The sequence below is a fragment of the Ziziphus jujuba genome, chromosome 3 (assembly GCF_031755915.1).
Source record: "Ziziphus jujuba cultivar Dongzao chromosome 3, ASM3175591v1".
Taxonomy (NCBI): domain Eukaryota; kingdom Viridiplantae; phylum Streptophyta; class Magnoliopsida; order Rosales; family Rhamnaceae; genus Ziziphus; species Ziziphus jujuba.
The window spans coordinates 17,943,209-18,015,297 of NC_083381.1; the positions used below are offsets into that span (position 1 = coordinate 17,943,209).

At 34.4% G+C, this 72,089-nt stretch overlaps 5 protein-coding genes across 12 annotated transcripts in view; 4 read left to right on the forward strand and 1 right to left on the reverse strand.

Annotated features, from left to right (window-relative positions):
- The window catches only part of LOC132803244 (beta-amyrin synthase 1-like), a 7,099-nt gene extending 1,474 nt beyond the window's left edge, over positions 1–5,625 (forward strand). Inside the window, exons 3-19 of the mRNA XM_060815739.1 lie at positions 859–1,047; positions 1,357–1,446; positions 1,546–1,743; positions 1,836–1,920; positions 2,295–2,461; positions 2,574–2,762; positions 2,851–2,957; positions 3,081–3,207; positions 3,357–3,479; positions 3,609–3,707; positions 3,803–3,859; positions 3,974–4,020; positions 4,133–4,276; positions 4,512–4,689; positions 4,835–4,915; positions 5,008–5,091; positions 5,305–5,625. Of these exons, the coding sequence (XP_060671722.1) occupies positions 859–1,047; positions 1,357–1,446; positions 1,546–1,743; positions 1,836–1,920; positions 2,295–2,461; positions 2,574–2,762; positions 2,851–2,957; positions 3,081–3,207; positions 3,357–3,479; positions 3,609–3,707; positions 3,803–3,859; positions 3,974–4,020; positions 4,133–4,276; positions 4,512–4,689; positions 4,835–4,915; positions 5,008–5,091; positions 5,305–5,421 (2,082 nt within the window). The 3' untranslated portion in view covers positions 5,422–5,625. The remainder of the gene's footprint in view (positions 1–858; positions 1,048–1,356; positions 1,447–1,545; positions 1,744–1,835; positions 1,921–2,294; positions 2,462–2,573; positions 2,763–2,850; positions 2,958–3,080; positions 3,208–3,356; positions 3,480–3,608; positions 3,708–3,802; positions 3,860–3,973; positions 4,021–4,132; positions 4,277–4,511; positions 4,690–4,834; positions 4,916–5,007; positions 5,092–5,304) is intronic.
- A 13,612-nt stretch (positions 5,626–19,237) lies between these two features.
- LOC107422713 (uncharacterized) lies at positions 19,238–23,049 on the forward strand. Of its 8 annotated transcripts, none has more exons than XR_009638171.1 (6): positions 19,238–19,473; positions 19,633–19,762; positions 20,159–20,363; positions 20,774–20,896; positions 21,096–21,133; positions 21,210–23,049. XR_009638171.1 is itself a non-coding variant. In XM_060815248.1 (5 exons), exons 1-4 carry the CDS (start codon positions 19,296–19,298, stop codon positions 20,817–20,819), a joined length of 543 nt encoding a protein of 180 aa, XP_060671231.1. In that variant the 5' UTR covers positions 19,238–19,295; the 3' UTR covers positions 20,820–20,896; positions 21,096–23,049. The 8 variants fall into 8 exon arrangements, 1 of the variants encoding a protein (XP_060671231.1); XR_009638169.1 differs by having other exon boundaries at positions 20,226–20,363; XR_009638172.1 differs by having other exon boundaries at positions 19,633–19,704.
- A 597-nt stretch (positions 23,050–23,646) lies between these two features.
- LOC125423369 (probable F-box protein At1g44080) lies at positions 23,647–25,262 on the forward strand. The gene has a single exon (XM_048477171.2). The coding sequence runs from the start codon at positions 23,774–23,776 to the stop codon at positions 24,980–24,982; it is 1,209 nt and encodes a 402-aa protein (XP_048333128.1). The 5' UTR covers positions 23,647–23,773; the 3' UTR covers positions 24,983–25,262.
- A 13,755-nt stretch (positions 25,263–39,017) lies between these two features.
- On the reverse strand, positions 39,018–39,682 carry LOC125423212 (uncharacterized). Its single transcript, XM_048476858.2, has 2 exons — positions 39,308–39,682; positions 39,018–39,263 (listed from the first exon to the last, which is right to left on the reverse strand). The coding sequence occupies exons 1-2, from the start codon at positions 39,680–39,682 to the stop codon at positions 39,018–39,020; spliced, it is 621 nt and encodes a 206-aa protein (XP_048332815.2).
- Positions 39,683–70,683: 31,001 nt separating this feature from the next.
- The window catches only part of LOC107422714 (beta-amyrin synthase 1), a 6,882-nt gene continuing 5,476 nt past the window's right edge, over positions 70,684–72,089 (forward strand). Inside the window, exon 1 of the mRNA XM_048477168.2 lies at positions 70,684–70,899. Within this exon, the coding sequence (XP_048333125.2) occupies positions 70,699–70,899 (201 nt within the window). The 5' untranslated portion in view covers positions 70,684–70,698. The remainder of the gene's footprint in view (positions 70,900–72,089) is intronic.

Here is a 72,089-nt window from a genome sequence, read left to right on the forward strand (position 1 = left end):
TTAAAGGTAAGGAGCATAATTTATGTCAAACTTTGACATTGCAATGGCCAAATTTCAATGTCATTGGAGATACTTTAAGGTGAGCATCCAAGCTTATTAAAATGGATTCTTAGTTTTCTTCTTAAAATCATGTGATTTTGGGGGAAAAAAAAAAAACACAAACTAATATCAACTAGGGATAGGCATGATTAGTAACCCAAAATCCAAACCCATAATTTTAGGGGAATTTTGCCCAATAATCCTGTTTAAAACATCCTAATGAAATATACCCATACTGTTTCAAATTTTTTTATTTTATCCCCTTATTTTTTAATATTTCCAAATTATCTTTTTCAAATATCGAAAAAAGAAAAATCAATGTTGAATGGAGCATGAAGGAAATGGGGTCGAGCCGTTTCCTTGATAAGCATGATTAGTAAACCCAAAATCCAAACCCATTATCCTTGATCATAATCACATTTTACATAAGATAAATTATAATTAGAACATCTAATTGTATATTTTTATATTAAAATTTTAAAACTAAATTTTTAATAATAATGATATATATTGCCATTTATACATAATTGTTTCAAATGTAAATCTGATTATGATTGTTCACTTAAAAATAGTATTTCTCTTAAAAAAACATAAAATGTGAAAAATAGTATTTCTCTTAAAAAAAGAAAAAAAAACATAAAATGTGATAAGGCGGTTGTTTATTTTTGTTTTTTTCTCTTCTTATGCAATCTCTTTCAGCCAAAAAAAAAAAAAAAAAAAAATTTCCCTTGGTGAATGAAATTAGGATTAATAAATTTTAAAGTTCTTTTGGGCAGAAAAAAAGAAGAAGTTAATTTGTGGTATAATTAATTGTGTCAGCTTCTAAGAGAGAAGGAATTCAAACAAAGTATTCCTCAAGAGAAGGTTGACGATGATGATGAGAAAATTAGTTATAAAACTGCTGATGCAACAATGAGGAGGGCAATCAACTTCTGGTGTGCCTTGCAAAGTCCCCACGGCCATTGGCCTGCTCTGAATGCTGGTGTTATGTTCTACGTCCCTCCCTTTGTCAGTACACTTTTAACTCTCTCTCTCACTCTCTCTCTCTTTCGACCAACTTTTCAGTTTTCTTCTAAGCACTGATCCATTGTCTCATAAACCAATAGGACCCATATGGGACCCACACGTCTGAGAGGGTCCACTGGTTTGTGAAAGAAGGGAAACAGTGTTTCAAAAACCACTTGAAAAATTTTCGTCGTATTGTTTCTTGCTGGAAATTTTAAATTACTCCAAAGTCTCATCAAGTAAAATATATATATAAATATATATATATATATATATATTTTAATTTCCTAATAAAAAAAAAAAAAAATTCAGGTGTTTTGTATGTATATTACCGGGACACTTCATACCGTATTTAACGAACATCATCGAAGGGAAATGCTGTGGTATATGTACTGCCATCAGGTAATTAAATTAATTAACTATTAGAAAAAAAATTAAATATTATCTATCAGAAAATTAAATACTTAAAAAAAGAAAGTATCAATTAATTATAAATTGCAGAATGAAGATGGTGGATGGGGATTGCACATTGAAGGGCCAAGTATGATGATGTGTACGGTTCTCAACTATCTGGCCATGAGGATACTCGGAGAAGGCCCGGATGGCGGCCTGAACAATGCGTGTAGCAGAGCCAGAAAGTGGATTCTTGATCGTGGTGGCGCCATGTACTCTGGATCTTGGGGAAAGACTTGGATGGCTGTATGGATAATATGAATATTCATTTCATGTCTAATATCTCAATTCCAGAATAATAATTACATAAAATTTGTTGCACATATAATTAATTACAGATTCTGGGTGTGTATGATTGGGAAGGAAGCAACCCAATGCCACCAGAGTTTTGGTTCCATCAAACTCTAGTCCCTTTGCAACCATGTAAGCTTCAATTTTTACTTTTACTATACTTAATCATAACTAGTCTACAAATTATACATATACATATATATATATATATATATATATATATATATATATATATATATATATATATAATATAATGTGGCTTCTATCATATCGATGTTATGTTAAAACTATTAGAATTTTTTTTTCAATTATTATATTATTTTAAAATTAAAATTAAAATGTTATTTATAATTCTCTGATGTCTATAATTCATATTTTCTGAATAATTTTTTTAAATATGAAATTTGATGTGAACTCGACTTTTTATATATAAATATATATATATATATATATAGTAAACTCAAATTCTGTACATAACTTAATTTGTAATTTATATGAATATGCAGCCAAGATGTTCTGTTATTGTCGTTTGACGTTCATGCCCATGTCATATTTTTATGGAAAGAGGTTCGTCGGACCCATAACACCACTCATTCAACAGCTTAGAGAAGAAATCTACAACCAACCTTATAATCAAATCAAATGGCCCAGAGTTCGCCATTTTTGTGCAAAGGTGAAACATATTTAATTACTTTAAAAATTCATAAAAAATTTGAATGTGCTATGTGTACATTATAAATGACTGTCCTAGGTTGATTAACGTATGTAGTTGTTAATTGTGGCAGGAGGATAATTACTACCCACACGGTCGATTACAACGCTTGATGTGGGATGGTTTTTACTACGTGGCCGAGCCTCTTCTGAATAGCAGATTCTTTAGAAGGATAAGAGAGTCTGCTGTCCAAAAAGCAATCGACTATATCCATTATGAAGATGAGAACAGTCGATATATTACTATTGGATGCGTAGAAAAGGTAATAAACAAATATTAACTCGGTAAGAGAGATTAATATTCTAGTACAAAATGCATTCAGTAAGTCTCTCTATTACTCCATATGACAGCCATTGATGATGCTTGCTTGCTGGGCGGATGATCCCAATGGTGAATATTTTAAGAAGCATATTCCAAGGGTTGCTGATTACTTGTGGATTTCAGAAGATGGATTGACCACGCAAGTTAGTATATTATTTTTATTTATTATCAATATGTAAGAAAAATATGCACTCGAAAGCAATATACATATATATATATATATATATATATATATATATTGATTGGGAATTTCGGATATTTTGCAAAGCTTTGGGAGTCAGACATGGGATGCTAGTCTTTCAATTCAAGCTCTGCTTGCTGCCAATATCGGTAATGAAATTGGACCTGTACTGAAGAAAGCACACGAATTTTTAAAGATATCACAGGTTTCTATTAAATCCATGACACATTTTCTTCAGTAACAACTTGATGGAATCTTTCTCCTTGTTCTTTTTTTTGTTTTATTTTTTATTTTTTTATGGTTGACTATTGACCTACAGTTGTAATTAATTGTACAATATCAATGTTTGATAAGGTGAGGGTGAATCCTTCTGGTGACTACTTAGCCCATTTTCGCCACACTTCTAAAGGAGCATGGACTTTCTCTGATAGAGATCATGGTTGGCAAGTTTCTGATTGCACTGCAGAAGCTCTCAAGGTATTTTGCACACATATTCACATCTTAAGTTTCAACGAAGGGTGTAAATATGTATATATATATATATATATGTTGCCTTAGTTGCCACCACAGAACACAAATATGAATATTCGTTATCATATACTTCAGTGTTGCTTAATGTTCAAAACCATGTCACCGGAACTTGTGGGGGAGCCAATGGAACCAGAGTGTTTTTACGATGCAGTTAATGTCATACTTACGCTGCAGGTAATTTGCCGAGAAGTACTAAAGTTTGCATTTACATTTCTTATTTTCATTTTGAAGTGCAAATGATAAAAAGATGTTTTGTGGCTTGAAATCAGAGTGAAAATGGTGGTGTCTCAGCTTGGGAGCCAACAGGAGCGCCAAAATGGTTGGAGGTAAAATAAATGTCATTACCTTATGAACATAATAAGAGTATCTTAAATTTAATCCCCCTTCACAAGCTTCTTAAATAAATACTTATTAACCGCAAATTATTTTCCTCTCTTCAGTGGCTAAATCCTGTGGAATTCCTTGAGGACCTTGTGATTGAATACGAGTAATTAATTAATTCTTCCCATTAACTTGTGGTTTAATATCTATTATTCAGTTTTTAATTGTTAACTCTTTTTGTAAACTGATTTTGAGAGTGATGATGAAATACAAATCAGGTACGTAGAATGCACTTGCTCTTCTATTCAGGCCTTGGTTTTATTTAAGAAGTTATTCCCCGGGCATAGGAAGAAAGAGATTAATAACTTTATCACCAAGGCTGTGGAATACCTCGAGCAAATTCAAATGCCAGATGGCTCATGGTACTTCATAAAATTTTCCTAAAATATACACCAGACACCACCATAAAAAATATGCTTCATATCTGGCAACATGTTGACGCTTTCATCTCGCAACATGTTGTTGTTTTGTGAATTGCACACGTTATGTATATATATATATATATACTTATGATATTAAAGATAGCGATTATCGAAACTGTTAAAGCGATTAGAAAGAAAACATCCAAGGAATTGAGTATTTGATTTTGATTTGCAGGTATGGGAATTGGGGAATATGCTTTGTATATGGGACATGGTTCGCAATCAGAGGGCTGGAGGCTGCTGGGAAGAACTATTATAATTGTGAGGCTGTGCGCAGAGGTGTTGAGTTTTTACTTAATACACAGAGAGAGGATGGTGGTTGGGCTGAGAGCTACACATCATGCACTAACAAGGTCTTTCCTTTTTCTGTTCTCCAATGAATATTAGTATTTGTCAATCTTGGATTATGTAATTTTTCAAAACTTTATTATTCAAAAGCTTATGTTTAATTCTCAGATTAATTTAAACACATGTTGGTGTTTGAATACTGGTTTGCAGGTATATACATCATTTGAAGGAGACCACCCGAATCTGGTGCAAACTGCAATAGGATTGATGGGTTTAATCCACGGTCAACAGGTATTAATTAATTACTTAATTGTTAATTTCTACTTTTAATTTATTATATATAAACAAACATTGTAATTAATTTTAATTTGTAATGTGATAAGGCTGATAGAGACCCAACTCCTATACATCGAGCTGCAAAGCTTTTGATAAATTCCCAGTTGGAAGATGGGGATTTCCCACAACAGGTTTGTAGCAAACAGGTTAAATTATAATTTATAAATTATATTAATTATTTTATTATTAGAACAATTTCGAAATTTAAAAGCGAGGAAGCATGTTTGAAACACACGACCTTATGAGTATAGATATGGAAAGCATATACCAATTGAACCAACCTAATTTGGTATACATTAAATTATATTAATTTGAGTAATAGATTTGTGATCTGTTAATGGTAGGAACTTATGGGAGTTTTCATGAGGAACTGCATGCTGCACTATGCAGCTTACAGGAACATTTTTCCAGTGTGGGCTCTTGCTGAATACCGGAATTTGGTTCCACTTCCTTCTAATTAAACGAATAGCAAATCGTTGGAGCAACTTGGCAAAAATTGCAGAGGCAGTCTTGCCCATAAGCTGGAAAAATTATATATATTTACTAAATCTACACGTATGTTAACGAATTGTCATAGTTAAATTTAGGTTAGCCATCGGCTAATCAAATATGATATATATATATATATATATAGGGAAATATTTACAGCTTATACTCTTTGGTTGTCATCTGATTATATATGATTTTGGATGAAATATTTAATAAATTACATATAATCTAGCATTAGCCCGACAATATAAGAAACTCGAGTCCCCAGTAAAAAACAACAAGAATAAATTTTCTATTGTAATATTTTATATAGAAATAATAAAACTTTATATTCTAATAAGTTATGATTTTTCTACATCCTATTTCAAAGAACTTGCCTTTATATAATGAAAAATTATATGTATACTGCATATATATATATATATATATATATTATATTACTTTAAAGATTTAAGATGAAATCAAAATATTTATCTAAAATTATTTGATACAAAGTATTTATAAAATTTGCATTGAGAGAAATAATATTAAAGAAAATGCGAAATGCAAAATTTTAGACTTTTTTAATATGTCTTTACACATTTGCAATACTACATTTGATATATATGTAGTAGTTTTTATTATAATTTTGAGAATATTTATACTTTGGGTTTGGCATTAATTAATTATTATTATAATGTATATTTTACCTCTATATTACTTGCACCAAATGTCAGGACCCGTCCAAAGTTTCTCCCCGGAGCCTTAGACAAGCCCTGATCTCAGAAAAATACCACCAAACCTTCCAACGAAAAATCCGACAGCACCTCCCCTAAAGGTAGGACTTACCATAAATTTCCTACACTGAAAACACACTTCTATAATCGTCCCCTTATTCCTCCCACATTACTACAATTTGCATCCACAAATTTACAGCACTTCAAAGAATAATAGCAACCCAGGGCATAAATAATAACTAGATGTCCAATACAGTATACAGAGCATTATACAATTAAATGTGGAATTAATAAAATGACAGATAAGGAAGTAATACAAGATGGAGAGGAAAATGGAAGAAATATTTCTTGGACTTTTGGCAACGAACTGAGACGTCAGACTCGCTCCGAACGATCACCGTCTCCCAACCTGGACCTAGGGGAATGGAATTTAAAAACGTGAGATGCTAATCATCTCAGTGTGTGACCCTATCTACTGAACATTTTTAATATTAATAATATACCAAATAAAGGGATTTAATTAATCAATATCGAACAATTAAATAAATAAACATTTGAAGGTAATACTTTCTCTCAAAACCCTCACTATTCACTCCGTTGGAAATGTTCCCCTTTTAAAACATTTTCACAAAATCCGCTATTCGTATTTCCCGAAAACCAAGGGATCAAATAATTTAATAAACAACAAATAAATAAATACCCCAAATATAATTAAAATGTAATAAATTATAATAAATAATTTTTGTACTCTTTGGGGTTTGAAATTTCTATCCGAAAAATTTGTACTTGACGTACCACACCATATACCAGTGATGCCCTCCGATACCCCAGCTTCCCGAGCATCGACTGGCGGGGAGATTAAAGAGAGAAACTTGCAAATGGCACTTCGGCGTCCCGATAGTACCGCTGCTGAAACCGTCATCCCGGCCAAGGAGGGGGGCGGCTGATGCGCAATATATAAGACTTGCCTGCCCTCGTTCCAATGGCAATTCACGGGAGACATAATAACTTGCGCACTAAACCACATATACACAAGAACACCAATACTGTATGAGTGCGTCTAAAATAATTACTAAATTAACTATAACCATACCGTTTTTCCAAAATCACCGTGGGAAATATACCAATTTTCACATTTACCATCCCACATATTTTCCTTTAACAAACCCGGTATGAAAACATTGACAACAGTAAAATAATAATTTTTCTCGTAACACGAGGTCCAACAAATAATATACCAAGGGCATAATTATAAAATTAAACCACCAAATTAAACAAATATTTTCACAAAATATTTAAACCAATTATGCCCAAAAATAATATAAAAATCCAGACACAATTAATTTATGAAAATACCTTGCTCATGTGTAATAAATACAATTAAATCACAATAAAATAATAATCAGGAATTTCTTAACAACCCAAAATTTCGTTTAGCATTAATGGGTAATTATATATATAAAATAATATTTTTTCCCGATTATATTTAAATTCCACCACATGAGCACAAATTCCAGATATCAATTTAACAGCAAATAAATATAATTAATTATCCCAAAATAGTTTTCAAGGTGGGTCACTCACCTGGAGTACGCAATTAATCTAAGATCCTCCATGGGATCAATTCCACGACTCACCCGTGCTCCTAGAACACAATCACACACAGTCAAATAAATTAATATTTTATTCAGGTAAATAATACCCGGTATCCGGGGGGTCTAACATAAACTTTAACCAAAATTGACAAATTATATGTCTATGGAAAGCTTGTGAGATGAGGATCACATTACCGACCTCCATTGAGCTCAATTTCGCCGGCGGTGGCCGGAAAGATTCGGCTGAGATTCAATTCCTCGTATCTCGCAAACCGCTTCGAATTTTGGAAATTGGAGGCCATATTTGGGGTCAGAAGACCCAAAATAGGGGGAAAGGAGGTTTAATTTGGACTGGGTTGGCCGGAATACGGCGGAATCGCCGGAAAATTTCAAGCCGCCGCCGCCGACTTCACCGGCCCGATCTGGGCGCGTCGCCGACCGACCGGTCGCCAAATTTGGCTGGTGAGCTTGCTGGCGTGTGGTCTTGGATGGTGGCCGGCGCGTGACTCCTCCCGGTGGCCGGTGAGAACAAAAACGGTGAGGCCGAGAGGGAGAAAGGAAGGAAAAGGAAGAAGAAAAGAAGAAGAAGAAGAAGAAGAAGAAGAAGGAGAACAGCCCGTGACCTTTTTTCCCACGTGGGGGAAAAGAAAAAAAAAAGAAAAAAAGAAAAGAAATAGAAATAAAATAATTTAATTAAATAATATTAAAAATAATATTATTATAACAAATAACAATAATAAAATAATATGATATTAAGTATGGTTGACATGTGGCATCTCAACATGGTGACACATGGTCACATTTATTAAGTCACACGTGGCACATTGTTACACGTTTTAAAAATAATATTAAAATAATACAGTATTTGAAAAACTCTACAGGTCCATAACTTTCAAACCACATGTCCAAATCGGACGTGCCGCTAGTCTACGGACTCGTATCGACGAGCACTTCACAACCATACATGAGTCAAAGCTCAGCTTTGCATGAATAAAAAGTCAACTTCGGCACCCCTTGAACAGTTTGGACCTCAACTTGTTTTGCCCATAACTTTCAAACCGTAGCTCCGTTCTCAACGTGCTACTAGTCTATGAACTCGTGCCAACGCGTAATTTGTAACAGTACCTCAGTCAACCTAGAATTCCATCCAAATCAAAAAGTCAACTTTTGACCTCTTCGATCAATGGTCAAAGTCAACGGTCAACGGTCAAAGTTGGAAAATTTTCGTTGTACTTTGGAACGGGATGTTACACCAAAGATAACTAAGTTAAAAACAATAATTTTCGTAATTATAGTTCACTAAATTATAACCTCTTCATAATAAGTTTTACATCTAAATTCTCATAAACATTATTATTATTATTTTTTTCTGAATCATAAACATTTTCTTTATGTATATGGATGAACTGGATAGTCATAAATGCTAGGTACACATAGAGATAGACTCAAGCAAAAAGAGGCAACACACGTAATTTATGTTGTTGTGAAACACCTCATATGCAAATATTTTAAAAACAAATATTCTTTTCACTTTCCGGTTGTTCCATAATGTTTATGTTTATTTTTGGTTTTTAAATTTTTTTTAGAAGTTTTGCTAAGTTGCATAATTAACTTATGTTTTATATGATAGTTAAACTTTTCATTTCTATATAGGTTTAAAAAAAAGAAAAATTGAAAACCATTTAAAAATATTTACAAAATGAAACTTATTTTGATATAGAGTATATTTTTCCATTATAAATCACAATCACTGTAATCTAAATGCTCTAAAAATATTCTAAATGATTGAATTTACTTATTCTCAACTTAAAAAGTTAATATTAATTTTGGAATCTCTTTGTGTGTATATATATATATGTATATACACAACTCGTCTATGTAGGGATAGCTGCTTATTATTTGGTGAGCATTTAATCCGTATCTTTCATTGCATAGGCGTGTTAATGGATTTAATGAATTAACCCGCATATCCAACAAAGGATATGCATTAGGCGCTTACCTGCTCAACAAGATAATTGATGGCTCGTTGACACATTCCCACTCGTACATTATAATGAAAATAGAATTTTGATCAAATAAAGGTCGATTAGGATCACACCTTTATCTAAGTTCAAGTGAGATGGCTCAAATCAACTATATATTTTATAATTAATAAGCATGTCTCCTAAATAACTAACAACTATATATATATTTCAGAACGAAAACAAAAATAATAATAATAACAACCAGGCTTTAATTTGGACACCTTAACTCCCATTCTAATGTCATCAATAAATAAGTTGATAGAGTTATGTATTGAGTTGTACGCAGAGTTATTTAATGAATTTTCTAAGTCTTCTTTTGGTCATGATGAATTTTCTAAGTTGTCCACTGCAGGTCCTTTTACCTCGCACAGCTTTTGTCTTTACTCGTGGACCACGAGGCCTGGCATACCTTTCGGCCATTAGCCCAATTCTACTTATTTATTTATTTTTATTTTTATTATTTATAATTTTTTTTCTTATATTTCCAATTCATGATTTTTCATTCTATATATGAATTTCTTTGTATATATGGATAGTTCGCTAATTGGGTCATTCTCTAAGTGATTTTTATGATTTTCTTTTTAACCGCATTTGGTCAGAAGGATGAAAATTAAAATTAAGATAAAATAGTTGTAATCCATATTTGATGCATTAGTTGATAGGATAAAAGAATTTTGAATTTACAAAGTTATTCTATTTTAGCATTTTTTATTTTTTTATTTTTTTTATCTTCTGCTTTTCTTTTTCTTACCTAGAGTTTTTTTGTTTTTTTTTTTTTTTATCTTCAGTTTTCAATTTTTTTTTAATCTTCTTCTCTTTTGTTAATCTGTTTTAACTTATTCTATCTTCCATGATTTTTTTTTTCTCTTTGTATTTTTCTTCTTTTTCTTTTGTTTATATTTGTTTCTTCCTCTCATGTTTGATTTTTTTTTTAATCAATATAACAATTATATTTAAAACTTTTTCGGTATTCAAAATAATATATAAAATTTGGATTATTAATATTAATAATATAATAAGTCAAGTAGATAAACTTTTTTTAAACAATTATTAGACAAAGAAATAATCTAATTTAAATCATTTTGATTAATTGAAAATCGATAATTTATAGAAAAATTATATTCATTTCATTAATTACTATAAAAAATAATATAATTTTGTTTACATCAAATACAAAACTGAATTAATTCTTATCCCATCTAATTTTAATTTTAATTTCGATATCAATCACAAATTGAGCCATATTCATATCACTGTATAGCAAACAGGGTCTTTATATATTAAATTAATATTTTACTAGATGACAAAACCATGATTTGTTGGAGGACACAATATCTGTAATTTTGATTTTGATTTACATATTTTACAAGATATTGTGGTTCTGAATTTCATCGTCCAGGAACAGGAAGATATGTATAGAAGTATACAACTTTTTTGTCAATACATTAAATGTGTTATTTGATAATGAACTTTATGATGTGGGATAGCTTCGATCTTTGTAGACTTTTGTGACTGTGGATAATTTTCTACACCACACCAGCACAATAAAAGTCAAACACGTTTAATCGAGTACTCTAGCTAAGTCGAAGTCTGCATGTACCACAAAAATTTCAAATTTCAGATTTATTTTCGATATTTTCATTCACAAAATGTGCAGTGAGTTCCACGTTTTTTAGTCAATACATTAAATGCATGAATTTTTAATGAAAGTTTAGGTCATATTTGTAGACTTTTATGACGGGATAATTTTCCACAGCACACCAATATAATAAGTCCAGCACGGTTAGTCTAGTACTCTAGGTCTACATATACCTCCAAAATATCAAAATTCAGACTTATTGTGGCCTTTTTCAGTCGCTAGTTGTGCAGCTGATTAGAATGAGTTCCGCTTTCTTTGGTCAATATATGTACACTTTTTTCTGACAAAACATTAAATGCATGATTTCGATGATGATTTTTACGATGAATGGGATAGCTTCCATCTTTGTAGACTGTTTTGACCGAATAATTTTCCACACCAACATAATAAAAGTGGAGTAAATAGAGTACTCTAGCTAGGGAAATAAATCTTATGTACCAAGATCCCAAATGCTACAAAGCTTCGCCATATTTGCCTCGAAGCAAGGCCGTCTCAACAATTTTTGAGACCTACGTCAAAAAAATATTTGGGTCTTAATTAAATATTATTTTTTATAAAATACATTTTTTTATATAAAATTTATATTTTTTTGAATTTTTTAAATGTAAAATTATTGATTAAATTTTTATATTCAAAACTTGTTAATAATATTTCTCAATTAATAAAATTATTAATTGGTTAATTCTTTTGAGATATAGTTGAATATTAATAAGATTTTATTAATTTCAATTTTGAAATTTTTTTTTCAACTGAAACTACACTAATAACAAATAATAAGTATATGCATAGGGAGAAGAATTTAATTTTTTTTTTTAAATTGTAGTTTTCAAAATAAATCTAATCAATTTATTTGAATTAATATATAAATAAAAAAATGAAAGCAAAAACTAGAAGAATGCAAAGTCTAGTTTTTTTACTAACAGCAAAAACAACGAGTAAATAATTAAAATCATGAATTTATTGTAAACAAACAAAAATTAAAGTTATTATGAGAATGAACAATATATATTCATTAAAATAAATAATATCTTACGAGTTTATATTTTATTTAGAGTTATCTGAATCAAAATTGCAAATGATATAGGTTGAATATCAAAATTAAATAAATATGAAAGATGATTGAATGAGAAATGATGAAAATAAATGAGCAATATGAGAAAAATCGCATGAGCAAATGAAAAAGAATGTATAAACAAAAAGAATATTTAACATATTTTTCTCTCTCTTTTATTATTAAAATATAATTAATTATAGAATATAAAATATTTAAATGAATTTAATTGATTTTATTTTTCAAAATAAAAATAATTAAAGATAATTATCATAATAAATAATCAATTAGAATTCACCTAAAAATAAATAATCGATTAAAAATAATTTAAAATTTTTTTAAACCAAAATTCTTATATTTCCAAAATAAACTAATAATTATGTTCTATTTAATAAATACATATATAATATACACATATTAATTTTTTTTTTAGAGGCCCCAATTTAAGCATGGGCTTCACTGCCTTAAGCTGGCCCTGCCTCGAAGAAGAAAATAACTAAAGACTAAGCCATTCAAGATGTTGTATTGCTTGACAAATTTGCCAGACCATTTGTTTGCAGTAGATTTATCATCTTGCACAGGCTATCAACTACAGATGCTTCTTTAAAAGAAATTTCCATATTGCATATCTTGTTATATAATTTTTTTCCATTCAAGAGTCCATAGTAAATAAATATATATTTTTTATGTGCTTCCAAATGACATAGAATCCAGGGTGTTAGAGTTGTATTCAGAAACTTATTTAATAATGAATTTAATCCCAAAAAAAAGAAAAAAAGAAAATCAAAACTAGAACTAGAAATTGCTCTTCTAGGACTTTGAGGCTTGGATCTCACTGAGATACAAGTTATATTCCTTTATTCTACTTCAAACTTTGAGAACGACTAGAGTGAGAGGAAGATAAACATAAACCGGGACCAGACCTGGCTAGATATCGGCGACTAAATGCAAATTTGACATTTTAAAAGCTAAAATTAAAAAAAAAAAATTGAATTGGGGTATTATGGAAATTTAAAACTTATGGAATTGCGTTAAAATCTGTTTTGTAGTGTAACTAGCACATCTCAATGTTAAATTCTCTCATTAAGTCAGCATGCTATTCTAATAAAGTAGATATATACTAATAAAGTAATAATACCATTTGTAATTGATAGATGAATATCATTATTCTTTTTTCTAAATTATCCGTACAATACAAACCTTCAAGTTTATATATATATATATATATATATGCATATATAAATAATAATATTAAAAAGTATGTTTATTATACATACAAATATAATAATATTAAAAAGTATATTTATTATACATACACATATAAGAGAAATTAGTTTATGTATATTTTACAATATTTTGAAATTTTTAGAAGAGCGATGCTAAATTAGTTTATGTATGTTATACAATATTTTGAAATTTTTAGAAGAGCGATGCTAGAGAATGCTCAAAACTTTTCATCTGAATAAATAAAACGCTGTAAACAAAAACAGAACCTGAAGCACTGAAGCTAGTGGAAATACCCAGTTAGTTTTTATTTATTTATTTATTTATTTTATTTTTTTAATTAATGGACATATCTAATGTATTTTATTATTATTATTATTTTGCTCAATATGGACATAATTTATGCTGTCCAATAATTATTTTTGCGAAATCTATATTAGTTTATTCTTCTAAACCTAATAGGACTTTCTTTGTTTATAGTTAAAAAAGATAAAAATAAAAATAAAAAACTAATACGAGTTTTGTTCTCCGTAATATAAATAGAAATAGCCTTTCTTTCTCTCCAGCCGTTGAAATAAAAATCATACAAACAAACCTTTTATTTTCATCTACCATATAATTAAGTAACTTCCTTGTTTCAGCAATGAAAAGCTCTTTGACCTCACCAAACTGGGCAGGTCTTCATGGAGATCTTATGGGTTTAATCATAGACAAATTGCTCCATCTCTTTTGTGTTCAACTTCGAGGATGACAGTGCAAGAGAATTTTCAACTCTTGAAAGAGGGACTACATATCACCACAAACTTGCTGTATCTGGTAAAGCGCCTTGGAGTGTGCCTTCAATGAAGTTCTAAAACGCTTAATTCAGTGTTTATGTTTAGCTGGCTAGATATTACATTGTGACTAATGATAACAAATTAGCTTCTAGTTTTCTTAGAGTAATATCGATTCACAATGTTTGTGGTTTGTCAGATTGTGGTTTTTGACTACCAGGTTGTTTATGGTCATTACTCGGTATTTGAACAGAGCAATTATCATGTAAAGAATGCATGGTTTACATTGCCCCTTACATTGTGACTAATGTAAACGAATTAGCTTTTTGTTTTCTTTGAGTAATGATTCACAATGATTATGGTTGTCTGATTGTGGTTCTTTATTAATATGGAGTTCATGGTCACTACTCTAGAGATACAAGTTTAAAATCTTCTAAGGCTTGATTAGGAATGAAATATCTTTCAATATGCTTTAAAGTTTGAGTGTCAAGTTTACTTTGAATACCTATATATAGGTGCTACTTCATTTCTTTTAGATTTTACAATGTGAATTTCTGTTATTTGCTCTGAAGACTTACATTTGTGTATTTGCCATGAAGAGCAATTGATTCTTTGTCTGTTTTGAATTTCAAGTTAGTAGATGTGGTTTCTAAGCTGGTTCATATTTAGCTTTTTAACATTGGAGTTTGTGAAGAATAAAGCTGAAGCGTGCTTTGAATAATTCTCATTGCTTTGGTTGAAACTAGTTGATCTTTGCCTTAAGTGATATATCAGATGCTTAAACCTCTTTGAGACAACCTCAATTTATCAAAATTTTTCTCCATATCCACGTCTTTTTGTATTCTGGTCTCCTGGCATTTGTCATCTTTCCCTTCAATTCCTCTGTTTTCAACTTCACTATTTTGCTTCATGTCCTTCCCCATATATTATCTAATGCCAGTAGCCATAATAAATTTAATGCTAAATTTAGCAAGTAGATCACATGGTCAGATTTGGACAATTTTAATTTATATGGTAAGGAAAATTAAATTCTCATGAAGTATATATTATAATTTCTCATAATCAGGAAAGGCTGACTTTCAAAGTCTGAATCCATGCATGCAACCTGCACGCAAAGTGATTCAATTCAAACTAATGATTTGGTTGAATTTTAACTAGTTCTTCTTCAATGGCAAAAATCACAAGAGAATCCTCCTCATCATCTTCAAAATTTACATGCCTTCCAAAGAATTTTTTAGTTATAATCTTAGAAAAGTTGGTGAACTGTCATGATCATATCAGTTCGGTCTGTAAGTCATGGAATTCCATAGCTTTAATTCACAAAGAAAACCGCAAGGCTTTATACAACAAAGAGAAGGAAATTAGGTGGCTTATGAACAATTTTCCTTAACTGTGGAAGAAGAAGACTAGAAGATGATTAAGTATTAATGCTTGTAATTAAGAACTGGATATGTTTAAAGAAATGCTCATTTGTTTTGGACATTTTCATGCATGCTTGTGGATTCCTTTCTTCATGCAATGATGCCATCCAAGGGCAAAAAGTATGTAGGACTTGGCAAATATAAGTTTGACACTATAAATTATTCTTTTCTGGTTTGCCCATTATAGAACTTATAGTTTAATTATCTATAGATGCTATTTCAATTGTTCTTTGATTTCAAGTGTGATTTTCTGTAATTTCCTCTAAGGACTTACATTCTGAATAGGTTCAAGGAAGAGAAAGTTCTTTAAGGATGAAATCTTAAATCTTTTGTTTTGAACCTTCTAGATAATAGATGAGATAAGGTTCTTTTGATTTTTCTTTTTAAATGTTTTAACATTATACAATGAAGGAAAAATAATATAGTTTCATCCAAGTTGGAGTACGACGTTCAGATTGTTGTTGTTGTTGGTTTTTTTTTTTTTTTTTTTTTTTCAATTATTGAGTTTTAATTTCTTGATTGTTACATGAAAAGTGAATTCCACATAAAAACAGAGAGAATGGTCGAACAAAAGCAGGAATTATACAAAATTTGCAGCATGCAATCGGGCAATTTCCTAATTAATTAACATAAATCTTTAAGGTTTCATTAATTATTAAAGTTTTAAAAAATATGTTTAAGTGGCTTGAACTGGTGACCCTAGCTTTGTTTTGGGTGGAAAGAGAGCCAAATAGAGAGACTACCGAAATTTCGTATATATTCAAGCAAGCAACTAGATTTCTCTTTAGCTTGATGAAATTGGAGGTCTTTGTTGATTGAAAATGATGCATGTATTTTAGATTTTGCAAATACAATGACTGTGCTCCTTCAAATGAGATATTTAATGTTAATGTGCGTTTTTTTATTTTTTACTTTTTAGGATATTTTTATGCCTATGGCGTCTTTAGTTTGTTCACTTTGGATGTAAAATGTGTAATTTTAGTTTTTTTTTTTTTTTTTTTCCCCACATGTTCTTGTGTATCCAAGGGCTTGTAGGACTTGGCCAATATTGATAGGAATGTTGGATGAAGATGCTGTGTACAGTTACTACTTATATGTAACATATATTAATTTATTTTCGCTTTAAATACTGCATTCAACAATAATATATATATATATATATATGTGTGTGTGTGTGTGTGTATATGTATATGTGTGTATATGTGTGTGTGTTTGTGTGTTACATACTGTATCCCCTTGATCTATTTTTTTGGTTGAAACATATGTTATCCAGTCCAAGTACTTTGAAATTAAATCTAGAAGCTAGGACTACTATATATATATATGGAATTCTCTTATGACAACTCAACCAATAGTATTATCATTTTTTACAGACGGTAGAGGTTAACCAATACTCTTTCATTGGGCTTTATCTAGGCAAGCAATCCATGTATCGTCAGCTAGAAGATGGATTTGCTTCTTTTGTACAAAACCACAATACAGAAATTCCTTGCTACCAAGATAAACCCAAAAAAAATAATCTTCCCCTATCCCCTTCATAGACTTTTGCATTAAATAAGCTGAAAATGAAATAGTACGAAAAATTGTAGAACGGGAACATAATGCTATATATGGAAAGGGGGGTTGGTTTGGTAGCAATAGCAATGTGTAAATGCTTAATTGAGGGAGTAAAGGAGATGAGTACATAGGAGAAATTAAGAGTGGTTGTTCAAGAGTAAAGGGATTAATTAAATAGGGCAGAGAGTGGTAGGAATTACGTGCATTAATATTGATTCTTCTAAGAAATACTGGAAAGTAATTAAGAATCTTAAGACTAGTTTTCTTTCTGTAATTTGGTTATCAATTCCTCATAATAAATATTGGCATTTTTTCTATTTCTTTATTGGCTAAAAATAAACGGTTTTCCCTTCAATGCAGTGTTAAATTTAGGTTTAATTATATGCTGATAATTTTAACTCTTTTCCCTAGCTATTTACTCCCTTTCACTCCAACAACCACTCTTTTTCGCCTGTTTACTACCAAATATTTACTCATACCACCAAACCAATTACCCAAAACTTTACATGGCATTAAGAGCTAGCAGGGGTTTCCTTAATTTCCACATATTCCCATTTAAGGAATTGGGTTTGTACTTCGATAGCTACTATTCTCAAAGAATACAATACTCCTATTTTAAAGGCATTAATTAATAAACATGCATTCATTTCTAACTTTGATAACACTGCAATTTTTATGAAAAGCCTAAATTTTGGTGCAGGGTTGGTTTTTTGTCCATCCATAACTCATGTTGCCATGATTAATGGTAGGCTAAGTTGCAGTTTTATTCCTTCCATCTATATCATTTTTAATTTAGGTACGTCGTGTGTAATTGGTTTTTGCTTCAAATTACACTTAGGCCTTTTCATACTTAGCCACAGGTTTAAAGAGAAAATAATAATAATAATAATAATAACAATAAAACATGTAAACATTGTGAAAGGAGGCATTAGAAATTTGTTTTCTACACTCTCTTACAGTGAACTGAAGTTGAAAGCAGATTCTTCTACTCAAAGCACCAACCTAAATTAATATGTACACCATTTATGGTATCAAACTGGTCTTGAAAATTATTTCAGGACTATATACAATAAAAGGCATAGTAGTTTTCTAAAAGGACATAATAATCCAAGTTGTATTCATGAAGACTATAGCTCATATGCATATAATACTATTAAAAATCATCATTAGGATGTTTGGACATTGAGATTTCTTTACTCGGTCGAATTAATTAAAATTTCTTGATGATAAAGATTTGAAGTGAATCAACATATATAAAGAGAAAAAGGTAAAGCTTGGAGATATATATATATATATATATATATATTGGGAATGAGAAACTCATTCTAATCTAATCAATTTCATTAATATAGCAGCTTAACTACTCAAAGATCTCAAAATACTGGGTTTTATTTTGTTTGTTCCCCATCGCCTTTATCATATTCTGTTTTTGTCAATATGGCAGCTTAACTGGTCAAAGATCACAAAAAATGGGTAACTTTTATTTATTTATTTATTTTTTTGTGTACCTCCTCGCCTTTATCATCATATTCTGTTAGTTTCAACTTTCAACTTCACAGTTTTCTTGTGTTTCTGCATTTTCTTTTTTCTGTTTTTCCATTCCCAGTTGTAATTGATATATAAATATTCTAAATTAAACTTCCTACAGAAAAAAAGAAAAGAAAAAAAAAGAAGAAGTTAATAATACTTTAGTTTCAAAATTTTGTAATTTAAATCCTCTGTTTTTAAATCATTAATATAATACCATTTTCATGCTTAGAATCACTCCAATTGAATCCTCTGTGTTACGCCGGACTGGGCAGGTCAGGACAGGACCCAGTCCCAGTCCGGTGTTTGGAAAGTGAAAATGGGAGGGGGACAGGTTTGTCCCGTAGATCATTTTATCCCAAATGAGGGGGATAAATCTGACCCATCTGGAGACTGGGTCACTTTTGTCCCACCGAGCTCTCTTCGAAGCATCTCTGGCCGCCCCCTTCGAAGCATTGTCGATCTCGCATCACCATCCCCTTCGAAGCATCTGGCCGGTGAGCATGTCTTCTTCTTCTGTTTCGGCAATCTTCCATCATCATCATCTTGTATTTTTCTTTGTTTTTTACCTTAATTTTTAGCTAAAAAATTATGAAATATTTTTGGGAAATGTCATTTGTTGATCTGCGAAATAAGCTTTGATCTATTTATGTTAGGGCTTGATTTGATATTCAGGAGGAAGAAGCTTGATTTTGGAGGCAAACTACCCTTCGAAGCATTTCTGGCCGGTGAGTTTATCTTCTGCTGCATCCTTCCTCTGTTTCATCGATCTGCCATCATCACCTGGTAAATATGGTGTCTCGTTTACAGTCCAAAAACCTCCATAAATCTAGATATGAGAAATAAGTTTTTTGCTTTGTCATAGGCATTTTGTTCAATTTACATCGATATTGCTGGTCTTAGTCTCTTGTTAATCTGCTGCAAAAGTTCAAAAAGAAAACTTAAAAATGATTATAAAAGATTTTAACTTAGTCTTCGAACAAATTTGTATAAAGATTGCAACTTATTCATACTAAAAATACTAAAATGACATATGAACAAATTATGAATTTTCATAATAAAGAAAAGGACAAAAGACTGTAAAAAAGCTGAGAGCATGTGGCAGCTATAATCAAGCTATATGAGGGGACATGACGATAACTATATAATTGTGTAATTTTATATATTATTATTTCTCTACAGGTTATTTAAAGCTTGCATGTGCACTGTACTTTTCATAATTAAATTATACTCCCATTTTGATTAAAAGGAAGCAGCAGTATAGCTCAAAGGATTACGCAGAGGTTGGTGTGTTGACAATTTTAAGCAGCAGTATAGCAGAAACATCACGCAGAGGTTGGCGTGTTGACAATTTTAAGCAGCAGTATAGCAGAAACATCACTCAGAGGTTGGCGTGTTGACAATTTTAGATGAGATTTATCTGTTTTTTCTTTTTTTGTTTTTTCAGCTCATCAAAATCAACTGTCCTGGTTTGACATGAACAAAGTATCAATCATGTTTGCATTTTTTTTTTTTTTTAATGCTCCAAGTTTGAAAAGCATATATGCGTTTAGGTTCAATGGCTGGTGTTTTTCTTAGATGTTTAGACAATTATTAGATTGTGTAGAATTTCTGGCAATAAAAGCTAGGCAGTTGGATCTAGGAATTTATATTCAAGTTTTCTCTCTAATTGGGTCTTGTTTTACTTAAAGTTGTTTGGTTAAGTTTGATACAAAAAATTGTTTGGAGAGAATTCTGGTGACTTCTCTTGTATTAACTGAAAATCCTTTTCTTTGGCCAAAATCTCACTGGAATCAGGGTTCTTCACGATCTAGTGTCCTTGGTGAGGCTAACATCAATCTAGCTCATTATGCTGATGCACTAAAGCCTTCTATTGTTGCACTGCCTCTTCAGGGATGTGACTCTGGAGCTATTTTACATGTAAGAGTTTCTGAATGTTGTTTCTGAGTTGGGCATGATTATGTGTGTGTGTGTGTGTGTTTCTGTATTATGTGATTTGTCAATAGCAGCAACCTGGTGGCATGTGGTGTCCACCTTGACCATGAAACATGCTTGTGTACTTGTTGTCAGAATATTGTGAGCTCCCATTTAACAAATGTTTTACCTTATCTGATGCCAGGTAACTGTTCAGCTGCTAACTTCTAAAACTGGTTTCAGGTACAGCATTAAAACATCTAAAGTTTATGGGTTATCTAATTTTAACATGCTCATTTGTAGTTGTAATCCCTTTCAGAGAGTTTGAGCAGCAAAGGGAGCTCAGAGAGAGAGGTCTGCAGACTACATGTGATGAATCTGCTGGTAGAAAATTATTTTCTGACGATACCATCAATGATCAGATGGACAAGGTCTATAACTATTTTTGTTTAATTTTCCAACTTTATGATATTGCTTATGAATTGATATTGGTTTTTTTATGAACTTTGTTTGCTAACATAAATTCTAACAAAAAAATAATGAACAACCTTTTTTTTTATAATTAATGCATGAACTGTTATTGAATTAATAATTTACAGCTGTATTCTTTTTGATTGAGAATAGATATATCAAAGTCTTTTTTCTAGGCTGCACTTTTTTTTTTGTATTGAAAGATTTATGTGTATTCTGATGCAAACAATGGTTGATCCTTTGTGGTACATATGCGAATTCTGATTGGAAGTATTTGAGTAAGTTCCCCTGAAAAATTTATTGGTTTCCTTTCTCTATAGAAAAATGATGCATCACTTTCTCTTATGCCTGACATGTCTCACATGTGACCTGACTTGTCTGGACCGTATATGAAGTATAAACTATTATATTACTGTTGTTGAGCTTAAATTGGAGGTGAGCTCGTTACAGAATCATGCTGATGAAATAGCATGATTTGGATTCTCTCAACAAGGATCTTGAAAGAAGGGCCGCTACTGCAGAAGCAGCACTGAAAAGGGCACGCTTGAATTACTCCATTGCTGTAGACCAGTTGCAGAAGGACCTCGAATTACTTTCTTCCCAGGTTCTGTCCATGTATGAAACTAATGAGAACCTTATTAAGCAAGCTTTTTCAGAATCTTCCCTGCCAAGCTTTCCGGAGTATGAAGAAATGGCTCAGAATCAGAAACTGGATTCAAAGGAAAGTCATGCTGCGAGACTGTTGCAGTGTCAGAATCAATTTCATGAGGAAAAGAAACAAAATTTAGATGCGGATATATTTTCGGAGGATTTGAAAAGATCTCTCCTCTTGCAGAAGGGACTTTACCAAAAGGTTGAAGAAGAAGTCTATGAAGTGCATTTATTAAATGTATATTTGGATGTTTTCTCAAAAACTCTACAGGAAACTTTGCTTGATGCAAGTGCTGACTTCAGGTTGATGAAAGATAAAATTAATAAGCTTACACAGCAGCTGGAGCTTTCAACTGAGTCCAAGGAATTACTGATGCTGAAGCTGCAGGATGCTACAATGAGGTTCACAATCTCAAGGAATACAAAAATGCCTGTGATACAAAATGCAACAGCCTGGCTCTGCATAATCAAGCTTTAGAAGCAAATTTACAAAATGTCACTCATGAAAATTGTCTTCTGGAAACAGCAGCATTGTCACAGGAAAAGGAAGCTCAAATCATGACCATAAAAGATAAAACTGAGGAATCTGCCAAGCTATCACTGGAGCTTAATGGTTTGAAATCAAGTTTGCAATCATTGCATGATGACTTACAAGCTGAAAGAAGTGTAAGAGATATGGCTCAAGTGTCCTTAAATGCAGCACAATCAGATAATCTTGTAATTAAACAGAAATTTGAAAATGATGTACAAAACATTATGGGTAAAATAGATATGTCTAGTGTCCTCGTGCAAAAGCTTCAGTCAGAAGTTAAGACTATTGCTAACAAACTCAAGATTAGCTTTGAAGCTGAAGAACATTATGCACAGCAGCACAGAGAACTTCTATCTGATTGGACAAAATCCAATATATATATACTGATGTCATATTTGTTAAAAGTGCAACTACATGTGACATTTATTTATATATCTATATATCTATATGTATGAATTGAAGATGGATATTTTTATGCTATTAACAAGTTCTTAATTAAATATTATGTCAATTTTTTTTATTTGTATTTAATTGTTATTCATGATTAGTAATTTTATTTTAATTGGTTTTGAAAACAATATTTTAAGTAGTTTATGGATGTTAAAAAAAAAATTACAAATGTGTTATAAATATCATTAAATTATTTTTATTATTAATTAATTGAACATATAAATATCTATACAAAACATATTAAATATAAGTAATAATAAAACTTTAATTAAATATAATATTTAATTTTTTTGTAAATATAAATATAATTTTAAATATTTTCATATATAACAAAATAAATACTATAATTATAAAATAATCTAATCCAGTCCGATCCTGCACCAAACATGGGACAACTAGTCCAACATTCAGTCCAGAACTATACCAAACACAGTATTGCACTATTCGATCCCGTCCGATCCTGTCCGATCCGGATCTATCCTGTCCGATCCCGTCCGATCCGGATCTATCCTGCGTACCAAACGCCCCCAGAGGGCTCAATATGGTAAAATTCAAAAACAGAAGGTCAAAATTACCAAATTTCAAAAGTAAAATGTCTCAAATGCAATTAACAACAGAGGGACCAATAAAAGCCCTAATTCCCAATTCTTGTTAATGCAATTAACAACAGAGGGACCAAAAAAAAAAAAAAAACTAATTCCCTGTTCTTGTTCTCGGTAGGTCATCACTGTAAACAAAAACCCTAATTTCCTCTGCCATAGAGCTTCAAAGTTTCTTCAATGGCACTATCTTTAACCTCACCAGATTGGGCACATCTTCAAGCAGATATTTTGGGCATAATCTTAGACAAATTGGTCGCTCTTTCTGATTATGTAAGGTTCGGTGCTGTGTGCAAACCATGGAATTCCATAGCTTCAGATCACAAACACAAGCAGAAGCGTATGAGTTTAACCAACCAACAACTTCCGTGGCAGCTGGTCATCACTTTGGACGAAAATGGCAAAGAGAAGCTGACTTTGTACGACTTTTCCACCTCCAAATTTTCGAACATCAAGCTTCGCATCCCTATCCCTGAGAAGTTCAACCGCATGGAAAGGTGTCAAGGTTCTTCTCACGGTTGGTTAATTTTCTCGGAAAATTTAATTTCATTAATGATTTTGAACCCTTTGTCCGGTGCCGTTTTGTGTCTACCACCGGTTTGTAAAAAGGCATTTAGTGGCAGATTCCAGTTACAAGCTGCAGTTGATTGGCTTTCTCTGTTTGATGATGTTGTATTCTCAAAAGACCCATCTTCGGGATCTTTTGAGGTTATGGCTATTAATATGGATCACAATGTGGTAGCCCATCTGAAATTTGGTGATCAAGTTTGGACCTACTCAAAGACAGTCAATGATGGTTATTTTAAGAGTGTTGCATTCTATAAAGGTAGCATACTTGCAGCCTGCAATGGTGGTATTGTATCTCTTGAAAAAATCAATGGTGGTGATACTAGTGATGAAAATAGACATCAGTCTTCTCTGGATATCAAGATTTGTGGGGAACTCAATCCCAAGTTGAAGAAAATTTATGGTTCAAAGGGTGGTTTCTGTCTTGTTGAAAGCACCAAAGGTGATCTGCTAATGGTGTGCCAGATTGATGATTCTCGTCATGCATTCAAAATTGTGGAGTTGAATGGCCGATTCAAGCACGTCCCTATTGCCAACTTGGATGGCCATTCCTTATTTGTGGGGAAAAACCATTCCATATTGGTTTTAGCCTCGAAGTATCCGGGATGTAGGCCAAATTCAATCTACTTTTCGACTGCACCTACGGAGCCATGGCGTCTACGGCATGAGAATAATCTAAAATATGAATTTAAAATTCAAGAATTCAACTTGGAGGATGGCAGTATAAGATACTATTCAACTGTTGAAACAAGGACTTCATTTCAAAATATACTTGCTGTAGCTGGTCCGGTGCCTTGGATCGTGCCTTCAATGAAGTTCTGAAAAAGCTAAATCTAGTGTTTGTGTATAGTTGGCAGATATTACGTTGTGTCTAATGATAACAAATTAGCTTTTTGTTTTGTTAAGAGTAATATTCGTGTTTATGTTTTGTCGGATTGTGGTTTTTGATTAACAGGGTGTTTATGGTCACTACTATTTGGTATTAGACAGACTAAATATTATCATGTAAAGACTGAATGATTTACATTGCCCCTTGACTAATGATAACATATTAGCTTTTTATTATCTTAGAGTAATGATTCACAATGGTTATGATTGTCTGATTGTAGTGGAGTTCATGGTCACTACTCTAGTGATACGAGTTTCAAATCTTCTAAGGCTTGATTAGGAATTAAATATCTTCAATATATGCTGTTATTTCATTTGTATAAGATTTTCAAATGTGAATTTCTGTTATTTGCTCTGCAGACATACGTTTGTGCGCTTGCCATGGAAGAGCAATTGATTCTTCATTGTTTTGAATTTAAAGATAGTAGGTGTGGCTGATAGATGGGTCATATTTATCTTTTCAACTTTGGAGTTTGTGAAAAATGAAGCCAAAGCATGCTGTGAAAAATCCTCATTGATTTGGTTGAATTTTAACTAGTTGATCTCTGCCTCTGGTGATATATCAGATTAAAAACAGAGAAAGCTCAAGGATGAACAGGATTGGTCTCCTCTCACTTTTTTCTTTCTAACTCTGCTTAGACTTCTTTGAAACAACCTTAATATGTCAAAGTTTTTCTCCATACTGTCTTTTTGTAACCTGGGATCCTGGTCACTATCATCTTTCTCTTCAATTCCTCTGTTATCAACTTGATTTGCATTATGTCCCTCCCCATAAATTTTCTAATCCCGGTAGCCATAATAAATTTTAATGGTAAATTTATCAAGTAAATCTCATGGTAGGATTTGGCCAATGTTTATTTATATGATGAGGAAAATTAACACATAAAGTATACAATGTTATTTCTAATAACCAGGAAAAAGGCTGTCTTTGAAAGTCTGAATCCATGAATACAATCCTGGCAAAGTGATACTCAAGTCTTTGTTTTCATCTTTTCTTACCCTGTTCCAATACTTCATCTTTTTTTATCTGTATTGGCGGCTTGCTATGATTCATTCCCGATCCCCATATCTGTTTCAAATAAATTTAATGGTAAGTTTAATTAGAAAGTAATTCCCATGGTAGGACTTGGCCAAAATAAAATTTAATTGATAACGATAATTATATTCTCATAAAGTATCAGTTTTCAATATACAATGCGATTCTCATAAAGGTACATATAATTCCAATAGTTACTGATAAATAAAACATTATTGTAATATTGTCTCTTAGAGGAAAGAATTCGGTAGTAAAACTACTGTTTTCCTAGACCCTCACAAGCCAATCAAATAAAATTATTATTATTATTATTATTATTAGTTGTATTTTCCTTTTGTTTCTCTTGAATTTTTTTTTTTGGGGGTAAGAAGGATACTTTAGAAAAAGCATAATATTCATATTAATCGGAAAAGATCAATTATAAGATAAAGCAAAAAAAAAAAAAAAAAAAAAAATTTACATATGTATATTTTAAGTTAACCATTGTATAGGCAAATCTATGGTTATCTGAACTCATTGCTTAATTCCACATGTCTCTCGAAGACTTCTTGCAAACCATGGAATTCCATAGCTTTGGATCACAAATAGAAGCGCATGCATATAAGCAACAATAATCAACTTCCATGGCAATTTGTATAAAAGATGACAGATGTATGTAGAGTTGTATTATTATTGAAGTTAAGCCACAGTTAAGTACAAGTTTATGATACAGATAAACTAAAGAATCCTATTACATCATAATAGCTAGGATAAATATTAATAATAACAGTATATATCTTATACAACTGTACATATCATGTACAACATTACCAGTTACTTAACATCCCCCCGCAAAATATGTGATCCTGAAAGAACACAGATTTTGGAACGAAGAAACTGAAACTGTCTTGTACTGAGGGGCTTCGTGAGCAGGTCGACAAGCTGATCAGTATTTGAAACATGGAAGACCTGAAGACTTCCTTTAGCAGCTTGATCACGCACAAAATGGAAGTCTATACGAACATGTTTCATGCGTGAGTGAAGTTTGGGGTTTGCACACATATAGGTAGCACTTAAATTATCACAATAGATGGTGGGAATAGTGCTTGAGCTGACACCAAGCTCATGAAGGAGAGAAACCAGCCAATGGAGTCCAGATGCAGTGTGAGCAACAGATCGGTACTTAGCCTCAGTGGACGACCAAGAAACAGATTTTTGTTTCTTTGATGACCACGAAATCGGGTTCCTTCCTAGAAACACTATATATGTCGTGGTTGAGGTGCAGTCATCCCTGTTACCAGCCCACTTAGCATCTAAGAACGCATAAAGATTCATAGGAGAGTCTTTGTGAAGAGCTAAGCCATGATGTTGAGGTGCCATTGAGATAACGGAGGAGACGTTTAGTTGCAGCCCAATGAACCTGAGTTGGACAGTGCATAAACTGGGAGAGTTTATTAACACTATAAGCAATATCCAGCCTTGTTATCAACAGATATTGGAAGGAACCAATAAGCTTTCGGTACTTAGTTGGAGAGTCAAGCGGCCTACCATCATGAAGAGACAAACTAGTGTTTGCAGCCATAGGAGTCAGACAAGGTTTGGAGTCAAGCATCTTCATAGAGGCCAAGAGATCAGAGAAATATTTCTGTTGAGATAAGAGAACACCTGTAGATGCGGGAAGAACTTGAATCCCGCAGGGACCCAAGATCCTTAAGAGAAAACTTATTTGACAAAGCCTTGACAAAGGCAGAAAGAAGAGTGGAGTTGTTTCCTGTCAAAATTATGTCGATGACATAAACAAGTAAATAAAGAGTGAGGCCGTTGCTGCGATAGACAAAGAGTGAGGTATCCGCATAAGAATTTTTGAAACCAAATTGAATGAGAAACGGCTTGAGGCCTATGTACCACGCACGAGGAGCCTATTTGAGGCCATAGAGAGCTTTGTGGAGTCGGTAAACATGGTTTGTCTTGGTCTGGTCAATGAACCTAGGTGGTTGTGTCATGAACACTTCTTCTTGAAGGATGCCATTGAGAAAGGCGTTATTAACATCAAGTTGCTGAATGGGCCAATTTTGAGAGAGTGCCAGGCAGATGACAGTGCATACGGTAGCAGGCTTTATAACAGGACTGAAGGTGTCGAAATAATCGATGCCAGGTCATTGATGAAAGCCTTTGGCGACAAGACAGGCCTTGTCTTTTTTAAGAGAACCATTAGAATGAAATTTGGTGCGAAAAACCCACTTACAACCAATTAGATTTTAGGTAGAGTTAGGTGGAACAAGGGTCCAGGTATTGTTCTTGAGCAAAGCTTGATATTCAGATTGCATGGCATCTCGCCAGGCAGGAATTGCCAAGGCTTGTTTTGCAGTTTTTGGCTCACTGAGGGTGGTAACAGAAACAGCAAAAAAATCGGGCACTAGTTTTGGCTTGAAAATATGATTTAATTATCTCATGCGCATTGCATGGGTACGAGTATTAGATGGAGGGGAAGGAACCAAAGGAGATGGTGAAGCTGTGAGAGAGTCCCGGGCAGCAGGGCTGTCTTCTCGCCGAGTGTCACTTGAGGATGGAGTAGATGAATGCACGAGTAAAAGTGAAGTACATGTGGTTCTATTTCCAAGGCTTATTTCCAAGTCGTTGATGCCATTGGCGAAGGCTTATTTTGACACTAGTATAGGCAGCAGGTGTGGGATGAGAGGAAGGAGGAGCACCCGGCCATTCATAAACTCCATGTTTAACAAAGTAAGTAGGAAAGAATTTAATAGAGGTGTTATTAGTTTGACAAAATTTTGACACAGAAAGTAAATTTCTTGTTATGGCAGGAACACATAAAACATTCATGAGAGAAAAAATTTTAGAGGGAGAGGATAGAGAAGTAGAGCCAGTATGTGTGATACCCAATCTGTTACTATTACTGACAGAGATCTCTTCAGTGCCATCATAGTCAGAATGAAGAGATAAAGTCTGAATGTAACACCCCGTCCCAAATCGCACCGGAATCCGTGCACGTTGACCGAGGTTGACCGTTGACCGTTGACCGAAGGGGGTCAAAAGTTGACTTTTAGACTCGGTGGGAATTTCGAGATGACTAGGGCACCGTGGCGAAGTGCACGATGCCACGAGTTCGTAGACTGGTAGCACGTCGAAAACGGAGCTACGGTTTGAAAGTTATGGACGAAACAAGTTGCGGTCCAAACTGTTCAAGGGGTGCCGGAGTTGACTTTTTGTTTATGGGGAATTGAGCTTTGACTCATGCATGGTTGTGAAGTGCTCGTCGATACGAGTTCACAGACTAGCGGCACGCTCAAAACGGACATCCGGTTAAAAAGTTATGGACGTTTGAAGTTTACCGGATACCGTATTATTTTAATATTTTTTTTGGGTCGGTGAACAGTGAAACGCCACGTGTCAGTTTCTGATTGGTCCATGTGGCATGAACAGTGTCACGCAGGGTTTTAATTTTGAAAAACTCTCGGGGAAGAGAGAGAAAGAGAAAGAAGAGAGAGAAAGAGAGAGAGGAGAGAGAAAGAGAGAGAGAGAGAGCCACCGCCGGCCACCGGATTTTGCCACTGTTCCGGCCGAGTTACTGTACACGCGCCGGACAGAAAGCTTGCCCACCTCATTTCCGGCAAAACCTCCAAATTTCACGGCGAACGGCCGCCGGACGCGCCCAGATCGGACGTCCGAAGTTTGGCGGCGATTTTTCCCCTCCACCGCCGGCCACCGCGAATCGGCACTATTCCGGCCGATATACAGTACACGCGCCATACACCCAGCATCCTCTCCTCAAGTCCGGCCTACCCACCAAAAATCACGGCCATCGGACCACCGACGCGCCGGGATCGGAGCGTTTTCCGGCGAGGGGTCGAAAATCTTCAAACGGTGATTTCTCCGCCGTCCGACCTCCGTTTTGCTCACCGTCGGTCCCGTTGGATTGCTCTCCTCACGATCTACAAATCTGCAAAATTTCACAGCAAACGGCCACCGTCGGAAATTACTGTTCCGGCGACGGTTGCCGGTGACGTGGCGGCCAGCCGGAAATTACTGTTCCGGCGAGTACCCGAAAATTCCGGCCAGCTCCAGTCCGCAGTGTTCGACCTCCTGAACCCAAATCCGACTTCCGTTTCCGCCAATTCGCGACGGTTTGGGAGAATTGCGGAGCCGAAACCCGAAAAGCTTCCCGACGAAATTCAAACCCCGTCGGGTACGATCATCGAAAATTAAGACCGAATCTGTGATTAGCATCACTCGAGCTTCGATTCGGTATATAACTCGTAAATTCTAGATATCGTTTGTGTTTTGACCCCCCGGGTACCGGGTATTATTTACCCGAATAAAATATTAATTTATTTGACTGTCTGTGAATTTTGTTCTAGGAGCACCGGTGAGTCGTAGAATTGATCCCGTAGTGGATCATGGGTTAATTGCGTGCTCCAGGTGAGTGACCCACCTTCAAATTAATTTTGGGGAATTTAATTGATGAATATATTATGTGTGAATTAAATATTTGGAATTTAATTTCTATGTGCCAAATATTTATTGGATTTATTGTAGAATTATTTATGAATTTATTGGATTTAAGAAAATGCGAATTCTACAAATTTATGCCGTGTGGAATTATTTTATGGTTTTGAGGATTTTGAAATTGGTGTGGTTTTAATGGTAAATTGGGCACGATTTGATTTTCAAATATTTGAAGGAAAATATTTGGTTATGTTGGTGATTTCAATTTTTATGAAATATGCCCATAAAATATTATGGGATTTGATTATGATATTTCGAGAAATTATTTATGCTTGGAAAAAATGTGGATATTTGAATTGATGGATTTGGGAGTTGGTGGATTTGAAAATCATGGAGGAATTTATGGTATGGATTATAAGGAAATTGTGGAGAATTTCCCGGTTCAAGCGGATGGATTATGCCCGCTATGCTTATGAAAAATGTGAAATTTGTTTTATGATTTAAATTTATGGATTTTATAATTTTTAGATGCACCGTGCACGTACTGGTGTTCTGATTATGTGATATGGTATATGTGATATGGTTAGTGTGCACACGGTTGTGATTAGCGCGCAGGTGGGTGTGAGTAGCGCGCGGTTGATATTATGAGGGTGTCCTGTGGATGCCATCGGAGAGGGCGGCCACCCCCCTTTGGCCGGGACACCAGGTTAGCAGCGGCGCAGTGGGACGCCACGCGACCGTATGCCGGTTTCTCTCTATAACCTCCTGTCTGGCAGTACCTCGGGACGCTGGGTACTCTGGCGCCACTGGTATATAGTGGGTGCATCAAATGATTTTCAGAACTGTGTTTTAAAAATAAAATGTTTGGAAACTGAATTGGAATTAAAAATATAATTGTTACCGCTTCTGGTATTTAATTGATGTCTTGGTTTTCGGGGAATATGGGATAAAGGGTTTTGTGAAATTGTTTTAAAAGGGGAACCTTTCCAACTGAGAGAATTGTAAGGGTTTTGAGAGAAAATAGTATTTCTTATACTTATTACTGTGATATTATATGGTATAGTAGTAGGGTCGCTCACTGAGATGATTAGCATCTCACACTCTTAAATTCCGTTCCTCTAGGTACCAGGTTGTCGGTGTTCATTCGGAGCGGACTTGATCTTCCTCGCTGTTGTAGTTCGGCAGTACCCGTTTATTCTTTTATTGCAGTTGTAATATTTCTTTCACTCTTGTTGTATTTATTATGCACTGGATTACTGTATTTATTTTGGAGTGCTGTAATTTGTGGAGTCAATCTGTAGTAATGTGGGAGGAATAAGGGGATGTTTTTAGAAGTGTGTTTTCAGTGCAGGTAAATTGTGGTAAGTAAATCCCTTAGGGGAGGCTCTGTCGGATTTTCCGTTGGAGGGTTCGGTAGGGTTTCCTTGGGATCAGGGCTGTCTAGGGTTCCGGGGAAGGAATTCTGGACGGGTCCTGACAGTTGGTATCAGAGCTCTAGGTTCTAGTATTCCTAAGGGACTGTGCATTGTTGTGCATCCTATCCGTGTTTAATCTCTCGTTTTACCCGTGTGAAAGCGTTCTTTCCATTTGTCTCGAAGTAAATTCGTTGCCCGAGTTTGAATAACTCTAATCTTCGAGGGTGTCAATTAGGATCATCTAGCCTAACGGGGAATTCCTATGGCCTAGTCGATGGTCGAGGATGCCTTTTCTTTTTGAAGGTCAAGCTTATCATCGTGAATGGTATCCGTTTCGTTCATGGAGGAGAAAGATGATTGTCTAAGGATGTGTGTCGATCGATCGATTTCAAGGCGTCAAAAATATTTTTCCGATCGATTATCAAAATTAAATACTTTTCAAAGTGGTATTTGAAATTAAAGGTGTTTTATTCAAGTATTTTTGGTTTGTGTTCATACATGTATTTTTATGTATGTTGTTTGATATTATACTGCACCATATGGAGGCGGCGAACCAATGTGGTCCATGTAGAGCTAGCCCCATGATCATGTTGCCTACGAGCCTGGGGAATTGGACGGCCAATATAGGCAACCACCCTGGTTTGTATTGGTAGCAGAGTGTCGGCGACAGTTGGAATCATGGATTACGTAACATGTAGAAGGTGTTGTACGTACCTCCATTACAAGCGTGCATATTTTATTTTATGCTATGGATTTTAAGATATGAATTTCAATGTGGAGTTTTAACAATTGCCTATGCAAGTTAGGTATATTTGAAAAATATATTTTATTATTTGTTTTATGTTATGGTTTTTCCAAAAGCGACTTAAGGTTAAGTATCGCCAATTAAGAATCCAAAGCAGGGTATCGTTGAGTTCAAAAAGGAGATCCTAAAGGAAGCACGTGATTCAATGTATGCGATACACCCCAAGGGTACCAAGACGTATGGAATGCTCACTGGATGACATGGTGGTTTGGCACGATAAAGGAAGTTGCAAGATCCGAATAAAGGTACTTAGGTCATCGATAAGTAAAAGTAGGGAGATGTAAATATGGATTTCGTGCTTAAACTATCATTCACAAAGAGAAGGTACGACAGCGTTTAGAGAATCAAGCAAGATCCGGATAGCGACTAAAGTTCTACTTGGTGGTTGATGAGGTTAATGAGATGAGGATGATTCCTTAGGCATGGTTGGATGTTTAAGCATGGTTATTTTTCATTCTAGAAGCTAAGATCTTGATATCTTATTTCCTTGGAGATTTAAGGTTCGTATTGGTGGTGCTTTATAGATTCAAGGTGGTTGATATTGTTGGTGATAATTTACAATGATCAGGAGTATGATTTTTGGGACGTAGTTAGAATTTGAGAAGTGTGGAATACTTTATTGGGTTAAGGATCTAGTGATTTGTTCATAGTCTTGGTGGTGATGCTAGAATTAGGATTTAAATTTCTTATTGCTTGAGGTGTGGATTCATGGAATTTATTTGAAATAAGGGAAACTTAGGGTTTTCAAGAATGATATTTGGATGTTGAGAATTTTATTCATGACCTTGATGAATTTAGTTAAAAGAAAGATTGATGTTTGTCGAGGTTAAGACTATTGGTTAATCAATGAGGAGCAAGGGTTTTATAATTGTAAGTACTAGGAGGGTAATCGAAGATAAGTGAATTAATCTCAACCTTAACTTGGTGATACCAGTATTTGAGGAAATTAGACTTAAGTTCTAATCTAACCTTTTAAAGTGCTGATCGAGTCACGAGAGTTGGTTGTTGGTTTAAGGATGCATACTTTAGAAGCACCTTATGGTTAGCATTCGACTATGACCAAGACTTGTAGATCGTGTTCTCGTGGACCAATTTGACTATCCTTAATTAGTGGGCATGAGAAGGAAAGTTGCACAAGAGGGAAGTTAAAGTCACTATTAGGCGAATGTAGTGGCAGATGCTTTGAGTAGGAAGGCTACTGGATCCCTTGCTCACATCTAAGTCATCCAACTACCTCTCATGGTGGAGTTGAAGAAGATGGGGGTGTTAATGCATATGCATCCTTCAGGAGTTCTCATGGCTAGCTTCCAGGTACGACCGGTGTTGGTGGATCGTATAGTAGAGACCCAAATGGAAGATCCTAAGTTGAGGACAATTAAGGGCAAGGTACAAGAAGGTCTTGATCCGGAATTTTCCATAAGGAGGGATGGAGCCCTCGTGTATAAAGGACGACTTTGTGTTCCGGATATCCCAGGACTCAAGAAGGAGATTTTAGAGGAGGCGCATAGCTCGATGTATGCGATGCATCCTGGGAGTACCAAGATGTATCGGACGCTTGTTAAGTATTATTGGTGGATTGGTATGAAGAGAGAAGTGGCAGACTTTGTATCAAAGTGTTTGATTTGTCAACAAGTGAAAGCAGAAAGACAGAAGCCTTTGGAACTACTCCAATCTTTATCGATTCCCGTGCGGAAGTGGGAAGAACTCAACATGGACTTCGTATTCAAGCTTCCTTCCACACCTAGAAGGTACGACGGCATTTGGGTAATCATTGATCGTCTCACCAAGTCGGCACACTTCCTACCGGTACGAGAACGTTTTTCACCCAAGAAGTCAGCCCAGTTGTTCGTGCAAGGCATACGTGGGATCAGTTCAAGATGGCCTTCTCTACTGAGTTTTGTCCTCCTGCCTACCGTGAAGCAAGAAGGAGAGAGTTCGAAGAACTACGACAGGGGAACATGACAGTGACAGAGTACGAGAGGAGATTCCGAGAACTATCAGAATTCTACATGCACCTAATTCCCGACGATCACACGAAGAAGGTGAGGTTCATAGACGGATTGAAAGAGAGCATCAGCTACACCCTTTCTGGATCAGTACATCCCACCTATCAGTCCGCCAGGGATGCAGCGCTTGAGCTAGAGAGACAGGAGGAGATACACAGACCCGCGAGGCGCAGATCATTCGAAGGTTCGTATAGCGGAGTACCTCGACAGGGGGCAGCTAAGAAGAGCCATAGCTCAGGCTCAGACAGTGATGGGTTAAGCCCACGAGGCAGATTCCAGAGGAGAGATAGTTATCGCATGCCCCAGCCAGCTCGCCATTCGATCAGTGTGGATGCAAGCTCGTATCAGCAGTCACGCATTGGTTCTCCGCGGATTTGTCCACTTTGTAGGGGGAATCATTCTGGGCAGTGTCAGATGGATGGTTTATGCTTTCGGTGTGGGCAGCCAGGCCACATAAGGAGGGATTGCCTTATGGTAGCGGCAGTGTGCTAGAAGCAGGTCGACGGACACAGCATACGGGGATATTTCCAGGACAGAGTTCCCAGGGAAGTCAGCCAGTAGGAGTTTCTTCGGGATCAGTCCAGCCGTCTGCAGGATCGAGTCGAGGTAGAGGAAGGAGACCCCAGCAGACAAGTCAAGGCCGGGTGTTTGCTATGACGCAGCCGGGAGCCAGGACTACGCCCGACGATTTCACAGATCAAGTGATGGAAGCAGACCTGATCCTGTTGGATCTATCCGGACTTGAAGTAGTGTTGGGCATGGATTGGTTGGCAAGGAACTACTTAGTCGCGGAAGCGACATGGGAGCCCGAAGCGCAGGTACGTGATCAGAACCCTTGTCTGTTCCAGTGACGTGCGGAAATTTCGAGGACGAAATTTTTGTAAGGGGGGAAGGCTGTAACACCCCGTCCCAAATCGCACCGGAATCCGTGCACGTTGACCGAGGTTGACCGTTGACCGTTGACCGAAGGGGGTCAAAAGTTGACTTTTAGACTCGGTGGGAATTTCGAGATGACTAGGGCACCGTGGCGAAGTGCACGATGCCACGAGTTCGTAGACTGGTAGCACGTCGAAAACGGAGCTACGGTTTGAAAGTTATGGACGAAACAAGTTGCGGTCCAAACTGTTCAAGGGGTGCCGGAGTTGACTTTTTGTTTATGGGGAATTGAGCTTTGACTCATGCATGGTTGTGAAGTGCTCGTCGATACGAGTTCACAGACTAGCGGCACGCTCAAAACGGACATCCGGTTAAAAAGTTATGGACGTTTGAAGTTTACCGGATACCGTATTATTTTAATATTTTTTTTGGGTCGGTGAACAGTGAAACGCCACGTGTCAGTTTCTGATTGGTCCATGTGGCATGAACAGTGTCACGCAGGGTTTTAATTTTGAAAAACTCTCGGGGAAGAGAGAGAAAGAGAAAGAAGAGAGAGAAAGAGAGAGAGGAGAGAGAAAGAGAGAGAGAGAGAGCCACCGCCGGCCACCGGATTTTGCCACTGTTCCGGCCGAGTTACTGTACACGCGCCGGACAGAAAGCTTGCCCACCTCATTTCCGGCAAAACCTCCAAATTTCACGGCGAACGGCCGCCGGACGCGCCCAGATCGGACGTCCGAAGTTTGGCGGCGATTTTTCCCCTCCACCGCCGGCCACCGCGAATCGGCACTATTCCGGCCGATATACAGTACACGCGCCATACACCCAGCATCCTCTCCTCAAGTCCGGCCTACCCACCAAAAATCACGGCCATCGGACCACCGACGCGCCGGGATCGGAGCGTTTTCCGGCGAGGGGTCGAAAATCTTCAAACGGTGATTTCTCCGCCGTCCGACCTCCGTTTTGCTCACCGTCGGTCCCGTTGGATTGCTCTCCTCACGATCTACAAATCTGCAAAATTTCACAGCAAACGGCCACCGTCGGAAATTACTGTTCCGGCGACGGTTGCCGGTGACGTGGCGGCCAGCCGGAAATTACTGTTCCGGCGAGTACCCGAAAATTCCGGCCAGCTCCAGTCCGCAGTGTTCGACCTCCTGAACCCAAATCCGACTTCCGTTTCCGCCAATTCGCGACGGTTTGGGAGAATTGCGGAGCCGAAACCCGAAAAGCTTCCCGACGAAATTCAAACCCCGTCGGGTACGATCATCGAAAATTAAGACCGAATCTGTGATTAGCATCACTCGAGCTTCGATTCGGTATATAACTCGTAAATTCTAGATATCGTTTGTGTTTTGACCCCCCGGGTACCGGGTATTATTTACCCGAATAAAATATTAATTTATTTGACTGTCTGTGAATTTTGTTCTAGGAGCACCGGTGAGTCGTAGAATTGATCCCGTAGTGGATCATGGGTTAATTGCGTGCTCCAGGTGAGTGACCCACCTTCAAATTAATTTTGGGGAATTTAATTGATGAATATATTATGTGTGAATTAAATATTTGGAATTTAATTTCTATGTGCCAAATATTTATTGGATTTATTGTAGAATTATTTATGAATTTATTGGATTTAAGAAAATGCGAATTCTACAAATTTATGCCGTGTGGAATTATTTTATGGTTTTGAGGATTTTGAAATTGGTGTGGTTTTAATGGTAAATTGGGCACGATTTGATTTTCAAATATTTGAAGGAAAATATTTGGTTATGTTGGTGATTTCAATTTTTATGAAATATGCCCATAAAATATTATGGGATTTGATTATGATATTTCGAGAAATTATTTATGCTTGGAAAAAATGTGGATATTTGAATTGATGGATTTGGGAGTTGGTGGATTTGAAAATCATGGAGGAATTTATGGTATGGATTATAAGGAAATTGTGGAGAATTTCCCGGTTCAAGCGGATGGATTATGCCCGCTATGCTTATGAAAAATGTGAAATTTGTTTTATGATTTAAATTTATGGATTTTATAATTTTTAGATGCACCGTGCACGTACTGGTGTTCTGATTATGTGATATGGTATATGTGATATGGTTAGTGTGCACACGGTTGTGATTAGCGCGCAGGTGGGTGTGAGTAGCGCGCGGTTGATATTATGAGGGTGTCCTGTGGATGCCATCGGAGAGGGCGGCCACCCCCCTTTGGCCGGGACACCAGGTTAGCAGCGGCGCAGTGGGATGCCACGCGACCGTATGCCGGTTTCTCTCTATAACCTCCTGTCTGGCAGTACCTCGGGACGCTGGGTACTCTGGCGCCACTGGTATATAGTGGGTGCATCAAATGATTTTCAGAACTGTGTTTTAAAAATAAAATGTTTGGAAACTGAATTGGAATTAAAAATATAATTGTTACCGCTTCTGGTATTTAATTGATGTCTTGGTTTTCGGGGAATATGGGATAAAGGGTTTTGTGAAATTGTTTTAAAAGGGGAACCTTTCCAACTGAGAGAATTGTAAGGGTTTTGAGAGAAAATAGTATTTCTTATACTTATTACTGTGATATTATATGGTATAGTAGTAGGGTCGCTCACTGAGATGATTAGCATCTCACACTCTTAAATTCCGTTCCTCTAGGTACCAGGTTGTCGGTGTTCATTCGGAGCGGACTTGATCTTCCTCGCTGTTGTAGTTCGGCAGTACCCGTTTATTCTTTTATTGCAGTTGTAATATTTCTTTCACTCTTGTTGTATTTATTATGCACTGGATTACTGTATTTATTTTGGAGTGCTGTAATTTGTGGAGTCAATCTGTAGTAATGTGGGAGGAATAAGGGGATGTTTTTAGAAGTGTGTTTTCAGTGCAGGTAAATTGTGGTAAGTAAATCCCTTAGGGGAGGCTCTGTCGGATTTTCCGTTGGAGGGTTCGGTAGGGTTTCCTTGGGATCAGGGCTGTCTAGGGTTCCGGGGAAGGAATTCTGGACGGGTCCTGACACTGAAAATCTTGCACTATGTGATGCGAAGCACCTGAGTCTAATAGCCAAGGTTGAGGTGGACTAGTAGGAGCAGGACCCCAAACAGATGTGGAATGAAAGGCATGAGGAGCAGGTGGAGTGGAAGCAGGGGTACTTGCTGCTTAGGTGTGAATGTCCACTGATGTTTGAAGAGAGGAGAAAAGCGTGCAGAATGACCCTGGGTTGCACACAGCTCACAACGACCCTTGTAGGCAGGGAGAAAGGAGGTGGACACGTGGCGATGTTGGGGAACAAAAGAAGCACGAGGTGGTCGATATGGTCTTGATGACCCAACCCGAGGAGCAGAAGGGCCAGGGAGAGGCAGACATTGAATAGCATGGGCAGTAATCGTGGTGTTGTGAGGCTGGGTGTCTTTTCATTTAATATAATTGTCATGCTCCTTTAATTTCTCATGTAATTCTTCAAAACTGATAGAAGAATCGCGGGTATGAAATGCTGTAGAAATACTCTCGAAGGCAGTAGAGAGACCATTAAGAATAAATAGAGTAAGATCATCTTCACTCACAGGGTGATCTAAAAGGTGGAGTTCGTCTGCTGCACTTTTAACATCATTAAGATACTTCAAGATAGACCGAATACCTTGTGGTTTAAGAAGCCTTCCCTAATTCATAAAAGATGAGAACATGATGGTTTTGTAAAAGCTACGGCAAGTCGATCCCATGCATCTTTGGATGTTTTAGAAGTGGCCACAATCTGATGAACTTCAGGAGAGAGAGAAGCCAGCAGCGTACCAAGCATAAGGAAATCCTGGAGGATCCAAAAGGAATAGTCAGGATTTGGAGATTGATCAGAAAAAGTCAACGACTGACATGGAAGATTGCCGTTGACAAAACCATAGAGATCATAGCCTGTGAGAAGCACATCAAACTGCTTACGCCAAGGAAAGTCGCAGCTGTCAGTGAGTTTGAGAGGGACCTGTGTGGCCACGTTAATAACCACAAGAACACGGCTTGAGAGAGATGGCTCATTAGAGATAGAAGAAGGAGCAATTGTGGATGTAGAAATTGGTGAAGAAGCCATGAGAAGGATGAAGATGGATCGAATTATTTTTTTTTTTGTTGGACCTCTGATACCATATAAAAGATGATAGATGTATGTAGAGTTGTATTATTATTGAAGTTAAGCCACAATTAAATACAAGTTTATGATACAGATAAACTAAAGAATCCTATTACATCACAATAGCTAGGATAAGTATTAATAATAACAGTTTATATCTTATGCAACTGTACATATCATGTACAACAAAACGAGTTACTTAACAGTTCGTAAGCCATTCGGACCACAACACTGGCAAAGAAAGGCTCTTTTTGGACAATCATTTCCCATCTAAAATCACCAACTTCAAGTTGCACATCCCCACTGAGAAATACAACATGAATAGCTGCTGTGGTTCTTCTCATGGCTGGTTAATTTTCTCTACTGAAAAATCCTTTTCCGATAAACCAATTTTATTAGTAACTTTGAACCCATTATATGGTACCACCGTTCATCTTACACCTCTAAGTAGCAGTAGATTTAGTGGTAGCCTTGTACTTTATGGAACAGGAAGGGCAACCATTTGGTGAAATTGCATTGTCGAAAGGTCCATTTTCGGGATCCTTTGAGGTCGTTGCCATTAATTGTTTTCACAATGCAGTAGCCCATTTGAAATTTGGTGACGACTATTGGTCATACTCAGAAAAGACCAATAGCGATTATTTTAAGTGTATTCAGTCCTATAAAGATCGCACTTACTGCCTGCTATGATGCTATTGCGTCTGTTGAGCTCTTCAATAATGATGATGAAGATAGGCATGTGTCTTCTTCTCTATGTATCAAGATTTGTTGCAGCCTTAGTCCCAATATAAAAATATATATATATATATATATATATATATATATATATATATATATATATATATATATATATATATACAGTTTAGAGTCATGTCTCTCTCTGGTGGAAAGCATTAAATGTGATCTTCTAATGGTGTATGCCCATGTTAATTTCAGTTGCATATGCAAAATTGTGGACTTAAATGGTTGATTTGCACACATCCAGGTTTTCAATTTAGATGGTTATTCCTTATTTACGAGGAAAAACCATTCAATATTGGTTTTAGCATTGAATTATCCACGATGTGTGCCAAATTTAGTCTACTATTCATATGCATTTACATTGGAGACCATGATGGTTTTCTAAGGTCTGGATTTGAAATTCAAGAATACAACTTGGAGGATAGAACTCTAAAGATCGCAAAAACTGTTGGAAAAAGCACTAAAGATCAACATAATGTTGTCGTATGTGGTTTTAGCACCTTGGATTGTGCCATCAATGAAGTTTTGAAAATGCTTAATTTAGTGTTTTGTGTTTAGTTGGCTAGATTTGACATTGTGACTTAATGATAACAAAATTGGCCTTTTTTATTCTTGGAGTGATATTGATTCACAAGTTTATGGTTTGTCAGATTGTGGTGTTTGATTATTATGAATGAAATATATGCAATATGTTTAAAAGTTTGGATATCAAAGTTTTTCTTTTAATTACCCATGCTCCTTCATTTGTCTTACATTTTTGAATTTCTGTTATTTGCTCTGAAGACTTTTATCACATTTGTGTAATGTTCAGAAGAGCAATTGACTCTGCATTGTTTTGAACTTCAAGATAATAGATGTGGTTGCTAATAAGGGTCATATTTATCATTTTAAGTTTGGAGTTTGTGGAGAAAGAAGCTGAAGCATGCTGTGAATAATCCTCATTGATTTGGTTGAATTTTAACTAGTTTATCTTTGCCTTAAGGAGAAATTTTAACTAGTTTATCTTTGCCTTAAGCTAAAGCATTTCCAATTCTAGAAACAGCATTAATTAAAGAAACTATGTAATCCTAAGAAAGAAAAGAACAAAAGAAGGTTCTCACTTATCGGGTTCCATAGTTCAAAAATCATCATAATAGCATCACATCCAATGAGATAAAACGGTCAAAATTACACAAACTCGTTACAGGACAAACAAGATGTCGCATTCAATAAGCAAACAAAACATTCTTAGACAGCATGACAAACAAAATTTACGTTGATAGACTTGATGATATTATATAACACCTAATTCAGGAATAGTTAACAAATAGGTTCGATGATTATGACCAAATTCTGTCCTAAGTAATATAAAGATAGTTTAACATAATCTGCAATTAGTTATATTATTTGAGAATACAGGTAGTTACCAAGCATAAAAGATAAAAGGAAAAAATGGAAAACGTTAACAATAAGAAAATGAGTTTTCCGAGAACTTGAATTTAGAAAGAAAAAAGATGACATGTGTCAGCTTCTGATTGATCCACGTGGAATGAACAGTGTCACGCAGGGTTTTTATTTGTTAAAACACTCGGGGAAGAGAGAGAAAGAGAGAGAGGAGAGAGAAAGAGAGAGAGAGGAGAGAGAGAGAGAGTCACCGGTCGCCGGTCATTTTCACGTTTTCCGGCCGATCTACAGTACATGCGCCGTACACCCATCATCCTCTCCTCAAGTCCGGCCTACCCACCAAAAATCACGGCCATCGGACCACCGACGCGCCGGGATCGGAGCGTTTTCCGGCGAGGGGTCGGAAATCTTCAAACGGTGATTTCTCCGCCGTCCGACCTCCATTTTGCTCACCGCCGGTCCCGTTGGATTGCTCTCCTCACGATCTACAAGTCTGCAAAATTTCACAGCCAACGGCCACCGCACGCGCCGCCGCCGGCGACGGTTGCCGGTGACCGTGGCGGCCCGCCGGAAATTACTGTTCCGGCGAGTACCCGAAATTCCGGCCAGCTCCAGTCCGCAGTGTTCGACCTCCTGAACCTGAATCCGGCATCCATTTCCGCCAATTCGCGACGGTTTGGGAGAATTACGGAGCCGAAACCCGAAAAGCTTCCCGGCGAAATTCCGACCCCGTCGGGTACGATCCTCGGAAATTAAGACCGGATCTGTGATTAGCATCACTCGAGCTTCGATTCGGTATATAACTCGTAAATTCTAGATATCGTTTGTGTTTTGACCCCCCGGGTACCGGGTATTATTTACCCGAATAAAATATTAATTTATTTGACTGTCTGTGAAATTTGTTCTAGGAGCACCGGTGAGTCGTAGAATTGATCCCGTAGTGGATGGTGGGTTAATTGCGTGCTCCAGGTGAGTGACCCACCTTCAAATTAATTTTGGGAATTTAATTGGTGAATATATAATGTGTGATTTAAATATTTGGAATTTAATTTCTATGTGCCAAATATTTATTTGATTTATTGTGGAATTATTTGTGAATTTATCGGATTTAAGAAAATGTGTATTTGACCAATTTATGCCATGTGAAATTATTTTATGGTTTTGAGGATTTTGAAATTGGTGTGGTTTTAATGGTAAATTGGGCACGATTTGATTTTCAAATATTTCAAGGAAAATATTGGGTTATGTTGGTGATTTCAATTTTTATAAAATATGCCCATGAAATATTATGAGATTTGATTATGATATTTCGAGAAATTATTTATGCTATTGGGACAATGTGGATATTTGAATTGATGGATTTGGGAGTTGGTGGATTTGAAAATCATGGAATTTATGGCATTGATTATAAAGAAATTGTGGAGAATTTTCCGGTTCAAGCGGATGGATTATGCCCGCTATGCTTATGAAAAATGTGAAATTTGTTTTATGATTTAAATTTATGGATTTTATGATTTTTAGATGCACCGTGCACGTACTGGTGTTCTGATTATGTGATATGATATATGTGATATGGATATTGTGCACACGGATATGATTAGCGCGCAGGTGGGTGTGAGTAGCACGCAGGTGATATTATGAGGGTGTCCTGTGGATGCCATCGGAGAGGGTGGCCACCCCTCTTTGGCTGGGACACCAGGTTAGCAGCGGCGCTGTGGGACGCCACGCGACCGTATGCCGGTTTCTCTCTATAACCTCCTGGCTGGCAGTACCTCGGGACGCTGGGTACTCTGGCGCCACTGGTATATAGTGGGTGCATCAAATGATTTTCAGAACTGTGTTTTAAAAATAAAATGTTTGGAAACTGTATTGGAAAAATAAAATTAATTATTACTGCTTCCGGTATTTAATTATTTGATGTCTTGGTTTTCGGGGAATATGAATAAAGGGTTTTGTGAAAATGTTTTAAAAGGGGAACCTTTCCAACTGAGAGAATTGTAAGGGTTTTGAGAGAAATTATTATTTCCAAATAATTATTATTTATACTTATTACTGTGATATTATATGGTATAGTAGTAGGGTCGCTCACTGAGATGATTAGCATCTCACACTCTTAAATTCCGTTCCTCTAGGTACCAGGTTGTCGGTATTCATCCAGAGCGGACTTGATCTTCATCGCTGTTTTACTTCGTGAAGTACCCTGTTCTTCTTTATTGCAGTTGTACTATTTCTTTCACTCTTGTTGTATTTATCTTGCACTGGATTACTGTATTTTTGTTTTGAAGTGCTGAAATTTGTGGAACCAATTTGTAGTTTGTGGGAGGAATAAGGGGATATTTTTGAAGTGTGTTTTCAGTGCAGGTAAATTTGTGGTAAGTAAATCCCTTAGGGGAGGTACTGCCGGATTTTCCGTTGGAAGGTTCGGTGGTATTTCCCTGGGATCAGGGCTGTCTAGGGTTCCGGAGGAGGAATTCTGGACGGGTCCTGACATAAATTGCAAAATAAACATTCATTAAAGTTAAGGCATTCATACTAGATTCCCCATCTAGAGGCTACATAACTATATATTGGAAAGTCAAGAAATATGATAGAATGTACACAAATATCCTTTATATTATAAGCATCTTGAAAGCTGCATCATGGCTGCACCCTACATAAACCCTAGAGTGTGAAGAATATTTGGAAATTAGGCATTAATGACATGTGAAACAAAGAATTATCCGTAGGCAATAATAAGAACTAAACTAGAGCATGAAGAGAAAGTGGAGAGAAAGTAGAGAGAAAATCTGAAGAGAAAGTAGGGGAGAGGAAAGTAAAAAGAGAAAACCTAAGATAAAAACCTAAAGAAAGTAGATCAAACATTGCATTCTAGAATACATGTTCCATTCTGATGGCATCTCAAACTTTTTAAGCATCGTTCTTCTAGCATTATGGAAATTGAATTATTACAGTATGACATACATTTCAGGTGAACTACCATTCTGAAGAAGCATTTTCAAAAATTTTCTGGTTCTCAGTCTCGTCTCTTCCTTTATAACCCCTGGATGCAATGTTATCATTAATTACGCTTGAACTTGAGCCGTACCATTTCCATACCTTGAGATCTCTCTACATCTTACTACAAATGAGTTAGAGACATACATAAAAAACTATATAATAAAACCATATTTAATAAGACTCCAACGAACCGAATAAGAAATGAAACAAAAATTAAATACAATTAAACCTCAACAATTTGCAACCCTTTAGAAGGCCAAATTTAGCTGCTTTTATACTCAGTGAGAGAGAAAGCTAGAGAGAGAGAAACAGAGAAGCAGAACCTTGCTTAGAACCACCATCCAGAATTATTAGAGTTCAATTCATACAAATCATCAATCCCAGAAAAGGCTGCGTAAAAGGACATTAATTATCATTTTAGGCTGAATTAATTTACCATTTTACAATCATAAAAATGAACTAACTCTAAGTATAATGCAGTTTTCATTTGTGATAAATTTTGATTTATTTGGTTTTGAAAGGACATGAAATGCCTGCCCATCAAAAGAAGCAAATTATGTGAGATATACATGGTAGAAAATAAAGGTTAAAAAAAAAAAAAAAGGTTCATACTAGTCTCGGTTAAATTACAGTCAGAAAATACAACAAATATCTTGTCTACAATCATCTATGAAAGAAAAATGAACATGGTACATGAGAGAGATGATTGATCTTGATCAATAATCTATGGCAGATTCAACAAAAACAATGCATATAGATTTTAATCTTGAAATGGATTTTCAGATTTTAAAAATCTTACCTTTAATAATAAAATCAATCAACTGGGTATTCTTCCTTCTTCGTTAAAAAACAAAACCCTAGATCTAGATCCAAGCCTTCGAAGAAAAACCCAAGAAGAAGAAGAGAGTGTGGATTTGGGAGACAGAAAGGGAGAGAGACTACAATGGGTATTATTTATTTATTGTTTTTTCAAAATTTAGAACAGCCAGAACAACAATAGAGAGATACTTCAGAATGAATGGCCGTCTTAATCACTCTTTTCCAAAATTTGGAATGAATGACCTCAACCCATACTATTTTCGGCCTAAGGTAGTATGGAAGCAAAAGATAAAAATATCCCACATAGATTAGGAGAAGAAAAACCAATCGGGTTTTAGAAATAAAAAGTTTTCAAACATCCCATGTAACAGCCCAGTCCACCCGCATGCGATATTATCCGCTTTGGACCCAGCCCGCATGGTTTTGTCAAAACGTGTCGCAAGGGAAAGGTATCCACACCTTTCCAACCGATGTGGGATCTCACAATCCTCTCCCCTTGGGGCCCAGCATCCTCGCTAGTACACCGATCCGGGTACTGGCTCTGATACCATCTGTAACAGCCCAGTCCACCCGCATGCGATATTATCCGCTTTGGGCCCAGCCCTCACGTTTTGTCAAAACGCATCGCAAGGGAAATGTATCTACACCTTTCCAACCGATGTGGGATCTCACATCCCATATCGAAAAATAAAGAGATTTGTGGGTGGCTTCTCTTACTATATATTGAAGCCTTATTTGCTCATTGAAAACACCTCTATATACTAGAATAATTCTCTCATTTTTAATTCTAGTTTTCAACATAGAACAGGTCCTATTATTTAGCCTTAGCCATTTAATTTTGTGCTGTTTCTTAGACCGCCTACTTTATTATCTTTAATTATTATTATTATTATTTTGGCGTTGTTCTCATTTATTTTTTTCTTAGTTGATTAAAGTACTTTAATCATTAAGGCATTAGAATCTTCTTAATTGTTTGTTCTCTGTAATTAAATACAATCGTCTGATTTTATTTTATTTTTGCAATTTTTATTATTATTATTTTCTTTATTTCCTTCAATCTAGAAGGTGGTATGCTTGCACAATTAGAGACGCCCAGTGTTGGATTTTTCTCCAACATTATTTTTTGGCACGCTCTATGGGACTCATCAACTAAGAAGCTACGATGACTTCAAATGATGATAAAGTTATTTAAGATATTTCATGTCTGATGAGTAGCGATGTAAAAGAGCACAACAGAAAGATGGAAGCATCGTTCGAACGCATGCACCAATAGTTGCAGGCCCTCCAAGCCATACTAAAAGACATGTGGCTAATTTATGTTCAGAATGAGTATCAAGTGTAGGCCTCCAAGGCCGCCTCTACCCTGATAGTAGCCCCTCATGCAACATCTATCCAGTTGCAGGCCCCCCAGGCTGCATTGACACCAATAGGAGTGTTGGCCTCCAAAGCTGCCTCTGCCCCAATTATTACTCCACAGGCTGTCTCAACCCTGATATTGGCTCCTCATGCCCCCTAGGCCGCATCGCCACCTATAGGAGTGCTGGCCTCCAAGGCCACCTCTCCCCCGATGCTTGAGGGCCAATCAAGCCGCATCTATCTAGTTGTAGGAATTCGAGGCTGCACCGACACCTATAGAAGTGCTGACCTCCAAGGCCACCTTTGCCCCAAAGTTGGCTCATCAAGCTAGATCCATTCCAGTGCAGGTCACTCAAGTTGTATCAATACCAATTGGAATGCGAGCCTTTAGGGCTGCATCCATCCTAGTAGCACCTTCAGTCCCATCTATCATAGTGCTAGCCCTTCAGGCCGTATCCAAAACGACAGTGACTCCACGAACTACATCTACTAGATTGCATGCCTTTATGATTGCACCAACAATGATGAAACACATTAAAGACATGGGACAGAAGAGCCAACTGTATGTTTTTCCATCGGCCAGAAATTGAATTCAGGCCAGGGGGAAACTGCTTGTGCACCAGGGCTGTAACCAAAAGTATTATTGATATGGTGTCCCTCAACCATATTAGGCTAGTCCAAATAATCTCAGGTGGAAGAATGGATATTATAACCTCCAGACAAATCGAGACTTTGGACGGTCAAAGATAAAAAACAATATGAATAAAGGTTTGAGCATGCATTTCAAAGCTGTTGAAAATGTCATTCGAAGCTGTTGAAAATGTCATTTTAAAGATGACTGGTTGTGCGACTATGATGCATGATCCAAAAAGATTTTGGTCCAGACAAAAGACCAAATGTAGTAGACGAAGATAATCGAAGACCAACATGATCATGCCGACGGCTATCATAGGTTACTAGTACGGAAAGCTAAGACTGAAAAATTGAAATTTTACATGTTTCATCAAATTATTCTAATTTAATGAAACATGGACCACTATTTTTGGCCTAAGGTAGTATGGAAGCAAAAGGAAAAAATATCCCACATGGATTAGGAGAAGAAAAACCAATTGGGTTTTAGAAATAAAAGGTTTTCAAACATCCCACACCGAAAAATAAAGAGATTTGTGAGTGGCTTCTCTTACTATATATTGAAGCCTCATTTACTCATTGAAAGGGATCTTAACTTCTATGACACCTCTTTACACTAGAATACTTCTCTCATTTTTAATTCTAGCTTTCAACATAGAGCAGGTTTTCTGGCCGCTTATTATTTAGTTTTTATTAAGTGTTGGCCCTTAGACCACCTATTATTGAGCTTTAGCCATTTAATTTTGTGCTTTCTCTTAGACCGCCTACTTTATTATTTTGACATTGTTCTCATTTATTTTTTTCTTAGTTAATTAAAGTCCTTTAATTATTAAGGTATTAGAACTTTCTTAATTGTTTGTTCTCTGCAATTAAATACAGTCGTGTGATTTTATTTTATTTTTGCAATTGTTGTTATTATTATTTTCTCTATTTCCTTCAATCTAGAAGGTGACACGTTTGCACAATCAGAAACACCCAGTGTTGGATTTTTCTCCAACAAAGCCTCTATTTTTTATATGAAATATAAGAAATTCATTAAATGCAAATTATACAAAAATATATTTATATGTATAAAAAAAAATAAAAAATAAAAAAGCTCTTGCCCATTTACACAATTTTTTTTTTCAGTTACAATTTAAAAACAGTTTCAAATTCCACATCAAATATAATTTAAAAATTTTACAAATTATGATAAAAAAAATTAATTTCTTTCCTTTTTTAAAAAGAAAGTTACAAACCAAGAAAAAAAAAAAGTGTAACTAAATAATTTCCCACTATTCTCAATACCTCATTTTCCCACTTTCTTCCCTTTTGAGTTAACAATTTGAGACAATTTTTTATTTTATTTATTTTTATTTTTTGGATTTGGTATTTCAAATTCATCATAAGATCTAGATTCAAATTAAGATGATAAAGCAGCAACTCCACTCACTTTGGGAACATTTTTCATTTGCTATGAAGGAACTTGATTTTGTTGTTGTTGTTGTTGTTGTTGTTGTTGTTGAATAAGAATAAACCTGATTTGAACATATCCATCCATTCTTACCATTCATTCCAAACACTTGCAAAGTGTTGAAGCATGGACTGAAGCTTGGGATAATGTTGCTGCATCTGATCATTAAGTGCCTTAAATGAAGTTCTTAAAAGCTTACCAAAGTAGGGGATTAGAGGATTTTGAGCATTATGCCATACTCATCAAGCACAAGGTAGTTGTTGCTATTGCTATGTTTTTTGAAATAAGGATGCTTATTACCTTGATATAGTTACTAAAACATTGGTTTTATTAGAGAATGTATGTATTATTAAATACTGAATGATATCCATTAACTTTACATTATGATCAATGACAAAATATTAGCCTTTTTCGTTTTCTTGGAGTAATGATTCACAATGTTTATGGTTCTAGGATTGTGGTTTTTGAATAATTAGGTATATTCATGGTCACTGCTATGGTGATACAATTTTCAAATTTTCCAAGGCCCTGATTGTGAATCAAATATCTTCGATATGTTTAAGAAGTTTATCTTAGAATTTCAAATTTGTGAATTTTCTGTTAAGACATGGACAGCGATTGATTCTTCAGGAGTGACTATGTAAATGGCTTTGTTTTAAACTAAAAGATAATAGTTTGTTGTTGTAGATGGCTGTGAATTTATACAATGAAGGGAGAGTGGTTTTCATCTGGTTGGAGTTTGTGAAGAATAAAGCTGAAGCATGTTGTGAATAATCATCATTGACTTTGATTGAATTTTAACTAGTTGATCTTGCCTTAAAATGATTTCAGATATAAAACAGAGAAACGTCAAGCAATTAGAAGATGAATAAATTGGGTTGTTACCATTTTTTTTTTTCAGTGAAGATATAAATCTTTCAAGATCATTCTATCCATAAAATTTGGCTGCAGTTCAGCCACTCTTTATAAAAAGCAAACCCGCCATTTCCATCTTCCCATGATTGATTGATACATAGTCCTCTGTTTTCTAGTCCCTTGGCCCTCATCATCTTCTTCCTCTGTTCCAACATTATTTTGGGTGTTGTCAAATGCTTTTCTGGTCAACTTTGAGTTTTGGCAAGGACCTCTCATAGGGCTTCAAGTCTTGTTTAATTTCGTACCTATGCTACTTCATTTGATCTTAGATTTCAAATGTGGATTTCTATAATTTGCTCTGAGGACTTGCATTTTGTGTAGGTTCCATGAAGAGAATAGTAATTCTTATCACATTGAAATTTCAATTCTCTTGTTTTGAACTGTGTAGATAATAAGTGTGATTGCCTATGAGATATATGGTTCGCTTTTAAATTTATCTTTCTAACATTATGTAATGAAGACAAAATAGTTTTCACCCAAGTTGGGCTTATGTAGAATGAAACTCATGCTGTCACAAAATCCATCAACACAATGTTTGACATTCAGATTGTTTTTTTGGATTGAATTTTAACTTATTGATCCTGCCTCAAAGTGATTCCACATAAAAATAGAGGATGGTCAAACAAGAAAAAGAATGGTTCAAATTTGGCAGCATGCAATTGTGCAACTTCCGAAAGCAACAAAGAATCTTTAGGCATGTATTTATGTATATATATAGTTGTATTCTTATTTGGATATCCGGATCTGCACGTAATTTATCAACAAAATCCAAATATCATGATGTGATGATTTCTTATATATATATATATATATATATATAATATAAATTGTCTAAGGGCTTGAACTAATGACTTGAGTTTGCTGAAGTTAGAGGTCCTTATTTATTTATTTAATATTAGCACTAAATTCTTTAAAAAGATAAGCCTCAATTTTTTTTTTTTTTTAATCATAACTTATAAAACTTGAGCATGTATTTGTAAGGCGTTTACTTTTAGTAGGGTTCCAATCCAACTCAAGTTGCATATATATTATCGAAATGGGAATTTTTTTTTACACCGTCCGAGTAAACGATCGGATAACAATTTTGAAGTTCTGCAATGGGTGCATCCTTCTCCTCCTCCTCATAATCATCATCGTCAAACATTGCACGTCTTCCAGATAATGTTTTAGATATCATCTTAAAAAAGTTGGTAAATCGTTTCGATTATATAAGCTTCAATTCCGTCTGCAAGTCATGGAATTCCATAGCTTTAAATCAAAGAGCAAAGCGCATGGCTTATCACAAAGAAAAGCAAATGACAGAGCTTATAAAGCAAACAACAGAGCCTATAAAACAGGTTAGAAAACAAATGGATGAGGATCAAGTACTGACGAATAGACTTATTGAAGTTTATGATGATCAAGGATATGTCTAAATTTATTTATTTGTCTATTTTCTTGGATCCTTGTAATTATTTTCTGATTCACAAATCCATTAATGGAATGTTTGCCAATATTCAGATTGCTTTTTATTTTATTATTATTTGTTTATTGAATTTTAGCTTTTTGATCTTCTTTTCTAAACTGATTTTGTAGAATTCTTGCATTGTTACTGTTTTAGCTATCTCACTCTAAAATATTCAGATTGGCTTTTATATATATTTATTGAATTTTAGCTTTTTGATCATATTTTCTTTAGTCATTTTGCACAATTCTTGTTATTGTTTTAGCTATCTCACTCTCTGCATTTGTTTTTGTTGATACAATTTTGAAATAATCACCATTTATTCATGCTAAAACAAAAAAACCACTAGAAAATTAGATCAAATTAACCCAAAAAAATTTCAAAATAAATTAGATCTTCGTAGCTAAGCAAATCTTCGAGTTAGTTAGAAGGAAAAATAATAATAATAACCATAATAATGTTAGCATTAAATTCCTTAAATAGATAAGCCTCTATTTGCTATAGTATAAGATAATTTTTTTTTTTTTTGAGTAGAAATATATGATAAGGGGTTCAATTGGTAAGGTACGTATATATTTGAAGATTGTCTTTTTCTAATTTGTAGGCATTTATAAGATAACCTATTAATTTTAAACGAAAATTTTAAAGGTTTCTATGTGAAATTTTAATTTTTAAAATATATTTTTAATTCTCTATGCACTGGATTATTTTCAGGATGGTTCTGGAATTTTATTGGACTTAAAAGTATTTTTAATGAGTATATAAATTGTGAAAATTAACACCTATATAAGCAAAGTAAATACAATTTTTAAAAGTTATTTCTTCATGATTTAAACATTGTTAAGGTAAATTTTTTTTTCTAAATTTCTTGAAAATCAAATTTTACTTAAAAGGTAAATTCGATCTAAAAAGAAAAAAAAAATTAGTAAAATATGCAATTAATTATAACTATTAATAATGGTTTTTTACATAATATAATTTTTGAATTGATTGTACATTTATGTCACAAAGATATCAATTTTGTCAATTTTTATATAATATATATAACAATCTATATTTACAATTGAAGATGATTTTTGTAATAGTCCATATAGTGATTTATCTAATTTTTTCAATTTTGACAAAACTTGAGCAGGGTTGATTGTGTTGACTGCATGTTAACCCCACGGTTAACTTTTTATGTGATAAGTTTCGATTTTGACTTCCATATTAATGTTGAGTAAAGCTTGCTGTCAAATTTCAAGATATAGTTTGGAAGTTATAATCAAAATAGCTTCAAGAGAATTTTAGTTAATTTACCAAAACGGTCCCATTTATTTTCAACTTGAATATTTTATTATTAAATTTCATTATTTTATCTATTATATATGTCGGTTTCATTTATATATATATATATATATATAAAAATTAATGTATATCTTTATAAAAGTATTATTATTATTATCATCTTAAAATATATAGACGTCTTTCAATATGAATTTTTTTAAAAAAAATCCCAAAATTTCTCCCCGACAGCAACCCCTTTCTCTTTCATGTGTTATCACACGACCCCGTTAAAGCTAGTGAATCTCATCATTTTCCGACTGTTATACCAGCGTAAAAATATGCCCCCTTTTTTTTTTTTTTTTTGGTTATAAAAGGTAAAAATATGCCGCTTATGCCTAAGTAGGACATCATCATCCAAACTGGTGTAATTACAAGGAATACTGAGGGTAGAAAAGAGAGAAACATAAATAAGTACACATTCTTCATGTAGAAAATATTGGACGTTTCATAATTACCCTAGAGTTGTATTGATTTAAATTAATAAAAAAATCTAAATAATTAACTTTATTGTGCCTGGTTTTTTAGAGGAAAAAAATAAATTAATAGATTGAAAGGGGGGGTGAAACTGTGCAGCTGTATAAATGTAGACCAAAGAGAGAGTCGGCGATGGAGGATCTGTTCCATAGTTGGAGAAGAAAGGTGTTTTACGGCGGCAGAGCAAGATATTATTTAAAAAAAAAAAAAAATAGTTAACGGAAACGGAAGGTGTTAAGGTCCCACAAATTGATCTAGATTTTTAATCTAACATGATAATTAACGGCATATATGGCTCTATTTCATTAATTATGTGTACCATATGAGAATACATGTTAGTAGACAACATGTACTAATTTCTCGTGAATATAAATATATTATGTAGTGACAATAGAATTCTATTACTTGTATATTCATTGGATGTATCTATATACAATCTCTTGTAACAGTATAGTTAAGTCTAATCTCTAATGCTAGTCTTGGTTACAGAAAAGTTTATCTTTGGTTCATCTTTGGCTTTATCTGATGCCACATATCATAAAGAGTTATGTAGTGTCTATCGCCGATTGATTGCTTTTTTTCTCAATATATGGTGGTTCGAAAGAAAAAAAGTTAATATCCATTATGTTGCTTTTGTACGTGATCAGGTTGCCTTCTTCTGAAAACGAAATAACTTGTACCGACCTGATTAATGAGCCTTGTTTCCTTTTCAAAAAAAAAAAAAAAATGGTGAAAAAAAAAAAAAAGATTAATGAGCACACCTGAGGTCGCTGAAGCATTAAAGGTTGGTTGATTTAATAGCACCACGTAGCAAATACTGATTGATTGATGTTTTATATGATATGGTAATTGATTAATAACGCGGTTACATTAACTTGTCTCAATGTCGACACTGTATTTAAATAAAACCCACCTACTCTACTCAGACAAATAAATAAAAATAAAAAAAAGATTACCTATTATAAATTAAATGAAATATCTAAATTTTTAATCTAAAATAATAATTAATGGCACATATAGCTCCATTTCATTGATTATGTGTATCATATCAGAATACATGTTAGTAGACAATATATACTGAATAATTTCTCGTGAATATAAATATATTACGTAGTGATTATAGAATTCTATTACTTGTATATTCATTAGATATATCTATATACAACCTCTTGTAACAGTATTGTTAAGTCTAATCTCTAATGCTAACGTACGTCTTTCTTGGTTAAAGAAAAGTTTATCTTTGGTTCATCTTTGGCTTTATCTGATGCCACATATCAATGCCACATTAGAAGAGTTATGTAGTCTATCACCGATTGATTGCTTTTTTCTCAATATATGGTGATTCGAAAGAAAAAAGCTAATCCATTATGTTGCTTTTGTACGTGATTAGTTTGCCATCTTCTGAATTCGAAATAACTCGTACCAACCTGATTAACGAGCCTTGTTTCCTTTTCCCAAAAAAAAAAAAATGGTGAAAAAAAAAAAGGATTAATAAGCACACCTAAAGTCGCTTAAGCATTAAAGGTTGGTTGATTTAATAGCACCACGTAGCAAATACTGATTGATTGATGTTTATATTATATGGTAATTACTTAATAAGGTGGTTACATTAACTTGTCTCATTGTCCATTTTGGGGTAGACATTGTATTTAAATGAAAGCCATCTACTCTACTCAGACAAAAATAAATAATTAAAAAAAAAAAAGATCACCTATCTATATCTATATAATATATAGAAGAAAAAGAATATGTGCCACTTGTCAGCATACTATTTTTCCGAACAACATACTATTGTTTCGAATTCTCTCCAAAATTATGTCAGGACCCTTTCAAAATTCTTCACCGGAATCCTAGACAAGCCCTGATCCCAGGAAAACCCTACCGGACCCTCCAATGGAAAATCCGGCAGAACCTCCCCTAAGGGTTGGACTTACCACAAATTACCTGCACTGAAAACACACTTATATATTCATCCCCTTATTCCTCCCACAATACTACAAATTGATTACACAATTTTACAGCACTTCACAGGAATAATAGTAATCCAGTGCATAAATAAAACATAAGTGTCCAGAATAGTATACAGAGCTTCATGAAGTGCTATTCAATAAAAAATACAACAAAGATGAAAGAAATATTACAACTGAATTGAACGAGTACAAAGGTACTTCTCGAACTACGATAGCGGCAGAGATTTGGTTCGCTCCGGAAGAACGCCTACCACCCCTTGCACCTAAGGGAACGGAATTTAAAAACGTGAGATGCTAATCATCTCAGTGAGCAACCCTAGGTACTGAACACTTTTAATAATAATACTATAACAAATAAGGGAATTTAATTAATACCGGCAATTAAATAGGTAAATAAATAATAACAGTTGAAAATAATAATTTCTCTCAAAACTCTCACTAATCATTTCATTGGAAATGTTTCCTTTTTAAAACATTTTCACAAAACCCGATATTCGTATTTCCCGAAAACCAAGAGATCAAACAACTTAATAAACAATAAACAAATAAATACCCCAAATGTAATTAAATGTAATAAAATATAATAAATAATTTTTGAATACTTTGGGGTTTGAAATTTTATCTGAAAATTTATACTTGACGCACCACACCATATACCAGTGATGCCCTCTGATACTCAGCGTCCCGAGCACCGACTGGCGGGGGGTTAAAGAGAGAAACTTGAAAACGGCACTTTGGCATCCCGACAGTACCACTGCTGAAACCATCATCCCGGCCAAAGAGGGGGGCGGCTGTGGCCAATATCAAACTTGCCTGCCCAAGGTCCAATGGCAACTCACGGGAGACATAATACTTGCGCGTTAACCACATATACACCGGAACACCAATACTGTATGAGTGCGTCTAAAATAATTATTAAATTAATTATAACCGTACCGTTTTTTCAAAATCACCATGGGAAATATACCAATTTTCACATTTACCATCCCACATATTTTCCTTTAACAAACCCGATACGAAAACATCGATAACAATAAAACAATAATTTTTCTTGTAACACGAGGTTCAACAAATAATATACCACGGGCATAATTATAAAAATTAAACCACCAATTTAAACAAATATTTTCACAAAATATTTAAACCAATTATGCCCAAAAATAATATTAAAACCACATACGATTTATTACTGAAAATACCTTACTTATGCATAATAAATAAAATTAAATCACAATAAATAATAATTAAATTGCACCACATGAGTATAATTTCATATATCAATTAAACACCAATTAAATATAATTAATTACCCCAAAATAGGTTTAAAGGTGGGTCATTTACCTTAAGCGCGTATATCAGCTAAGATCCTCCGCAGGATCAACTCCACTACTCACACGCGCACCTAAAACATCCACAGTACACCAACCAAATATATTAATATTTTAATCGGATAACTCCCAAATGGATACCCGGGGAGCGAACACAAACGACAACTAAAAATTACGAGTAATATACCGAATCGAAGCTTGAGTGATGAGGATCACGGATTCGGTGTTACTTCCCGGAGATCGGACCCGAGGTGGCCGGAATCTCGCCGGAAAGCTTTCGGGATTCAACTCCTTAATTCTCCCAAACCGTCTCGAATTGGAGGAAAAGGACGCCGGATTTGGATTCAGGAGGTCGGAATTAGTGGACAGGGACCAGCAGTGCAACTGGGTACTCGCCGGAACAGTGACTTCCGGCGAGCCGTCGCGGTCACCGGCAACGGTCGCCGGTGGCCGATGGCTGAGATTTTGGGGAGTTTTGTAGATCGAGGGGAGAGGATTCCAACGGGACCGGCGGTGAGGCAAATGGAGGCCGGACGGCGAAGAGATCGGGGTTTGAAGGTTTTCGGTGCCTCGCCGGAAAATGCTCCGATCCCGACGCGTTGGAGGTCCGATGGCCGTGAAATTTGATGGGTAGGCTGGAATTGCCACGGGTGAGAGACCGGTCAAGCTTGTGTCGCTTGAAAGTGGCCGAAAACGGGTCAACGGCGGTGGAGGGGAAAAATTGCCGCCGAGCTTCGCCGGCTCGGTTTGGGCGCGTCCCGCGACCGGCGGTCTTGAAATTTCGGGGTTCGGCCAGAAATGGGGGGGCGCTCCTGTCTGGCCGATGCGTGTAGCAAGGATCGGCCGAAAAATTTGTCGAGTCCGGCGGCCGGTCATTTCTCTCTCTCTCTCTCTCTCTCTCTTTCTCTATCTCTTTCTCTCTCCTCCCCGACGTTTTTGCCAAATAAAAGCCACTGTGGGTGACACTGTTCACCCACATGGACCAATCAGGTGATGACACATGGCGTTACTATGCACTTAAGCCAGATATAATAAAATATTACGGTATCCGGCGAACTTCACACATCCATAACTTTTTAACCAGACGTCCAATTTAAGCGTGCCGCTAGTCTATAAACTCGTATCGATGAGTAATTTACAACCATACAAAAGTCAAAACAAAATTACACAACAATAAAAAGTCAACTCCCAGCACCTTTTGGACAGTTTGCACCTCGATTTGTTTTACCCATAACTTTCAAACCGTAGCTCTGTTTTCGACGTGCTACTAGTCTACGAACTCGGGGCATCATGCACTTCGCCACGGTACCATGGCCAACTAGAAATTTCAACTGGAACAAAAAGTCAACTTTTGACCCACTTGGTCAACGATCAACCTCGATGAACGTGCACGAATTCCGATGTGGTTTGGGTCAGGGTGTTACAATTACCTTTTTTATTTTTTATTTTTATTTTTTATTCTTTATTTATGGTGCACATAATGTGAGGTATTTATTTTTTAAATTTGGAAATCAAAGACAAAAATTCAGGAAATTGCCATACGTAAAATTGCCATACACGAAATTTATTCTTATTTTTATTTTATTTATTTACTTATGGTACATAAAATGTGAGGTATTTATTTTTTAATTTATGTATGTGTCAGGCTTTTTTTTTTTTTTTTTTGGTTACACTTAGTGGAATTATCATATACGAAATTGTATTGTCATATAGTTCTCACCATATATGGAATTGCCATACATGGAATTGCATTATTAAACAATTTTTACCATATACGTAATTGTATTATTATACAGTTTTTACCATATACGGAATTGCATTATTATAGTAACTTTTTGAAATAAATTTAAAATAAATAAAATATTTTATTTTATTATATTTACCAAATAAGTCAAATATATTTGACTATAAATAACTAGGTGCCACCTTCCGGTTATTTAAAATTTCAGTATTCAATATTCTATTGGGTTTTACTCTCTCATTTTTCTGTTTTAGTTATTAAAGTTTTTTTGTTTAATTTCAATTTATTTTCTTTTTTTGATGGATCCTAATAAAAATCATCTTAATCATAAGCATGTGCATAAACCATGCTATGGATTTTTGATTGAAGATGATGATGTTACTATGGAAATTGATGTAAAAGAAGAAAACTTTTTCTAATGAAGAATCCTCACTGATTATAGATTCACCCATATCTATTAACTTTTTCAAGAGCATGGAGAACAAGAAGATAAAAAGGAGAAGACGTAAGAGATTATTTAGGCCGAGAGTATGTAAGAAAGAAGTTATGATAGTTCTGACAATAAGGTGGTACCGAAATTCTCGGACATTGCGACAACTTCATTGAACAAGAAGCAATTTAGGAAGATGAAGCGTTTGTCCTAGACATTATGGTTATTTTTTATGTTTCATTTTTCTTATTGGAATCTATTATGTTTATTGGGATTAAAATTTTAAAAAAAATGTTTTTTTTTAGTTATTATAAATTTTGTTCTCCTCCATGTATCTATCAATCTATTCAATGGTCAATATTTGTTCTCTTTTATATATATTTTTTAAGAAAACTTATAAATATAGGTTATTTGGTAATAATTATACCTAATAAATACAAAAACAATAGATTTTAATGCTACTTTTATATACCTTTTTTTTTTAAATGTTTATATATTATCCATAATCAGCAATTCAAGTATTTAGTCAAATTTTTAGTCAAATTTTGTCCTTTATTTGTCATAATCAGCAACCATGGTACTTCTATATATTGTCCTTTTTGTTAACAAATTCAAGTATTTAGTCAAATTTTTAATGTTTATATATTGTCCATAATCGGCCATTCAGTGTTTTCCATAATCGGGAATTCAATATATATTTATATATATATTTTCAACAACAGATAAATATATATAAACAAATAAATATGGGTTCTTTCTTCAGTAATAAATATACCTAATAAATCGATACAAAAGCTATAGACTTGAATTTGTTAACAAAAAGGATAAATATCAATTTTTTCCTTATTAGGATGACATTGACGAATCAAATTCAATTTTTTCCTTATTAATTTTTGAAAAATAATATTGAGATTCCATATTATACCGTACAAAAAGGGAATAAATTTTCCATAATCGCATAATATTATAGGTTGTAACCTCTAAAACTATTTAAATTTTAATTATTTTTTTTTGAAGATAAATATTAATTTTTTCCTTATTAGGATAACATTGAATAATCAAAATCAATTAATGTGTTTCTCAATCCTGCTTCTAACAATCGAATTAGAAGATCTTGATTTTCTTCTCATTTAAGCTCTATCGAATTATTTGAAAATTCAATCGCATGTATCTATCAATCTATTCCATGGTCAAGATTTGGTCTCTTTTATATTTATTTAAAAAAATTATAAATATAGGTTATTTGGTAATAATTATACCTAATGAATGCAAAAACAATAGATTTTAATGCTACTTTTATATACCTTTTTTTTTAATGTTTATATATTGTCCATAATCGGCAATTCAAGTGTTTAGTCAAATTTTGTCCTTCTATATTTGTCCATAATCAGCAACCATGGTACTTCTATATATTGTCCTTTTTGTTAACAAATTCAAGTATTTAGTTGTTTATATATTGTCCATAATCGGCAATTCATATATATATATATATATATATATATATATATATATATATATATATATATATGTATTGTCAACAACAGATAAATATATATAAACAAATAAATATGGATTCTTTTTCCGGTAATAAATATATCTAATAAATCGATACAAAAGCTATAGACTTGAATTTGTTAACAAAAATGATAAATATCAATTATTTCCTCTTTAGGATGACATTGAAGAATCAAATTTAAATTTTTCCTTATTGATTTTTGAAAAATAATATTGAGCTTCCATATTATGCCTTACATAAAGGGAATAAATTCTCCATAATCGCATAATATTATAGTTTGTAACATTTAAAACTATTTAAATTTTAATTATTTTTTTTGAAGATAAATATCAATTTTTTCCTTATTAGAATGACATTGAAGAATCAAAATCAATTAGTGTGTTTTTCAATCTGCTTTTTATCAGTGCTAAATGCTATAATTTGGACTAAAAAACAATTAAAATAGCATAGTTGATGTACCAAATGTTGAACTTTCTAAAAAAGGCATCTTCTTATAACTATTTAATTATGAACTGTCAGGACCCGTCCAAAATTCCTCATGGAAATCCTAGATAAGTACTGATCTCAGGAAAACCCTACCAAACCCTCCAATGGAAAATCCGGCAAAACCTCCCCTAAGGGTTGAATTACCACAAACTTCCTGCACTGAAAACGCACTTCTATATACACCACATTTTTCCTCCTACCTTACTACAAAGTATTACCATAAATTTCAGCACTTCAATAAATAACAAGGAATCAGTGCATAATTAAATAGATAATCGTCCAAATAGTATACAGAGCGTTATCAACTACAATTGAATATGAAATTTAATACAATACAAGATAATAACAAATAATACAAGATAGAAAGGAAGAAAAAGCCTCTTGAACTTTCGGCAATGAACTAAGACATCGAGCTCATCCCGGACGATTAACGTCGACTAACCTGGGCCTAAGGAAACAGAATTTAAAAACATGAGATGCTAATCATCTCAATGAGTAACCCAATCTACTATACAATTATAATAGTAATAATATAACAATAATATAAACTTGATTAATCAATAATAAATAACTAAGTAATTAATTATTAAATATTTGAAAATAATATTTTTTTCTCAAAACCCTTACGATTCACTCAGTTTGAAATGTTCCCTTTTTAAAACATTTTCACAAAAACCAATATTTTATGCCCCAAAATCCAGGAAATATTTAATTAATAATTTGCAAATAAAAGACAACAAATTATTAATCCAAAAATTTTAGTGAGAAATAATTATTATAAAAAAAAAAGACTAATGAAAAATATTAAATTGGAAATAAAATATTGTAAACAATTAATACGACAACACAATAAAATTTACATTAACAAAAAAATGATCCAAGAAATATTTAAATAAATAAAATAAAACCAAATAATTAACAATAGAGCTCAATTTAGAATACCAAAACAATTTAATTTATAAAGCACTATTAAATACACTTTAATTTAAATAAATTTCTAAAATATTTTATAATTAAAATCATGTCGTGAAAACCATTTGATGCACCCACTATATACCAGTGGCGCCAATGGTACCCAGCGTCCCGAACATCGCCAGACAGGAGGTTAAAAAAAGAAACCGGCATACGGTCGCATGGCGTCCCACCGCGCCGCTACAAACAGGCGTCCCGGCTATGGAGGGACGGCCTACCCTCATCCGATGACAACCGCAGGACAACCCCATAAATCACATGTGCACTACTCACATCCACTTGCACACTAACCACATCCACCTATGCGCTAATCATATCCATGTATAAAGAACACCAGTACATGTATAGTGCATCTAAAATCATAAAGTTCATACATTTTCAAAATCTCAAAAATTTCATAAGTACTACCGGGTTTATTCCATATAATTAAACCCGTAAATTTTTCACAATTCCTTTATAAATCATCGTCATAAATCCATCGCATAAATTCCATCAATTTCAAATCCATCAACTCTCAATTCCATCAATTTAAATATACAAATTTTCCAATGGCATAAGTATTTTTGAAACATAATAATTTAAATCAATATTTCTTTCTCAAACCTTCAAAACCAATTTGAATCAAATATGTCATTTAAACCTCATAAAATCCACAATAATCAAAATTCTCATAAATATACATTTTCAAACACATAATAAATCCATCAATGAAATTAACAATAATCTAAAATAAATTTTCCTTCAATTCTTCAAAATTCGAAATATAATTAAATTCCACAATTCATCAATATATAAATATATTTTTATAAAACATAAATAAATTCACAATTAAATTCAACAACAATTCAAATTCACAATTTCTTTAAAATTGAATTTCATAAAAATAAAATCTCCATAATTTGTCAAAATCAAATTATGCTTTAATACACATGTACATTTCAATTTATTTAAATTGTACCATCAAAATTCTAAATATAATTTTACTAAACAATTAACACATCAAATATCACATTTTCAAATAATCGAATATCACAAAATACTTATAATTACACACCCAAAATTAAGTTTGAAGGTGGGTCACTCACTTCGAGCAGTCAATCCAACCAAGATCCTCCATTAGATCAATCCTATGACTCACACGTGCTCCTAGAATAACAATGTTACACAGGATCAAATAAATTAATATTTTGTTCGGGTAAATAATACTCGATACCCGGGGAGTTTAACACAAACGGTGTCCAAAATTCACAAATGAGGTGTCTAAGGAAAGCTAATGAAATGAGGATCACATTACCAACCTCCATTGGACTCAACTCGACCAAAGGTGGCCGGAAAATGGACGGAAGGTTTCGGCCGAGCTTCAACTTATCGTGTCTCCCAAATGGCAAGGAAATGAGCTGAATGGACCTCAAAATCGAGCTCAAGAGGTCCAAACTAGGGGAAAGAAGGTGTAACACCCCGTCCCAAATCGCACCGGAATCCGTGCACGTTGACCGAGGTTGACCGTTGACCGAGTGGGTCAAAAGTTGACTTTTTATCCCAGTTGGAATTTCTAGTTGACCAGGGTACCGTGGCAAAGTGTATGATGCCCCGAGTTCGTATACTAGTAGCACGTCGAAAACGAAGCTACGGTTTGAAAGTTATGAGCAAAACAAGTTGAGGTTCAAACTGTCCAAGGGGTGCCAGAGTTGACTTTTTAATTATGGGGAAATGAGCTTTGACTCATGCATGGTTGTGAAGTGCTCGTCGATACGAGTTCACAGACTAGCGGCACGCTTAAAAAGGACATCCGGTTAAAAAGTTATGGACGCGTGAAGTTTGCCGAATACCGTAATATTTTAATGTTTTGAGTTGATGAACAGTGAAATGCCATGTGTCGTCATCTGATTGGTCCACATGAATGAACAGTGTCACCACTATGGCTTTTATTTGACAAAAATCTCGGGGAAGAGAGAGAAAGAGAGAGAGGAGAGAGAAAGAGAGAGAGAGTCCAACCGGCCGCCAGAGTTTTCAAATTTTCTGGCCGATTTACCTTACACGCGCCAGTCAGGCGGACGCCCCTCCCTGTTTTTGGCAAAACTCCAAAATTTCACGGCCATTGGCCGCCGGACGCGCCCTAATCGAGGCGGCGAAGATCGGCAGCGATTTTTCCCTCCACCGCCAACCACCGCCGATTGACCCCTTTCCTGCCATTTTTCGGCCACACGCGCCAGCCAGCCCTCACCACCTCCTCAAGTCCAGCCTACCCACCAAATTTCACGGCCACCGGACCTCCGACGCGCCGGGATCGGAGCTTTTTCCGGCAAGGGACCGAAATTCTTCAAACCCCGATTTTTCCGCCGTCCAGCCTCCGTTTGCCTCACCGCCGGTCCCGTTGGATTCCTCTCCCCTCGATCTACAAATCTGCAAAAAATCTCAGCCAACGGCCACCGCAAGCGCCGCCGCCGTCGACGGTTGCCGGTGACTGCGACGGCTCACCGGAAGTTACTGTTTCGGCGAGTACCCAGTCTCACCGCCGATCCCTCCCGACTGTGTTCGACCTCCTGAACCCGAATCCGGCATCTGTTTCCACCAATTCGCGACGGTTTGGGAGAATTGCGAAGTCGAAACCCGAAAAGCTTTCCGGCGAGATTCCGACCACCTCGGGTCCGATCACCGGAAAGTAAGACCGGATTCGTGATCCTCATCACTCGAGCTTCGATTCGGTATATAACTCGCAACTTTTAGATATCGTTTGGTGTTCGCTCCCCGGGTACCCATTTGGGAATTATCCGAATAAAATATTAATATATTTGGTTGGTACTGTGGATGTTTTAGGTGCGCGTACGAGTAGTGGAGTTGATCCCGCGGAAGATCTTAGTTGATTTACGCGCTTAAGGTGAGTGACCCACCTTCAAAAATATTTTGGGCAATTAATTATGCTTAATTGGTATTTGAATCATGCTCATGTGGTACAATTTAATTATGGTTTTATTGTGGTTTAATTTATTATTTATGCATGAGCAAAGTGTATTTCGGTAATAATCGTACGTGGTTTTAAGTGTTATTTTCCGGGCATAATTGGGTAAATATTTTATAAAAATATTTGTTTAAGTTGGTGGATTAATTTTATAAATTATGCCCGCGGTATTTTAATTGTTGCACCTCGTGTTACGAGAAAATTATGATTTATTTGTTACTGATGTTTTCGTACTGGATTGTGAAAAGGAAATATGTGGGATGGTATTTTGTAAAAATTTGGTATATTTCCCACGGTAATTTTGGAAAACGGTACAGTTGGTTTAATAATTATTTTAGACGCATTCACACAGTATTGGTGTTTTGGTATATGTATATGTGGTTCAGCGCGCAAGTATTATTATTTCACCCGTGAGTTGCCATTGGACCGTGGGCAGGCAAGTCTTATATAGTGCATACAGCCGCCCTCCTCCTTGGCCGGGATGATGGTTTCAGCAGCGGTACTGTTGGGACGCCGAAGTGCCGTTTGCAAGTTTCTCTCTTTAATCCCCCCGCCAGTCGGTGCTCAGGACACTGGGTATCGGAGGGCATCACTGGTATATGGTGTGGTGCGTCAAGTGTAATTGTCAAGTGTAGTTTTCAAACAAAGTTTCAAACCCCAAAGGTGTTCAAAAATTATTTATTATAATTTAGTACATTTTAATTATATTGGGGTATTTATTTATTTATTTACTGTTTCTCAAATGGTTTGATTCCTTGGTTTTCGGGAAGTACGAATATTGGGTTTTGTGAAAAGGTTTTAAAAAGGAAACATTTCCAACGGAGTGATTAGTGAGAGTTTTGAGGGAAAATTTATTATTTCCAACAGTTATTATTATTTATTTACTTATTGTTGGTATTTATTCAATTCCCTTAATTGTTATTATTATTATTTTATTATCATTAAAAATGTTCAGTAGTTAGGGTCACTCATTGAGATGATTAGCATCTCACGTTTTTAAGTTCCGTTCCCTTAGGTGCAAGAGGTGGTAGACGTTCTTCCAGAGCGAACCAATTTTTCCGCTACTATCGTGTTTCGAGAAGTACCTTTGTACTCATTCATTTAAGTGTATTATTTCTTTCATCTTTGTTGTATTTCTGTTGTTTAGCACTTCATAAAGCTCTGTATACTATTGGGACACTTATGTTTTATTTATGCACTGGACTGTTGTTATTGTTGAGAAGTGCTGTAATTTGTGGAACAACTTGTAGGAGGAATAAAGGGTGATTTTAGAAGTGTGTTTTCAGTGCAGGTAATTTTTGGTAAGTCCTACCCTTAGGGGAGGTGCTGCCGGATTTTCCGTTGGAAGGTTCGGCGGTATTTCCCTGGGATCAAGGTTTGTCTAGGGTTCCGGGGAAGGAATTTTAGACGGGTCCTAACAGAGGGTATGAAATAGGATTGGATTGGCCGGAAAATAGCGAAATAGCCGAAAAATCAAAATGGGCCGCCACTAGCTTCATCCATCGATCTGGGCGCGTTGCCGGTCGGCCGACTGCCAAACTTTGCAGCTGAGCTCGCCGACGCGTGTGGCCATCCGGTGGCCCAAAAAAAAAAACAGAAACGGGAAGGCTCAAGAGGGAGAGAGAGAAGGAGAGAAAGAGAGGGAAGAGAGAGAAAGGGAGAGAGAGAGAGGGGGGAGAGGGAGGGGATGATAAATAGTACCCCTTCCCCCTCTTTTTCACGTGCCCAAAAGAAAAGAAAAAGAAAGAAAAAGAAAGGAAAAAGAAAAGGAAAAGAAATTAATAAAATAATATAAAATAATAAAATAATGATGTATTAAAAAATTTTACAGATCCATAACTTTTAAACCACATATCCGTTTCGGGCGTGCCACTAGATTGATGCATACTTTGCAACGGTATCTCGGTCAAAGAGAAATTCCATCCGGATCAAAAAGTCAAATTTTGACCCCTGTCGATCAACAGCGGTCAAACCCGGTCAAAGTGAAAAAAATTCCAATGTACTTCAAGACAGGGTGTTACATGAAATATTTATATATATATATATATATATATATATTGTCAAAAACATATGGCAATTCAATGTTTGTATATTGTCCATAATCAGCAATTCAATATATATTTATATATATTGTCAAGAACAGATGGCATAATGTTGGGTATATTACCAAAAATTGACCTATTATATACTTATTATGTATTACATCACGATTCTCGATCAGTTATTTGAACCATCAATTAATTAAGGAGGTTCACAAAGGAATTATATTCATTTGTCATTATTTTTAAATGCTACAGATGGAAAAAATTATTTGAACATCAATTATTTGAATTTGAATTTAAATTCTACATGTGGAAAAAATAAAATACATAAGCATTTTTTAATTTGATTTTCATGAGTGAATGGTATTATATATAGATATCAAATTTTTAGTTATTAACAAACATTTATAATATACATTGAAAAAAATAATGTCCAAATATACTTATTATCAATAAAAATTTTAAAATAAGTTTTCAAATATGGCTAGGCAGATCGATTTTATCAACGAGATTAATGTTAACAAGATGCAGTGGATGTTTAAAGTTTGAGTCCTGAGACTTTGGAAGGTGCCAAACTTTGATGCTAAGATAGAAATTAGTAGTATTGAAATGGTATTAATGGATGAGCAGGTAATGTTTTGTTCTTTTTTTTTTTTTAAATTTCATTATATGTTAGTGATATTATTATCATTATTAATATCATACAATATAAGAAGAAGAAATATATATATATATATATATAGTATATAATATATATATATATATATATATATATATATATATGTATATATATAATTTGGTGCATGTGTATATATATAGTGATATTATTAGTATACAATATAATATTATACATGCAATAATATATAGTATATATATATATAATTTTGTGTATGTGTATATATTATATATAATATATATGCAATTATCATGCATGTCTATATAATATACTAAATAATATGGGTATATATATAATATAATGTATAATATATATAATATTATATATCGATTATTTTGTTTAAGGTTTAAAATTTTTTTCAATAATATAATAATGTTCTAGATTACCTAATCATCAGTTGAAATTGAAGGTCGGTGTCCCCATTATGCTATTAAGAAATGTTGATCATTTTTCAGGATTATGCAATGGGACTAGATTTGTCATTACAAGATATGACAATCATGTTCTCGAAGGCAAAATTATTTCAATGAGCAATATTGGATTTAAAGTGTTTAGTTCAAAAATGACTTTAACTCCATCACATTAGTCTAAATAAATTTAATTAAAAATATATGTTAAAAAAACTTTCAAGTCTTCAAAATTAATTTTTGCAAAAAGAAGAAAAATGCTTTTAAAGGTCATTTAATTTGCTACAGGAAGGGTTGGATGACTTATTAAAAACCTAAGGGATTTTTTTCTAAAATTTATTCCCAACCTATAAATAAAATATTCCCAAAAAATATTTATTTATTCCAAACCTATAAATGAAATATTCCCAAAAAATATAATTACAAACATCTAATATAGTATTTTAGAACAATAAATTAAAGGGGAACCACAGTAAAAAAAAAAAAAAAAAATCTCTCAAAAGATTCCTAACTTGAAACCAGATAAATCAATATTTTTATAAATAATTTAAATGAGTGTATATTTGGCAACCTAATATACACTTCTTTAATATAAGTTTACAGTCAAATTAGATTTTCCAAAATTTTGTAAATAAATTTGGCATGAGGGTTACTCTTACGATTTCTCATGCCGACTTTATTTGGTCAACCCCATACCTGGACTAACTATGACAACTTTGCATCAGCTAAGTACGTTTTCTTAAAAAAATAATAAAATCTTGTGGTTCCAAATCAGGAGTCCGTCCACGTTTTATCCTTATAGTTCGATTGATGTGACCGCGTTTCAAATCCTGGTAGTGATGGTACTTAAAAATTCTGTCTTATTAAATACTTTACCAGTCCATCGACAATATTCATGAATGAATCAGAAACATACTTTTTACTTTTTTTTTTAAATTATAAATTGTTCTAATGATAACCAAAAAAAAATAATTTATTATTTGTTTAAAGATATATATAATTTCATCAATATGACAACATTAATAACTTCATTTCAATTTGGTGCGCCATTTTATGGTAGATTTCCATAAATTTCCTTGGTCCCCAATAATATAGGTCTTCAATAGAATTTAATGGTTATGGTTTCCAGCTAAGTGAAAATTTTGAGGTTTTTATTTTTATATTTTACGAAGCTAACTTTTGGAATAGACACATAAAATAAAATTATGATAAGTAAGAAAAATCAAACGCAGTGAGAGTACACTAGCTGGGTTTATAGAGAGTGCAGGAAGTGAATTGGATATATATATATATATATATATATATATATATATGTAGAATCCTCAGACATTAGGATCTGCAAAAAATAAATACTACACGAAAAAAAATATTTTTTTTTTCAAAATAAAAACAAACGCTATAAAAAAATTCAATTTTACTTTGATTTTGCTTCTGCTTCTGGGCTATATGCAACTTTATACTAACAGTTCTAATCATGAAATCATTATATATATATATATATATATATATATATATATATAGAAACGTCTTACTATTTCAATATCTGAATTGTCAAATTTACGGACCATCAACATGTTAAATATTGGATACAGTTGGATTAGATCAATGGCTCTGCCAGCAACACTCACTTACATACACGCTAGCACACTGCTCGTTTCTACAATTGACATGTGTCTTACAACTTTTTCCAAAATCAATGCACCCCTTGAAACTGTTTCTACAATTGACATGTGTCTTACAACTTTTTCCAAAACCAATGCACCACTTGAAACGACAATTTCACTTTTTTGTGTCTATTACATTATTACCATTCCTTCATTTTTAATACAAAATTCTTATTTTATATATATTTCTTTTCCTAATTTTTTTAATATATATTTTTTATTTTATATGTTTTGAAGAATAGCACAACATATATCCAAAATAATAATAAATGAATATTTATTAATACACAACTAATTAATCTTATTTTTTTTTATGAAAAATAGATATTTAAATAAAATAAATACTTTTAATAAATTTTTATTTCACATGTGTTTTTAACTATGATGCAATATGATTAAGTAAACACATGTCAAAATTAAGATGTTCCTTAATTTTATTAAAAATATTTACTTTATTTTAGTTATTTATGTTTCGTACAAAAAAATTAATGCTAATTATCTATATATGAAAAAAATATAAATTTTGTTAATTGTTTTGGATATGTTATTGATAGGAAGCTAGATTCTTCCCCCCAAAAAAAAAAAAAAGGAAAAAGGAAAAAAAAGGAAGAAAAAGTAAGAAAGAAAACAAACATATCTAAATTAAAAGTTTGTAGTTAAATAATAGAATGGTAATATTGTAATAAATTTAGAAGAGAAAGTCAAATTTTTATTTGAATTGTGCTTCGGTTTTGACAAAAGTTGGAGTACACATGTCAGCTATAGAAGTTGGAAAGTGTATGTTAGCGGATTAGCAAGTTGAGTGTTGCTAGAAGTCACTTACTGGAAGTTCGTAAATTTAATAATCCAGACATCCGGATGGTAGAACATTCCTATATTTATATATATGAGAACCATTTCTAAACGCGTGAGAAATGGTTGAAGAGGTAGGATCGTAAAAACATAAAAATTCAGATACATTTTCGCTTTTTTTCGTTCACTAGTTGTGCATATGAGAATGAGATCCTTTTTCAATCACTTTTGGAGCTGATATTTAACTATAGCTATACTAATACTCCTCAGATCGAATTAATCTTTCATATATCTGTGTGTGTGTGTATTGCCCTTCATTTCTTTCATTTGTTATATATATATATATATATGTATGTATGCATGATTCATCACAATTTTTTTTTTGAAAAAAATGTATGTGTTGTATACATGATTGTATGCAGGAAGGCTCTCTGTTGATATAGACATCACCAGAAAATGTGGAAAATTAAGTTTGGAGGGGGAGAAGAGGATCCATGCTTGTTTAGCACAAACAATTTCCTTGGAAGGCAGATATGGGAGTATGATGCAGATGCAGGAAGCCCAGAAGAGAGAGATGAGGTTGAAAAGGCTCGTCAACATTTCTACCAAAACCGATTCAACCTCAAGGCCTGTAGCGACCTCCTCTGGCGCTTCCAGGTATAATAACTAATTATTATATTCATATCTAATTTTGTTGTAGTGTGGACTTCATATTCAACTTATGGTGTATTTTTCCTTCTTATTACCATTAATAGAACATGATATTATCAGTAATAAACAGAAGGAAATGCTTACCTTAACGTGAGGATGCAAGCCCACTATACACGATGGGGCTAATTATCAGTAATTTTTTAAATAAAGTAATTTAAAAAAAAAAATAGAAACTTCATATCAATAAGAATATGCATAAACTAAACCAAATCATCCGAACCGATAGTTTTTGTTGGTGATTTGGTAAGATTTATGTGATTTCAAGCCAAATCTAGTCGATCGAGTATATGTGATATTGGTATATATGTAAGACCAGGGTTTTGGTTTTTGCATCCATACATTGGTTACTATTATTATTATCCTTTTTTTTTTCTTTTTTGTGTGGTGTGGAATTATTTATATACATATACATATACATATATATATATATATATATTAATAAAAGGTAGAAATTTTTATTTTTTATTTTTTGCTGAAAAAGATTTCTAGAAGACAACAAAACCATAAATAACTATCCTAGATTGTATATTCTATGTCATCCACCAATTCTGCTAGAAATATCATATCTATTTACCAAATCCACTTCATAATTTCTGATAATTCACTATTCATTTAGGAGTTAATTTATTAATATTTAAATTATCTAAATTTTTTAAATATTAATTTATATAACTATATTATTTGCCATATTATATAGTAAATAAATATTATTTTGGTATACCTCACCCAAAAAAATATATATACATATTTTGGTGTAACACTATCGATTGTCCACATGTTCAAGTTAACAAAAAAATAAAATAAAGATTTTTTCCATTTTTATTTTATTATTTGGGCCTTAGTATATTCCAAAATTATAAGAATTACATATTCCTAGTGGCACAGCACAATTTAACAGAAAAAGAAAAAAAAAAAGCACAATATAACAGAAAAACCGCTATTCTGCAAGGCGGCAAAGGCAAAATTTTGGTGTGTTTTAGCGTGAGACATGAGAAAAACACATCATATAGTGGCAAGGCACGGAAAAAGACAGTCAACTTTATTTTGACTGTCCAATATGTGAAAAGACACGAGCCTAAGCATCAAAAGGGCAGCTTTTATTTAACCTCTTTTTTCTTTTTCTTTTTTTTTCTTTC

Excerpts from the sequence above, each read along its gene's own strand:
- LOC107422713 (XM_060815248.1), top strand. The coding sequence starts at position 19,296 with ATGGGAGGGGGACAGGTTTGTCCCGTAGATCATTTTATCCCAAATGAG. Across the intron at positions 19,525-19,632 it reads TCTTCCATCATCATCATCTT|GGCTTGATTTGATATTCAGG; the intron begins GTATTTTTCTTT and ends TATTTATGTTAG. Across the intron at positions 19,763-20,225 it reads CGATCTGCCATCATCACCTG|GAAGCAGCAGTATAGCTCAA; the intron begins GTAAATATGGTG and ends TTTGATTAAAAG.
- LOC125423369 (XM_048477171.2), top strand. The coding sequence starts at position 23,774 with ATGGCACTATCTTTAACCTCACCAGATTGGGCACATCTTCAAGCAGAT.
- LOC125423212 (XM_048476858.2), bottom strand. The coding sequence starts at position 39,682 with ATGGCTTCTTCACCAATTTCTACATCCACAATTGCTCCTTCTTCTATC. Across the intron at positions 39,264-39,307 it reads ATGCATGGGATCGACTTGCC|GGAAGGCTTCTTAAACCACA; the intron begins GTAGCTTTTACA and ends TTTATGAATTAG.